General features: G+C 41.8%; 3 protein-coding genes across 4 annotated transcripts; 1 reads left to right on the forward strand and 2 right to left on the reverse strand.

Moving 5' to 3' along the window:
* Window positions 1-506: 506 nt before the first annotated feature.
* LOC139468252 (uncharacterized) lies at window positions 507-32,255 on the reverse strand. 2 transcript variants are annotated; one of them, XM_071250096.1, is made up of 13 exons: window positions 32,032-32,255; window positions 22,256-22,411; window positions 21,141-21,269; window positions 18,006-18,144; window positions 17,067-17,290; window positions 14,534-14,698; window positions 12,603-12,735; window positions 10,789-10,806; window positions 8,329-8,545; window positions 7,957-8,090; window positions 4,242-4,400; window positions 3,798-3,970; window positions 507-2,569 (listed from the first exon to the last, which is right to left on the reverse strand). In XM_071250096.1, exons 1-13 carry the CDS (start codon window positions 32,140-32,142, stop codon window positions 2,393-2,395), a joined length of 1,935 nt encoding a protein of 644 aa, XP_071106197.1. In that variant the 5' UTR covers window positions 32,143-32,255; the 3' UTR covers window positions 507-2,392. The 2 variants fall into 2 exon arrangements, with proteins under 2 accessions (XP_071106197.1, XP_071106198.1); XM_071250097.1 differs by lacking the exon at window positions 14,534-14,698 and having other exon boundaries at window positions 32,032-32,253.
* A 24,490-nt stretch (window positions 32,256-56,745) lies between these two features.
* On the forward strand, window positions 56,746-57,375 carry LOC139467683 (uncharacterized). The gene has a single exon (XM_071249200.1). The coding sequence runs from the start codon at window positions 56,746-56,748 to the stop codon at window positions 57,373-57,375; it is 630 nt and encodes a 209-aa protein (XP_071105301.1).
* Window positions 57,376-59,615: 2,240 nt separating this feature from the next.
* Window positions 59,616-62,161, reverse strand: LOC139469278 (small ribosomal subunit protein mS34-like). Its single transcript, XM_071251422.1, has 2 exons — window positions 61,888-62,161; window positions 59,616-60,482 (listed from the first exon to the last, which is right to left on the reverse strand). Exons 1-2 carry the CDS (start codon window positions 62,065-62,067, stop codon window positions 60,171-60,173), a joined length of 492 nt encoding a protein of 163 aa, XP_071107523.1. The 5' UTR covers window positions 62,068-62,161; the 3' UTR covers window positions 59,616-60,170.
* Window positions 62,162-72,089: the final 9,928 nt, after the last annotated feature.

Genomic DNA, 72,089 nt, shown 5'->3' on the forward strand with positions numbered 1-72,089 from the left:
ATTTAAATTTGATTTTACTTTGTTATTTGTTTTGTTTTTTTATCATATGTTACATCATTTATACATGCATTGTAGTTCTCGATGCACCAAGTGACGTAGAGTGAATAAATATAAATTCTTAGTTTTGCAGCAATTCCTTTCGAGAGATTTTGCCTCCCTTAGATGAGCCTGGATGGGCCGATCGTGGGTTACAAATCCCATGTTCACGTTGATTATGGTCCTTGGTAACACAACACCCATGATGTTTGGTTTCTCCAAAATGGTAAATATTACCTCTTACTCACTCACTCACTATTACTACCGCTACTGATACAATCACTGATGACCTCTAAAGATCCGGGGGCGAATAGATATCACCAGTTGTTGGCACATTTTGCTCAGGTGCTCTACTATTTCATCACAGGTTCCTCCTCTGTAACCCCCCTTCACCGGTCGTTCCTCCATTACTAGAAACTCCTTAAGAATATATACAACGTATTTCAATTCCACAACACTTGCAGAGCACGACTGTTTTAGAAAATCATGTAACAATTTTATTCACCAATGATAACTTTTTACAACATGAAGAGAAGTACATATATGTATAATATATATTTCAACATCAATATAAAATAGTATAAAACAAATATTACATAAAACAAATGTTACATAAAGATGATTTGTGCATTTTCTCCCTCCTGTATACATATCAATTCATATTGAACAGGACAAAAACAAACAAGTCATTTCCTAAAATTCAAAACAAAATTTAACCAAGATAACAAAATTGTTTTAATTATATTCGAGCTTTGTTCGTAATGCAAATTCAACTAATATCCAGCTCAACTTGTCAAGCTCCACAACCGAGCTTCTGACTGCGCAAATGCACACAAACTGGGTTCTGTCTACAGCACCTTGGGAATTGATACTCTCAAGCGTTTGCGTTTTCAAATAAACAAACGGCCTACTAGGGCGTGTTCCTAATGGATTTTGGCAAGGTATATGATACTGACGCTATGCACGACCGACATTCTTGATTGTGTTGAGTCTACTCGTTCCGTCATCATTGACGTCATAATTGAAAGGCATCCCTCACACGTACAAGCAATTACCCATCCCGTCTGTACATGGACCGCAAAAGAATAAAACTGCCAACAGGATGTCTCAATTGTCGAAACTAATTTTCAGCATCGTTCATCTGTATTCGTTGAAACTGGACTTTTATGGTCAGTTAACGCTCTTGCCTCGGGAAGATGAAGAACACCCGATTGTTCATGTGACTATAGTTAATCTGTCTGACATGACAGATTGAATATAGTCAAACGAAAACATTGGGTTTTCTTTTAACTTATTTTGAGTAGTATATCTGGCATGCTTGATCAATTTTAACACATGTAATGTACATAAGACCTGCTAATCCTATACCCTCAACCGACAATACTCATATACCAATTGCTCTCCTCATTTGTACTTTTATCGCAAGTCGCGGATTATAGAACAGCGTCAGCCTACTTAATGGGGCTATATAATTAAGTAAGTTTGTTATAACATCCCACGATCAGCGGATCATGGCGCACCTAAGGGACCTTACTCTGGTGCACGATTTGCGGCGCCTTACATCCTTCAGTATAACTTAAGAAAACCTTCAGCAATACGTGAAAAATGACTGCAAAAAGTATAACCGGACACAACTTTCTTCAAGTGCTACTGAATCTGTTCCTACGCTTGAACATCCCATAGGACAGAAATGTACGTTGCCTTTAGTTTACATTCTTGGTTACGGTAAGACACGGCACACAGATACCTCGACACAACGGGGATGTAGTGATTATCAAACATAACTTGATAATACCATTTCTCTTTGGCTCAATCTACCTGCCACGCCAAGGGTAGATTTGAAATATATGTGAACACACCCATCTCAAATCACACTCATGACCCCTCCCCCATCCCCACGCCAGCCTCCCCATCCCAACAGGGCTTCTTTCTGGTATGGCGCGTTGTCCGGGAACATTAAGTCCCTCCCCGCTCTTCATTAGAGTAACGACCACAACAGCAATAATGCGCGGCCGTGGCGAGCTGCTTGTACTTAAAGCATAATGTGACAAGTATGATGATGAAAATTCCAATGGGCATCGGTGGGCTGAACGCCAGGCTACGAATTACTGATGTTTTACCATGGTCAGCCCACGCGTCATGTATATAGTATATATATCTACAGTTGCTGCGATATAGTCCAGGACATGATTCAAGATGAGTTAATGATTCAACTTCAGATCATCGGAGTTTATGAGGTAATTCCTTTCATCCAGCGTCTCAACCGAGGTCGTTGGTCTACCTTTCTGTAGTGGTAGCATCTTTTGAGATATGGCTATAGCGTTCACGAGGTCCCTGCTGAGTGATGACGTCGTCCTCAGTTGTTGGTGTAATTGTAGTTGGAGATGATGTCATCGATCCAGTCTCTGTAGTGGGCCACCTTGGTGTAGACGCCGGGGTACTGAAGGTCACCGCAGATGTAGCCGAGGGACACTATCCCCACCTGGTACCACTGGTCATCTTTTTCGCATATGAAAGGTCCCCCCGAATCTCCCTAAACGAAGAACATAACACGTCAGCATAGGGGCTATAACTGGGATTTACTTAAACCTTCCCAAAGGCTGATATTCAGCCCGAACCCATTAAACAATTTCCCCATTCACTTTAATATAGATATATTATGTTATTGTTATGGCTTTATATAGGCTATTTATATTTCTCTGATAACAGCACCATTAAAGATGAAGAGGCTTCAGTGTAATAATTTGTATACGTTATTAATTCTATGTCAAAATTTATGAAATTTTATGAACTTTTCCCAATTTCGAACAGAATAACATTTGTTCCCAAGTTTATCTACCAAGGTCATTTTGTAGCAATACTGTTTGTTTGTTTTTGTTGTAAAAATATCCAGCTTTATTATGGCAACCTGTAAATAAACGAGTTATTGATATTGTGAGCAATCGATCCTGGCCACACGTTGCATGAGGTCACCTCTTCCAGTCAACGGGCGGTTGGGTAGCCTAGTGGTTAAAGCGTTGGCTCGTCACGCCAAAGACCCGGGTTCGATTCCCGACATGGGTACAATGTGTGAAGCCAATTTCTGGTGTCCCCCGCCGTGATATAGTATTGCTGGAATATTGCTAAAAGCGGCGTATGACAATACTCACTAACTCACTTAAGAGGGCTTAATTATGTGGGTTTTTTAAGAGGGGGCCCGTGAAATTCCGGTTTAGAATTGGACTTCAACAACCCACGCTTGTGAGATCGGGTGGTCAGGCTCGATGACATTGTTGATGCATGTCATCGTATCCCATTTGCGTAGATCAATGCTCATGATATCAATCACTGGATTGTTTGGTCCAGACTTGATTATTCATAGACCGCCGTCATATAGCTGGAATATTGCTGAGCGCAGCGTTAAACAAAAAACCAAACAACAATTTTGAAGAGGTGGCGTTCGATGTTGATCGAAAACCTTTGACATCGTCAGATATTACATATCCATTTACGCTATATCATTATTAATTGAGTTAGTGAGTATTGTCATACGCCGCTTTTAGCAATATTCCAGCAATACTATATCATGCGGGAGACACCAGCAATCGACTTCACACATTGCACCCATGCGGGGAATCGAACACGGGTCTTAGGCGTGACGAGCGAACACTTTAACAATTAGACTATCCGACCGCCCCCACTATGTCATTGTCTGAATATAAACGTTATGTGTGTGTGTGCGCCTAATGTTTAGTGAAATACTTTCAGGAGCATCCACTCACATAGCAAGCATCTTGTCCTCCTGTCTCGGTTGCCGCACAAAACACGGAGTCGTCCACTCTCACCATCGTCCGCGCCATGTGATCCTCCGGAAGTGCGTTATACTTGTCCCGGCATGCATCAGCCTCCATGATCGGCAGGAAGGTCATGAATGGTAGTTTTGTTCCCGGCGTGTCTGAAATTTCAAATACAGTAAGCATTTTATTAAAGATTCTGCTGTATAGATGATGCGAAAACATCCCCTAAATATCGTCAAATATTTTTCACACTGGTTCACCGTTTTACTCTGGATCGGTTTCCTTTTTTTACCATAAATTGTCTTTAGAATTATGGATAATTTAACTTTGCTTGGAGTGCCGTAAGCGGGAGCCAACCCCCCTTTAAATCCTCACAGTATACACCATTACACTGCGATGTGCCTTAGGTAAGTAACACCCCCTCCTCACCTGTGGTGTCTTGTCCCCACCCTGAGACGATGCACCTTGAGCCCGGGGGGAAGTCCCCCACCCTGTCGAGACACACCATGTTGACGTAGTCCGACAACACTGCCGGCTGCTTCAGTTTCAACAACGCTATGTCGAACAAGATAGGGCCGTCGTTGGAGACTGTAACACCACAAACAGGATATGTTATGGTATAGTTATGGTGTCGATATTTTCTATTTACAAATAATCTGTTAGCGCTCTAATATACTAATGTAAACGGGGCTAGGGTAGCCTAGTGGTTACAGGTCAGGTTCGTCACACTGATGACCGGGTTCGATGCACCAGTGACGTTCTTGTTTGTTTCTTTGTTTACCGCCGCACTCAGCAACATTCCAGCTGTATGACGGTGATCTGTAAATAATAGAGCCCGGAGCAGACAATCCAGTGATTGACATCATGAGCGGCGATCCACACAAATGGGATACGATGACATGCATCAGCCAGGTCAGCGAGCCTGACACCACCCGATCCGTAATTGTTTGTTTGTTGTATAACGCTCACTCAGGAATATTCCAGCTATATGACGGCCAGTGCCGTAGCCAGCCTGGATTTTTCTATATACAGTTTTATTTGAATCATGAAAATACAAGTTGGTGACAAGTGATACTTGTACAAATATTTGCCCCCCCCCCCCCCCCCCTGCCAGTTAACTACGGCCTTGACGGTGGTCTGTAAGCCTGACCACCCGATGCTGTTAGTCGCCTCTTACGACAAACATGGGTTGCTGAAGACCAGCATGAGTCATAGTAGCTGAAGACCAATTCCAAGAGGACACAGATTGTGACAAAGGTAACAAATATTACAAATGTTAGAGATTTATTAGTAATACTTATATTCTTGATCAGTTCAAACTTTTGATTACAAAATACAAAGTTTTTAAAAAGGAATTGATGAAAGAATCCCAGTTGCATGTTTGTACTACTTGGCCTCAACCAGCACGACGTATTCCATTGTAGGGGAGACAGCTTATAGAAACACAGAACGTTGAACTTAATTATCAATTGCATAATTTATTTAACAGTGTTTAAGGTATTTTGAAGCTGTAGGTATGCACCAGTAACTACCCAGCAACAGTAATACATAATATCCAGAATGAACCCAGTTCCAGTAAACCTTCTGGGCAGGCAGTTTTGGTTGTCTACTCCCCAGGGAGCTGAGAATGGTTGTTGAGTGCGCACTGATCCATTGACGGAGGTAATAATGTCGAAGCGCTTAGAGCATGCTGATGCATGGAGTACAGCGCCACATAAAAGGATGATGGTGATGATGATGATGATGATTATTATTATTTACCCGAACCTCACCATGGCTGAATTCAATACTTCCGTCACTTTTCACTTTCCATGACTGCCAAAATAGGCATTAATTACAAATTGCATGAACCCTGAAGACAACCCCGATCTGTAATTTGATCCCCATTAACGTGACGATTTACCGGTGGACATGAGGCTACTGCCACAGCCTTATTGCAACGGAAGTAGGGCCGTTTTCAGCTCAAGTCGAGTCAGCATTATACGACAGGGAGAGAGACTACTAATTTGTGTGACCGATGAGTGTGTGATCCTGACTCAGTAGTTAGTGTGTGTTTTACTCAATTGTGTGGTCTGAAACACATGTTTGGTAAGCTGTTGTTCACCTCCCCGAGGCAAGAGAGTTAACTGACTATAAAAGTCCAGTTTCCACCCTTGCCGAACTAGGCTGGTATTGTGGAGTTACATTTTTGGCTGGACTAACGAGTCTATGCATAGTCCAATCAAACTCGCGCACTGAAATCGAAATCCGGTTCGTAACGTGTCATGCAGATTTCGGTCGACTGCAGGATTTGCAAAGTATGTGCACCGCTAACTCGTTGTCAACAGATATTTTCTAAATCTTTTCATGCTTTTAATCAAGGTGCTCACGTGATTTGATGCATTTCGCGATGTAAGACTCTTTTTTTCACAATATAGATCTTGATTATCAATCAGATCGTCTTGACTGGGCGTCACCGTTTTGTTTGAAGCAAATGCAAGTGACACGAGAGGTGGAATCTGATTGGTCAATAGGAGAGGCACAGAAAGGACATAACTCGTAATAGCCACTGGTGGTGCTACGATCGAGCCCAGGAATTCAAGCCTAGTTCGGCAAGGGTGGAAACTGGACTTTTAAAGTCAGTTAACTCCCTTGCCTCGGGAAGATGGCTGTTGGTCTGACACCGAACGTAGAACGGGTTATCGGCAGACATTGTTATATGCATTCATATGAGTGTATCCATAGATCGATGTTTTCATAGCAAGGTTTGTGTGAAAAGAAATATTTATTTTGAGCTATCGGATGGAATTAGAAACCATATTTTAATCTTATTTTGACGATTCATAATCAAAAAAATTTCCCTGTTTATGGATAACTCTGTTCACTTCCATTCTGTGTATTTGTACCTCAGGAATTACGTATAATGATCATGACAGATGGAATGACACTGTTTCAGGCCCATTTCAGGTGCCCCGCCGTGAAATAACTCGACTAATATGAAGAGCGGGTAGACCCCTACCTACTGGCGAAAAAAGGATAACTTTCTTTGTTTCCTGATTAACGCCTCACTCAACAATATTCCAGCTATATGACGGCGGTCTGTAAATAATCGAGTATGGACCAGACACTCCAGTTTTTGACATCATGAGCATCGATCTACCCAACTGGGATACAATGACATGCATCAAGTTACCGAGCATGATTCAAAACAGTAGGGATCTCCATGAGTTAAAAAGTAAAGTAAGGGCGCCCTAAGCTAGGATTCCAAAGGTACGGATTTTTATGCGACGTGCTTACAATGGCCAAAACCGAAACAAGGTTAATTCATTATACGATTCCCTACGTCCGGATGCGGCTGCGTATTCTCATGCAGAAGCGGTTGTGGAGAGACGAATCTCTCCCCGGGGCGTCCCAAGTCGTATCTGCACACGAGCCGCATTGGGAAATCCTGAAAGTGACGTCATTACAGAAATAGATCTCACTTAAAAAACGGTCAGCCCAAAGAATTGCATTCTCTCCATCTAACTGTAACTCTTTCACAAGGTAATTGTAGGCACAGCGTTGTGTCCATTCGTGTAGTATGCCTTGGTCCCACCGGCGGTTCTTTCTCGTCTTCTTTTTCGACTGTAATAATTTACATGCCATGGGGATAACTCTAAACGTGTCTTGATCATCTGAAAGAGAACGCGGCAACCCGGACCAGTTTGAAACCATGTTCTTGTCAAAAGAACTCGCGGGGGAAAAAAACCCCGCATTGTTCACGTTATATATTGGTTCGCACAAAACGCATTTCGCGTAAGCTTGCCGTATAAGTATCCGTATCTATGGAATCCTAGCTTTATTCCGTTCATCTTATGTTATGATTTTATGTTAACAGGTTATAATTTATACCGATACACTTATGTCCTTAAGTTTGGGATCCAGATATTGTAGTGCCTCATTTGATGGTCTCCTCCAGCGCAGGCCAGTGAGTGAGAGGGTGGGTGAGTGAGTGAGTGAGTGAGTGAGTGAGTGAGTGAGTGAGTGAGTGGGTGCATGGGTGGGTGGGTTGGTGAGTGAGTGAGTGAGAGGGTGGGCGGGTGAGTGAGTGGGTGGGTGGATGGGTGAGTGAGTGAGTGAGTGCATGAGTGGGTGGGTTGGTGAGTGAGTGAATGAGTGGACTTACTTGTAAAGTTGGGATGCGTCGTGATACTTTCCACCTCCATCAGCTGTTCTGTGCCGTCGTCAGAGCTCTGGTCATGTTCCCCCAGAGCCACACGCCAGTTGTCGGGGTCGTCCAGACCATCAAACACATCGGGGCTGGAGTGAGGGAGATATCTTACTGGATTTGATACATGAAGGAGAAGCTTATCTATAGCAAATAAAATACATAGAAAATGAAAAAGATGATTTGATTTGCACCCCTCCCTTTTAAAAATGCTGGATCAGCCCTTGGTCAGGAGCATAGTTTTACTTTTTTTTAAAATCAAATGGTCGGTTCCTAAATGATCCGCGGAATGTGACGGTGACGAATGTTTTTATGTCCTTTGCTACTCACTCAAAACAGTGAGCGGCAGACAGGATCCACTCCCTGCCAATGAGACTGGCGCCACACAGATGTCTAAGTCCCGAAGAGTTGGTGAAGTTGTGCCACTTGAGGAAGTGCATGGACACCAACCAAGGCCAGTCGCCAGGGGTCACGGGGTCACCGCCGACCACGCGCTTCCGGCGGATGCCCGACGTCTTCCTTGTTCGTCCACACTCTGCGAATGTTCCTGCAATTTACGGAAAAATGGTATATTTTCAGCAAGAAGGTTATTGTTGGGACTCGAACCTCCGACCAGTTGATACTGACTTGCATAAGGGACACAACTCTGTACAGCGCATGGCGGCGCCTTTGTCTACTGGGCTAGTCGTGCACTCATTAAAAAGTTGAAGACATGAGTGTTAGAGTACACATCTAGTGAGCCATCTGTCTGAAGTGTACACCACACCACAAATCCATCTTTTCTATGCCTGTCGCATAGAAATACAAACTTTAGTTATGTTTGTTTTCATACGTGTAACGCAGTCGCTTTCATGAATAACCAATATTCAAAATTCCTCCACCTAATTTAATATGAAAATATTTAACAACTCATATATGTTCCATCAAACGCAGACAAACAGAGTATGACTCATAATTCTTGTGTAAACACAGTAAGGTAAACACGGTAAAGTAAACACGGTGTGTTGGTTGCGTATGTTGTGAGGAAACATGACGTTTCGTGGGGTGTGCGTGGAAGCTAGTGATTCACCATCTGGCTAATTGTCTCGTCTTCCGTCTAGTGACGCCCAGACACAACAATCACCGCTCTCTGTGGTCGGTCATAGGGAACGTTATTAAGCGAGAGTCATGCTGAAACTTCATCACATTCAAAACAAAATCGTCGGTTCATTTGGTGAGCTCTCCAGCGATCTGTGTTATTTAACTCGGCAAGTGTTCGCACAAATCTAGCGGTAAGACATCAACAGCTTGTTGTGTCAGTACTACCCGGGCGTCTATTTTACCTGTACACTCCGAGGAACATAATTACAGACTGTTTTTTGCCAAAGGTACTAATCAAATAAAGAAATGCTGTTTCCATCCATTGTATGGTTTGTTAGTTAATAAAATGCAAAAAGTTATTAAATAGTTATAAGTTATATGTTTCAACTGAACGTAGTGTCAGAAAATATACTCTAACACGGGATAAATAATGTTGGCTGATTTTGAACGAATGTGGTTAGACGGCGGTTTTAAACAATATCTCACACAAACATCATTTCAAAATGAAAAACACATTTTCTTTTATATTGCCTATCAATGTTTAAATAAAAAAATATCTAACTTGGAGCCCCGACCCAAAGACTTTTCTCCTTTTCTCTCGAGTTGCACAATCACTATCCCGCTATTGTCCGTATTTTAAACCGCTAGCCTAAAATATTTGCGCTTCATTATAGATCAACCAATGATTTAAAGACAATAAAGTGTAAAAGGAACCGTTTTTGAATGGGTTGAAATAGAAAGGAAAAGGTGGACCATTTCAACTGTTCTTACAAAACTACTTTTCAAATGTTGCGAAAGTGGAGCATTCAGACTCTTAATAAACTGTCAGTTTGAACATTCCTGCTTCTAATCACTGTCACTCAAAACATGAATAACAGCATGTAGTAATATGCACGGCACAGAATGCTCCCGGTCTTATAGGATTCCTTTAATGTTCCTATATTAGTAAGATGATAGGCCGTCAGCCTTTCATCAACATTCCCTACGTTAAGCCACCGTATGTCATGCTGTCAGTCTGGGGCACTCGTCAAGGCTACGGGAAACGGTTGCTATTTTTCCAGTTTTGATTGAGCATCCTTGTAACAATTAAATCCAAAAGGTCATTATGTCAATTCACAGACCTTACATAGTTCACAGAACCAACCGTACAAACCAGCATGATGTCGGTCTGGCCTATAAAAAAAAGGGTTTTGACGGAAGACGTTCTTCAGAAGAACATTGTCAGTCTCTCTCTCGCTCTGAAGACATCCGAAAACCATTATTCTACACTGAAATATTTATATCTAAACATAACCAAAGACGCGATGCCCTCGACGTACTTTGTACCATATGTCTAAACTAAACATTTCTGGGGGTGGTTCTATAGTATGGAAACAGGAATTGAATCTTATACACCGCATGGTTATGAACTCAGCTACGAAATATGTGTACAGGTATTTGGTGTTTGGAAACTGCTAAATGGTTATTCTCATCCGTGTGCGCCATTTCAGGCAATGATGGCGAGGAACAAAGCCATGTGTTATTGAGATAAATATCCAGGGCTTATGGCAATACACCTATTTACAACATCGTACGCTCCACACACGCCAACGTACCGTACCGTATTTCGTCAAATAGCGGGATATCATAGGGCTTCCGGGACTTCGGGTTTTAACTTTTCTCTGTAGAATGTGAGGATAAGGAAAAGGCGATATAAGAAAACAGACTTACCTTCTGTTATTGTGGCATCTGGAAAATGAAATCAACAAAAACATTATATATAAAATATTGACTTTGGTGGGTACAGGTTTTCCAAGCATTTACAGCCCGAAGGTTACATTGCTCTGAGCGTTTACTTTGCGAGGAACATAAACTGTTTAGGGTGTAACGATTCATCGGACATTCGGTGTGTCACGATACGAGTATTACGTTGCATATTCCATGTATTGATTCAAATCATTCTCTTTGAGGGTAGAATACGCCAAGTGCCAAGTTTTCACGTATCCTATGGTGTATTGTATCGCGACCTTACTTTTGAGATATGTATCGTATCGCGACCTTTTACTATTAAGATATGTATCGCATCGCGACTTTTTACTATTCGGATATGTATCGTATCGCGACCGTTTACTATTCAGATATGTATCGTATCGCGACCTTTTACTATTCCGATATGTATCGTATCGCGACCGTTTACTATTGAGATATGTATCGTATCGCGACCTTTTACTATTCCGATATGTATCGTATCGCGACCGTTTACTATTGAGATATGTATCGTATCGCGACCTTTTACTATTCCGATATGTATCGTATCGCGACCTTTTACTATTCGGATATGTATCGTAGCGCAATCTTTTACTCTTGAGATATGTATCCTATCGCGACCTTTACTATAGTGATATGTATCGTATCGCGACCTTGCACTAACGAGATAAATCATATCGCGACCGTAGTATCGAGAAATGTATGGAAATATTCATATCGCGATTTTGCTATTGATATGTGTAGTATCGCGGCCTTACTATTGATAAATGTACCGTGTCGCGGCGTCACTATTGACATATCTATCGTATCGTGAGCCCGAGGTCGAGACTCTCGATATTTGTCATATTATTCTATGCTGTACACGAACAAGTACTACAGACATATATACTCCGGATCCATCAGCTTGATTTAGTGACGATGTAAACGTAGGGATACCGACAGAATTGTTATTTAGAATAAGGCCTCTGTATTGCATTTAATTGTGAGGTACTGCATTAATATGAAAATTGATGGAATTGATATTTCCATTGAGTGAAATATAATCTAATTAAAATCAGATCTTAGTTCTCGCTATCGCTAAACATAGATCTGAGGACATCCCACTACAGGTCACGTCAGAACGACCGTTCATCCAACCAATCAGAGCGTCGCTTACCAAATCATGAAAGTGACAGTCGGAATGTGTTTCCAATCATGCAACCTCGAAATATTTAACAGAGATTATTCCGAACGACAGTTATGGGTTTCATGATTATATCCATACTTTCTGGGCAATCTATAAGGCATTCCAGGATGTTCTTTTTATCAGTTTTAAAATGTTTAATCGAGAATATGTCAAAATATGTTTCGAAGCGTAGTTGCCAGTTTGAAACTAGTATCGTAAAGCTCGAGGAAGCTGCCTTATGATTGGCTAATGTCGATTTCTTGTCAGTCATTTCATTGGTCGGTCAAAGTTTGCGAAAGGTCGTTGTGACGTGACCCATGATAGGATGTCCTCAGATCTTTGTTTAGTGGTAGCGAAAACTAAGATCTGGTTTTAATAAGATTGAGTGAAATGCAACATTATGCCGGAAGTACTGTCAGTTCCTGTGTCAATGACACTATGGTTTTCATAGAAAATAAGAAAATACATAACAAATTGAAAATTTGATTTTTCTGGTCAAATAACATGTTTTTCGTTACTCGTGAACTGACAAAGGTGACATTTGCACATGTGGCTGCGCAGTTCATGAAAATATAAACTTTGTCAGATCACTCGATTGAAGTATAATTCTCACCACATCCGTATGGTTTGACGGCTTCCAGGACGGTGCGGCCTACGGGGGTGACCCTGACACACTGGGCCCGGACAGGGGTGTAGAACGCTATCACAGACACCTGTCTCGGGGAGTCCTCGGGGCTCCTGTACAGCTGAAAGTGAAGGACGCCATTAAAGGAAGCCCTTGGTCTATTGTTGACATTCTACCAGACACTGCTCATGTCGAAGTCGCAGGATATCGTCATGCAGATTGTGTCGAACATCTCATATGTCGAAACTCCCGAGTCGAGTCACCCGTCTGTATGTCAGATTGTAACGCTACTACAGAGACACTGGGTGGGTGGACACGATATGGAATGTACTTTCAAAATGAAACGTTGGCACCGTATGTGTCTGCAAAATTGGTTGCGGGTCTCTTTCTCTCTCTCTCTCTCTCTCAGCAATAGAGGGCTCGGTTCGAATCCCGTTTCGACCCAATTATGTGTCTACGTTTGTCAGCACCATACCCGTGCTCGTGGGTTTCACCAAAGTTGTAAACGTTAGAGACATGAATCACTTCGGACTTTCCTCCAACATTAAACTGACCAACAGTGATATAACTGGAATAATGTTAAATGCGTCGTAACGCTAACCCACTCACTCACTCCAGCAGCAAAAAGCATAGAACCAACATTAATAAGCACCACTCAATCATGCAATCACACACAGTCAGCAAGAGATGACATATAACATGCATATGTTAAACAATGTTACATGCAACAGGACCGGTGAAGATCAGGGGTAGAATAGGTCTTCAGCAACCCATGCTTGCCGTAATTGCGTGGATCGATGCGCATGATATCAATCACTGGATTGTCTTGCCAAGACTCGATTATTTAGAGACAGCCGTCATATAACTGGAATATTGCAGAGTGCGGCGTAAAACAACAAATCAACATGCAACAGCATCCCTTAACACATGGAGGTGACGCACATGTTGATACTCCTGTGCATGTCTGTCAAAACATGATGTTAGTGCAGTTATGTACACGGATTCTTGAGCATTTGAGACAGTTGGCCATGGGCCATGCATGACTAACAATGTTGTCAGTCACTAAAGGGGGCACACGGTTCGGCCAAACTGACTGTTCCAGCAATTTTGGTTCAAGTCCCTAAAACAACACGTGTTTGTTTGCCAGCTCAAATTAGATGATATCGATCAACGAATCAGTCGATTAGTTTTTTCAATAATGGGTGAGTGAGTGAGTGAGTGAGTGAGTGAGTGAGTTGGGTTTAAAGCCGCTTTGAACAGCATTCCCGTTATATCAATGCGTGTCAGCTTAATGTTGGAATAGAGCACCAACTGATGCAGACGTTTACCGCTTTGGTGAAACCCAAAAGCACGGGTATGGTGCTAACAAACACAGAAACATAATCGGGGCGAACCGGGATTCGAAACAACAATCATAGGTTTCAAGGACGCAACTCTGCAGGTCGAACTGCGGCGCCTTAGACGACCGTGCCCTCTCAATTAGTGAGTATGGTTTTACGATTTTAGCAATATTCCAGCAATATGACGGGGGAAATCAAAGTAGGCGTCATACATTGCACCCATGTAGCGAATTGAACCTGGGTCCTCGGCGTGAACGTTTTAACCACGTAACCAAGTAGGCGGCTACGACCCCTCCCCCCAACCCCTATATCAGTGTATGTTAAATGAGACATTATATCTGTGTATCTCATTTGCATTGACCGTTAACTGCAAGAGCAAACAGATTTAGGGATGTTGGAAGGACTAGAACCAATCTTGCTGGGCCACGGCCATAGCCCCTTGCAGTGACAGAGACACTTGAAGACGGTTTATGAGGGTGGTGTGGGATTGGATCATTTTCAAATTTGTGAGGCAGTAAGGCACGTGCTTGCATGTAATGGTGAAATGCTTCCGTGCGCATGCGTGCCCCACTCACTCACGTTAAGCCCGTGCAAAGGGAGCGGCGGACTGGGGGTAGTTGCCCGCTCACCTGCACCCGACCCACGAGGATGGTGCCCCCCACATGTACCGGGCACCCGCAAACTTTGGGGGGAGACAGGCACGACCAACACCCTCAGAGTCTTTGGTGGGAGAAATCGCCGGAGCTAGAAAATGGTAAATTTCTAAGCCATCCTCGATTATTCAGGGTATTAAATTTCCATTTTATTATGATAAATAGATTTATTCGCTACAATAGCGTAGTTTTGAACCTGGTTCAAATTACATAATTCTAAAATTAGCCGCCTGATTAATTTACACCCATGAGCGAGAGACATTATACACTGAGGTAGCGATAAGAGAGATGGTGACGTCACTTCCGATCCAAGAACTGGTGGCGAATGGATCCATGGTATTTATGATAATAGAATGGATCTACAATACACTGGATAAACGAGGATGGTGTCTACATGTATGCTAATAGTTACTGATGAATCTGTTGCGATTAGATATTATCAAAAGCTCAACAATTAATGTGTATTAAAGTATGAGTATGACAAAAGCATATGCAAGAAATATAGTCTTTAAACAAGTCCACAGATCACGTTAAAGACACCGAGCTACTAAATCAGCAACATGAACAGCAGTTTTAAATGAAACCACAAACAATCCCAACTTTTCTAAAAACTCTTCTCAATTTCCAACTTCCCTATTAATACTGAAGAGTGAAGATAGTTTCGTTAGTGTTATCATCAAATTGATAGAAAACAATAAAATGTCCACTATGTTCGACCTTATCCTCTACTGGGAGAGAGTCAGTACACTAAAAAAACCATGCACCAGAACGTTTAGAAACATAGTAAACAAACGCATAGTTAAGAAGAAGACAGCACGTGCCATTTGACAAACATGGACGCATTCATGCCGCTAACACTTAATTGAAAAGAGAGTGTGGAGTAAAGAAATTGACAACATCAGCTGGCTGTACTTCCGGTCGTGGAAGCGTTTACAGAAAGGCCGCAGGCAACATGACGTTTGCGTACTTGCGCACCTGCTGATAGGGAGGTAATCGGAAGACGCCTGCGACACACTGTGATTAACAAGCTGTACGTTACAGTCATACCATTATTACAACAGCCTGCGAGTGATGAGCCCCATCACTGATACCTCGTAGAAAGAACATAATGATATGCTATGGTAATTGTGTTTTACGCTAACAGATTCGCTGAATAAGGAAACAAAGCTTGGCGTCAATACAATCCGGTTTATACCGTGTGATAACGTTCCTGTTTATTTCACTTGATTTCTTACTAAAACCAAATTATTGAGTATTGTTTGGATATCAGTTTCATAGCCAATGGGAAGAAGGTCGGGGTGGGGGTGGGGGTTGGTGTGGTGTGTGTGTGTGTGTGTGTGTGTGTTTTTCCTAAAAAACACTTAAGGGAATAAGGGTGAAAAGTGTTCAAGGATAAAATGTAGTTTTCTAATGTCCCATGTCGTTATATATTTGAGTGTTTTACATTGTGTTTACGGATTCGGAGGAAAATACATCCTTATTTATAAAATTATATCACAAAGGACAATTAATTATGTGGAACGTTTTGGACCCACAAGGTTTATATAATTCAATAAATAAGGACACCTTTATATGAATGGAGATTATATTTTTCCGATATTTGAACACAAGCACGTCTTTGATCCCAGGCGATTTCCTGGCGGCGATGTAGGTAATGGTGGTACGAATATATCGTGAAACATCTTGGATCTTGGGTTACCTTACAGGTTTTAGAGTTCGAAAACACAACATTTTCCCCTCTTTCTATCCATACTTAAATACTTGATCCTACTATAAGTAAAAAAAGTATCGGAAAGAAAAAAACTAAGCTGACATATGACCGACAATTTTCATAGTTTTTATTTCAGAGTTTTCCGAGTCTATTCAACTAAACCATTTCCAGTGAGCTGTAATTACCATGTCACTTTCTTTCTGAAATGTTAGAATGTAGAATGGCAAATACGTGAATCAAATGAAAAACAAATGCCTTGTATTAATAGCCAACCGTGCCATGTTCTAAGCTGATCAAGAGCCCATATAACGACTGGCTCCACTTTCAGGTTTGGCATTAAGGTTTTAGCCAAAAGAAGGCGGCCATATAAGGGTACAAATCTATATCATATCCGGTTATAGGTGCGCATGCGTAGCGACCGTAATTACTAATGCAAACAACACGAAGATATGTCTAAACCTCAAAATTTTAATTTATCATCAAAATGATCCCAAACTGCTCTGCTGGTGTTTTTTTGTTGTAAGAGCAATTTTACTTCACAAACTTTACGTAGTCCGCTATTAATTTTGTTTTTATTCGATACCAAGAACCAGTGAAGGCTATGAGTGTCGTCCAATCGCCGCATACAAGAGACCGGCAACGGCTGTCTACTCGTTTAGGTAGACAGGACCCCGGTCAAGCAACATTCATCCAAACACTGATAGAACCGTTTGATGGATGAGGGTCAGAGTAGTGGGCAAGTTCCTACCTGGGTGACCTGGCCGTTGTGGACAGCAGTATAGTTGACACATGACCGGCTGTATTCCAGATCCAGCTGCACTTCCTCGTGAGCACGTGCTTCATACGTCACGGCCAGTGACGTCAAAATAGTTTCTGACGTTAACATGATGAGTACACCAGGCTGATCGCCAATCTCGGGCGGTATAACTTCGCTTGAATAAACGTTTAACTTATTTGTACATTCTTCTATATCTGTGAAGAGAAAGAAAAGAAACGTTGTCATGCATGTATTTATCATAGTGTCGTGTCGTGTCGTGTCGTGTCGTGTCGTGTAGTACCGTATACTATGGGCTATTGTCACAACCATAATTTTCAAGAGTTAGGCAACCCTACTGTTAAAAAACCCAAACGTGATCGAAGTGAAGTTTGTTTTGAGTAGAATGGCACAAACATGACACCTGTAGACAGCTTTAAAGATTTACCTATTTACAACATCTCAAGTTTTAGTTACTAAGCCGACCCGTGAAGATCCGGGATAGGATAGGTCTTGAGCAACCCATGCTTGCCGTAAGAGGAGAATAACGGGATCGGGTGGCCAGGCTAACTGACTTGGTTGATGCATGTCATCGTATCCCAATAATGTGGCTCGATGCTCATGATGTCAATTACTGAAATGTCTGTTCCAGACTCGATTATATACAGACCCCCGTCATATAGCTGGAATATTGCCGAGTGCGCCGTTAAACAACAAACAAACAAACAGTTACTAATCCAAATGTAAACAAACAAATATCTGAGGAAATTGTCAGAGATGGCCATTGAGATGTTTCTAGATGTATTAGGAAGGTGTTCATGCATATCTGCTTGTTGTCAGCATGCTCAGAGAATAAACATTCTTTAGAGTATAGTATTCTTTGTTGAATTGGAGAGAAAACATGTTGAGATACAACATCGTTACAAGACCCACCACAGCCAAGTAGTTCAAGTCGGAGAGCCGAGAAGGAGCCTTCGTACTGGGTGGGGAATATCCGCATACACTTGGCTAGCGTCAGGTTGTGGAAGAAATGTGTCAGCGTTGTGTTGTTGTTGATGTTGGCCCAGTACGACTGCGAAGACACAGATGGTGAAAGGTAAATACATTCTGCAAGGTGAGAGACAACAGTCAGGGTAATTGGGACAGAAACTACCTAGCACATATATACATCTAGGCGTCCCGAGGCGTAGAGGTATTGTGTCTTTTTTATTTTAATTGTTGACTCCAGTCATAATTTGGCGCGTAGATACAACATATACATTGCCTTTCGGATAAAACTTTAGTTGGAGGGTTGTTTTCGAGATCAAGACGAACATGCCCATGAGAACTGTTTTCTTTGCGTATTGGTTGATTGGAATTAGACTGACACATAAACATAGACATATGTCTGCATCCATCCATCCATACATCCATACATACATACATACATACATACATACATACATACATACATACTTGGTTACTAAAGCTTATCATTAATTGGCAGCAAGAATATATTGAATGTGTATGGTCTCCGCGTTCTAACGTTTCTTGAACACACAGCTCAGCTTATATTTTGTTCTTAGAAACAACCTAGAAACGGTGGTTGAAAGAATCACGTCGTCCGACAGAACCAATCAAAAGACCTCATTTGTTTCAGACAAGGTGAGCGAGAGACATTTTCTCACCAGATTAATGTTGTTGCTCTGTCTGGGAAATTTAATGAAAAAAAACTACGTGTAGGCTGCCCAGTATATACGCTGCCCGTGGCTCATTAGAAAGACGGGGGTAGAGGGGCGTACGGCAAACACCAACATTGAAGACGATTCACCTGTGTAGAACACGATGCAGCTTATGACAGGGAGCTGAATCAAATGCGAGTTATTCGTAAAAAGCTCAATATAATCATATCGGGAAGCTGCCGTTTATAGAAGTCATGTGAAATGTTAGAGGTTATAAAAGTTGCAATCTTGATATTAATATTGGGAGCCGATGGGAAGCTGACCGTGGGTGTTTTCTCTAGAGACCGGGCTAACAATAGGGCCTCATTGACATTTCCTTGGACTGGTTAGTTGATATGCCCAAGGATAATCGCTGACTAACACGGGTTTGTCCCGGGGCTGAGACTTTAGAAGAGGTTGGTTTTACGTATATACATGTTGGAAAGAATTACTGGCATATCATCATAACTATACACTGAAACCTCGTTAATCCGGACGCTTTAGGCGTCAATTTCTTTTGAAAATATGTAGACATTCTAACAGAACCATTCAAATTTCTCAACTAAGACACACAAAAAAGGACACGTATTGCCAATTTCACGACCGATTCTAATCTGCAGCGGGAGCTCTTGACACCAAACGGTTTTTTCGTTTTCTCGATTAGCACGAATGCTTTTATCACAATCCCGATATTGTCCGTATGTTATGCCGCGGCAATAATTTGTTGCGTTTCGCCATAGAATCACAATCACTTAAAGAAATTAAAAAAATATATTGAAAAAAAATCCAACCCAACTACTCTGTTTTTGGATGGGCTGAAAAAGGAAACCTTTTTTTGCCTAGTGGCGTTTCACTGTACATATAATGAAGTCTTGTTTTGTTCTATAAAACAAACGTTAATGGTAAGAGTCAACTGACATCATGCAATGGCTATATCGATTGGCTGGGGAGGCGGCAACTACTGGTCCCAGACAAACTCATCAATCGTGATTAGACAGTTTGATTGTCTTTTAACAAGACTCGTGTTTTGCAATAAATAAGAGTAGAACTAACTGTTTTGGAAACTAATGTGCTTTTAAAAAATCATTAACAAGAATCTAAGCGATCAAAGTTGAAATTTATTACTAAGTTTTCAAGTCAAATTCATCAGTCCGAAATCTTTTGAAATGCAATTTGACCAGCATAGTTTGACTAAATGACTGAAGTCGATTATTTATTCATCTTATTTTAACTAGCTTCATTTAATTAGACACCCTGTCTCGGAAACGAATGTCAAGATCTAAAATTGGATTTTGAATAATAGTGTTTGACGTCATGTTTCCCTCTTTGTCGTCGCCCCTGATTGAAATGAAAGGGAGATATTTCTTGTGATCGTGATTCCTAAAGTCGACCAGCCATTTATTGCCAACACCAAACATTCCCAACCCAAGATACAGAATCTGATTTGGAATAAGTTTGAACGCGGTTTAACACCGCTTTAGAATTAGTGAGTGAGTGAGTGAGTGAGTTGGGTTTAACGCCGCTGTTAACATTATTCCAGTTATATCACGGCGTTTCAGCTTAATGTGAGCGGAAAGCCCGAAGTGATGCAGGTCTCGGACGTTTACCACTTCGGTGAAACCCACGAGCACGGGTATGGTGCTGACAAACCTAGAAATATAATCGGGGCGAACCGGGATTCGAACCCACAATCATAGGTTCCTGGCGTGCCCAAGGGACGCAACTCTGCACAGCGAATCGTGGCGCCTTAGACGACTGGGCCACCCGTGCCCCCGAATTAATCAAGACACAAACTATCGCAGGTTACATCCAGCTGTTAGGAAATCGAACCCGACTCTTTTGTGTGTAGTGTAAACGCTTCAACCACTAGGCTATCCCACCACCACTTCCGATTCGAAAATATTAACAATATTTAAGGGTGGCATAAATAAAGGAATAGCGGCATTTAAATCATTCGTTCATATACATTGTGTTCATTAACCTATATAATTTACTTTAGAAAATGGAATATTCCAATATCGATAATAATCCACTTGGGATAACTTCATAATTGGAAGGGTTAGTTTTATCTTAAAGAATCGTGTATGTACATCGCAAAGTTTTGTATCGATGATTGACAGGCGTAAAACATTATTATTACGTAGATCAGTGATGTAACTGATGACGTCATATCCACTGATCAAATGACTCGTATACAGTGTCACTGTTGGGTGTGTCTACATGTAGTTAATGAAATATTAATCCGAAATTTTGTTAATTTTGGTAATTGGATATGCAGAAAGAGTTACTGGCTTTCATTGTGTTTATGGATATATTACACTTGTTTACTTCGCATGACGGTAACATAGGACATTCTGTAGACATTTACCGAGCCCCCACTGGTGTACGCCTCGCAATCCCGACTGTAGGCGACCCGGAACTGCACGACCCAAGCGCTCTCATCCGGGTCTCCCTGGGTCTGTATTCCGGTGATCAACATTGGTTTAGAGAGAGTCACCTGAAACAGTAAACCAACGTAAGGACGTCTCGTGTCAGTCTGGTGATCAAAACATTAAAAACAACGTTACAAAGCAAAAGAACACCGGGTGGTCATGTTTGGTGTACACTTTGGTGAGCGGTGAAACAGTTGGGTTCATCGCGGCTTTAACAATAAATCAGTTTCATCACGGTGTGTGAGCTTTGTGAGGAGTGAGTGAGTATGGTTTTACGCCGCTTTTAGCAATATTCCAGCAATATCACGGCGGGGGACACCAGAAATGGGCTTCACACATTGTACCCATGTCGGGAATCGAACCCGGGTCTTCGGCGTGACGAGCCAACGCATTAACCACTAGGCTACCCGACCGCCCCCAGCTTTGTGAGGAAAACATGAAGGTACTGACTTTTACCATTTAGGTGAAAGCCACGAGCACGGTATGGTGCTGACAAACCTAGAACATAATTGAGGAAACCTTGATTCGAAGCCACTAGCATATGTTTGTGACACGCCTTTGGGGCGCAGCTCTGTAAGCGAATAACGGCGCATTTAACGACGGGTCACCCCTGTACTCCTCACACAAACCACACCCGGCCCCTAACCTCATTCGTGTTTGAAGGGAACTAAATGATCGCATTAACTTGATGGCAGGATGAAGATAATATCGCATCTCCAATACAAATGCGACGACTGATGTTTTGGGTGAGACAAACGGATGACCCCTAACAGTTACTCACGTCAATGTTTCTGGATATGTATTGTACAAGCAAAGAGTGTAAAACGTAAAGTGTAGTTTTTGTCTCGGCTGACCCTAAATTGACCCCAACCTTCACAAACAATGGGTGGTGGTATAACAGAACGGGAAATGCTCAATTGTTTCGCAAACACTTAATGTCAGCTTGATAATATCAGTGTAAAATTGATTAAATTATGTTTTTTATTTTGTTAAAGCATGTTTCAACGTGAAAGAGACATGCTAAAGTTCATACAAACACCGTGATATTTACCTGTACAAATGGTTCGTTGTTGAGACTGTGGACCTTCCATGACGACGGTCCATTCAACCGGACGTTGCTGGCGTTGCCGTCAGACGCCGCCAGTTCGAAGTCCACTAATGGATCCAGGGCGTCGGACGCCAGGCCTACGGGCGTATGGCACGTCTCCTGAGGAAGTAACAACACATCGTCATCATCATAATAATAACAACAACAATAATAATCCATTGATATGGCGCGTTTTCCATGCTGAATATCATGCTCAAAGCACATTATTACACCCGGTCAAAGGATCGGTGTGCACTCAATCATTCTCAGCTCCCTGGGTTGTGGTGCAGGACCGAAGCCCAAGGTTCTCTTAGGGGCCAAGCTGCCACCTATTGACATGTAAAGTGCATGTTTATTCCAATACATCACAGAATCGGGAGAACACATACCAACCGGTGAGATTTCAAGAAAGCGGTTTTGACATTATGAAAATCTTTTCCATAGGAACCGATAAAAATGGTGATCAGTTGGTCACAAAGGTGCTCAGCCGATTTTAGAGAATTTCAGAGGAGACTAAGGTGGCCTTGCTCCTATTCATTCAAATGTGTGAATATCTCAAAGTTCAAAGCATGCACGTCTGTCTATAAGTACCATAACTGTAGAGTACCTTCCTGTGCGAATATACGATAAAACAAGATTGAACTTATACATTGCGAGTGGGGAATATGCCAGTTATTTACAAGGTAGAAAATAAAATATATTATACTCGAAAGAAGTTAACGAACAGGCCATGACAGATTAATTTTGAACGAATCGGGTGTTCTTTAACTTTTTTGTCGAGTAGAATGGAAATAATTGTGTATTAATTATAGCGGAACAAGTCACGGGTCAATTGTCAGCCCTGGCTGATTCAAGTCACTTTTCATTTTCAGTGATCCATTCATATAATTTTCCCCGCTCTTTTACCTCCTACGCCCAAAGGCATCTTTTTCGACGGGTAATCAAGACTGATTATTCTCTGGCGTTAACGTTTTATACACACAAAACTTCACTAAACACTCCAATGTCATTATGTATATATGGACTAATAATGAGAGCCAAACCGCAGAGCGGGGTTTCCCTTTAAGAGCCATGTTAACCAAAGATGAACTATACTACTCAACAGTTGCCCAGGACCAAAATCGTGATCTTAAGGCAAAGGTTTAGTCCTTAGCAAAAGTTGAGTAGTATACATTTAATTTGAAACCGAACTGTTGAATTTAGCATCTACAGTTACGGCTCCGTAATATAGGTAAAAATATAATAATATATTAAACCAAATATCAAAAGTGATAAATACCTCATGTGCTTTATTCTCCAAAGTAAATATTGTAAACGAACACAGTTGCAACATGCAAGTATTTAGATGGGTGCTCACGGTGCAAATAGACGTAAAGAAAAATACATCTAAAGCCACAGAAGAAAAACACGAGAGGATGAAAACAAAATTGATATTACTCATAAAATATAATAAATTGAAATAGAATAAATAAATACATTTAGAGCGAAACCTTGTTAATCCAGAGGATAGATTTCCCAGTGATACCGTTTGGTTTAATTTATTTCCGGATAATCAAATCATTGGTACGTAATTGTCATATGTATACGCCGCGCGTCCCGTACAGTACGTTCGTTCGAGTATTAAAATCTGAGTGACCTGAGTCAAAGCGTGTCACAACATTTCTGCACGTCGCTATATAAGTGCAATAATCTTGGACGCGACGTTAAACCCCATTTCACCTCATCTCACCACAACATTTCTGGCAACTAGGGTTGACTAGATTCAACCTGTTTGTTTGTTGTTTACCCCGCACCCAGCAATATCCCAGCTATATGACGGCGGTCTGTAAATAATCGAATCTGGACCAGATAGTCCAGTGATTGACATCATGAACATCGATCCACGCAATCGGGATCGATGACATGTATCAGCCAAGTCAGCGAGCCTGACCACCCGATCCCGTTAGTCGCCTCTTAGAAATAATATGAAATGGCTGATAGTAGAGCGAGAAACACAACAGCCACGCGTATTGCTTTTACACACATTATGCCCAAACGACAAGTATGTTAAAATATACGCACAGAACATCAAACAGATATACCGATATCATCGTAGTTGCATTATTGATTTAAAGTATTTGTATCAGCAATCTAATTTTATATTTCCTTGACGCATTTCAGAACACAAATATATTAATAATACCAAGTTAATAAAATTCATTAAATGTCACTTGCTAACACGTACAGCACACCAGGGTTTCACTGGGAATGGGGGGCACGGGTGGCCCAGTCGTCTAAGGCGCCGCGACTCGCTGTGCAGAGTTGCGTCCCTTGGGCATGCCAGAAACCTATGATTGTGGGTTCGAGCCCCTGTTCGCCCCAATTATGTTTCTAGGTTTGTCAGCACCATACCCGTGCTCGTGGGTTTCACCGAAGTGGTAAGCGTCTGAGACCTGCATCACTTCGGGCTTTCCTCCCACATTTAGCTGACACGCCGTGATATAACTGGAATACTGTTAAAAGCGGCGATAAACCCAACTCACTCACTCACTCACTCACTGGGAAGGGGCAACTTAGGTCAACCGAAGCATGACGCAAACCATTTTACACGCGCTAACATTGTTCACCGCGGGTTCACTGGGTGGTCCAAGGTTTGGAAATCGAAGTGTCCGGTATGTGGGGTTTTCGGACTAACGGGGTCCGAATTAACGAGATCTCGCTGTAAATGCAAACTATATGAGAATCATATTTCAACGAGAATTAAAACATTTCATTGACGAAGCACCCATTACAGAGGAAATAGCCAATATGTAATGATGATTTTCGTACAAGATTTTGCAATGCGGGAGATTAACTTTATTTACGAAACGAACGTTTTGAGAGACATCCATCGGAATTCCATGGACCTAATAGGCTACACTGGTCCCTGACGTTGTTTTCAGATAAAGACATGTGCATGTGACCCAGAAACGTCACTCAAAAGTGATTGCTGATATGTGATCTATGTGGTGAGTTATTGTGTTACAAGTAACGGGACTCTCAGTTCTACATCCCTATAACAGTACCTACACCACATTAACACGTGGGTATTCAGGCAGACGCTGGAAGAGACTGGTCCCACTAACAATTGAGCACTGGCAAGTTACAATATCGTTGAACGACCCTAAACAGATATTGTCTCACACAATTAGAGACTAATGCACTCAATTAGAGTTGTTATAGTGATGAATGTCTAAAATACCAGTACTATCATGTGATCTCAGGAAGTACCTTAGTGATAACAGAAATACAAAACGCCATTATATCTTTGGATATAAATGCTTGATTCATCTATATAAAAAGTATCTTTCCATTAGTCGCCTTTCCATGGCGACTAAAGTACCGACTTTGGCTAATGGAAATCTGTCACGCATCTAGTGAAGTGGGGCAGCTATGGTTACCTTGTTTAACGTAAGGGTCGACTAACATCTAGTTTCTGAATTGATGTTTTTTTTACAAACATAACAGTTGTTAATTATTTCAATAAAATATATTAAAAAGGAGCCCTGGTGTTCAATTCATTTTCATTTAAACTGCAGTAATCTAGACTCGCTCACGGGTATAGCCTTGCATGGACTCCATGACCGACTAGGTACACGGACATCTCGCAATACTATATTGTATGGAAGTTACGCTATGGTGCAGTGGGGTTTAATAACCACCCAGGCTTGTCTCTTTTGCGCTGGGGACAGAAGAGGTCACCAGTACCTGAAGTTTCTGCCCCTTTCGGAATTGCGAGACAGAATGGCTAACCAATACCCCACGTTCGACTCCCTGGGGGAATTTTGTGACAGAATAGGTCCCCTGCACACCATGAACAGAATAGGTCTCCATTACAGTGATTTATCTCAACGATGACCAATATGGCCGAAGATTGAATACGAAATTAAACACAACCGTTTTGTCTTTGAATGTGTCCTGAAAATTTGATACCTCAATAGCAGAGCGACAGGAGTGCCAGATAATGGCTTTCATTACCTTGGTATTTGTCAAATAGTAATTTGTACACAGTAACATCCTAAGAACTTCAATCGCAGCTCTCGTCACGATATGGCTGAAATATTGCCGATGTGACGTTAAATTTAAACTCACTCACTCCAACGCAGCCATGTCATTGTCCGACAGTGTGTGGTTCCGTATGGTTTCCACTTCACCAACATGTGGTAAGACATGCCACTACTCCACATCTTCCCAGCGACAATGCACAGGCTTTCCGATGACCTTGGTATCCTATTTCCGAAGTAGGTCAAGTCGGTTTAGTAGTACATGGAATTAGTTAGAACATCCAACCCACATATACAGTATACAACCATATATACGTGTATACGGGCAAAGACAATCAAATGGCAGGAACTCAGGTGTGTGGCTGGAGAGGTGATAAGAGAATATCGTTACCGTCACACTGGTCGCAGGTGGCGATTCTGTAGAATAGGTCACTTGTATTTATTTGTTTGTTTGTTGTTTAACACCGCACCAATATGACGATGTTCTGTAAACAATCCAGTGATTGACATCATGAGCATCGATCTACGCAATTGGGATACGATGACATGCATCAACCAAGTCAACGAGCCCTACCATCCGAACCCGTTAGTCGCCTCTTACGACAAGCAAAGTCGCCTTTTACGGCAAGCATGGGCTGCTGAAGACCTGTTGTGCCCCGGATCTTCACGGGTCAGGTCCCTTGTAGTCCTGTGTGTCTTCAGTAGCGGCTGAAAGAGATTCGGATGGCCGGGTACCGTGATGGCATAGATCGTAGCTCATGCTTTCAGACTCTGATTCAGACTCGATTATTTACAGGCCGGGTGATATGACGGGATTATTGCTGACTGCGGCGTTAAACAACATTCAGTTATACTGTTATTTATCGCCGCTCATCGTATTCAAGAGAATAACCTGTACCTTTGCAAAACGCACAGATTAAAGCATTACTACAATACTAAGTATTCCGTGTATGATCGAGCCATTTTTCATCATCTTTATGGTCACCCACGTACTTTACATATTCAGCTACCATTGTGGACAACTGATACACAGCCAAGCCCCTTATTACTGGCAGTATCTAAACATCTGATAGTCTTCAAAGACCGAAGCACGGATAGGGCGCTGACAATCCTAGTAACATAATCAGAACAAAGCGAGATTCGAACTCACGATGGTAGGTTTCTGGCACACCTAAGGGAGGCAACTCTGCAAAGCGCATCTTAGGGCCACTGGTGCTCCCATAGAGTATGACGTCTCACCACGTGTCGCTACAATGGTAAACATTCGGAACCACACGCTGTGGGACGGCCACGTGACTGCGTTTGAAGTTCGTAGAATGTTATTACGTACAAATTACTATTTGACAAAGACTAAGGTGATGAAAGCCATTCTCGGACGCATCTGTCACTCCTGCCGCTTCTGTTATTGAGGTCTCAAATTTTCAGGACACCTTCAAAGAAAAAATGCTTTTATTCAATTTCGTAGGAAATAACCTTCGGCCATATTGTTCATCGTTGGGATAAATCACGAGAGGTTTAATTTCAACATGGTATTGATTGGGTAAAGTTTGTGTCCGGCCGATGATACATAGTGTGTTTTGCAGCCGCTGTAAATGTGATGCACGAGCAATTGAAAAATCACTAACTCACATCTGCACAGTGTGTACTCTCGAATTAACTGTTATTTTCTAGTTCTATTTATAAAGGAATGAATGGTGCGTAACAATGCTATTTTGTACGAAGCATTTAAAGCATTTAATATCGGATCTGTCTTGACCGGTAAATGATTGAAATTATTTCCTTTGAGATTTATCTTAATGATTAAAATTATTTCCATCGATATGCATGTCAGTACTGATGGGTTTCAACGACTTGCTGCATGTTAGACTCTAGAAGTTCCAAAAAACATCCTTTAGTTTAACTACTGTTAACATCAACTTAATCCTGCCATAAGTCCATATCTTTTAGATGTCTTGAAGCAGTGACTTAAAACATATTTTGTTTCCAACACAAAAAATGTCTACCTCAATGACCCCCAAAACACAGAGAGAGAGAGAGAGAGAGAGAGAGAGAGAGAGAGAGAGAGAGAGAGAGAGAGAGAGAGAGAGAGAGAGAGAGAGAGAGAGAGAGAGAGAGACAACAATCCATCATTTAAACACGTACATCAAGTGAGTGAATAACCTTGTCCTTCGTATGACTTGTTAGAGGTTCATTGTCCCGGAACGCAACAAACATACTGCGATTTTTGGCTCCAGTTTCAGGACGGAAACGCCGACAGTAACAACCATCTACACTGCTCCGGTAACTACAACGACGTCGACTACCGTGAATGACAGCGTCATCAGTGTCACGACGTCGCTCGCAGAAGGCTTATGGCAATATGAGGCTTTGGTAATTACCTCCTGTGGGAGAGCATGTTCTTCGGCAATTAGGTATCGCTGATTCTACAGATAGTTTCAAGCAAATGGCTGGAGAACAATGCCCTTGTCAGATGTACTTAATGTGTTTGTGAGTGACTATTTGAGAAAGTGTTCTTCTACGCATCAATATTTCAAATATACCACGACAGACCATAAATAATCAAGTCTTGACAACTTATACCAGTGGTTGATATCATGGACAACAATCCACAACGACAGGGCGCGATTGCGCAGTCCACCTAATTGGCCGGTTATTGGGGGCCTATTCTGACATTGAAAGCCCACTTGGGTACGAACACACACAATTCGATTGGTAAGACATGAATGTTAAATTTCCTATGTCTGATGTGAATGTATTTAGAACCCGTGAAGGTCAGTGTTAGAATAGGCCTTCAGCAGCCCATACTTGCCGTAAAAGGCGACTATGCTTGTCGTAAGAGGCGACTAACAGGTTCGGGTGATCAGGCTCGCTGACTTGATTGATGCATGTCATCGTATCCCAATTGCGTGGATCGATGCACATACTGTGCTTGGTACATACTCGATTCTTTAAAGACCACCGTCACATAGCTGTAATATTGTTGAGTGCGGCGTTAAACAACAAACAAACAAATACTCTAATCTTACGTAACGCATGTCAACAATATGACGGCGACAACCTTTAATGGCTATTAACATTCGCTACACATTCTGTTTGTTTCAACAAATATTTTGCTTTCCATTCGTTCTCAAGAAAGTGTTGTCAAATACAAGTGACAAAACGTGTCGACACACAACAAACACGATATTTCAACATGTTATTCCAACCCCACAATAGCATGAATCGTTCTGTGTTAAATGTCACCAGTTTTGTCAAAGGAAAACACCCCTTCCCGTCCTATAATGTAGGCATTGCATGGGGCATTCAGCAAGAAATAACGGTGAACATGTTACTTGCGTATGAGCCACGTAGACACTCGAGCAAGTAGAAGTACATACCGGAAGTATATTAGTTAACAGTAAAATATGTAAAACAAGGGTTCAGAGGTATGTATACAATCCTAAACAAAGGCGTGGGTGAGTGACATTTATCAACAGAAAGCGGTGTAAGCGAGGTGAATATTCCTCACTGACATACAGTTAAACCACGAATATCCCCTATCGTGATGTATCGTTCATGGCGATGAAACTTGATGGTCTGCTTTAACAATGACACTCGGATATCGTGAACACTCGGATATCGCGAACTTCGGATATCGCGAACTTCGGATACCTCGAAATGTAGTTGATGGTCGGAAGAGGTAGAGGTAACGAATTTTATTATTTTTGCAAACAATACTAACGATTATTCAAGTAAGTCGTTGGAATTTCATAAGAAAATTCAAGTAAGGAAATCTCTGTAGTGTTCATACATAGGAATTATAAATACTATTGCGGCTAAATAGTAAGAGACGTCACTTTGAAATGCAATAAAGTAGCGATAGCTCTAGTATTAATCCCAACCAACCTACCATTTTTATTAAAAAACATTAAAAATAGCAAATTTCAACTAATTAAGCACATCCAGTCACTACATTTTCAAAGCGGTCGTACGTTAAAAATGAAGACGATGACCTCCACACGTACAAATACGTTACTTGACCTACACACAGGTCGAAATATAATGAACGCTTGAGGCGAGGCGTGGCGAGGTGAAATGAGGATTAACGTCGCGTACAGATTACTGTGCTTTTATAGCGACCGTGCATGCACATGTGTGTGTGGCGGCTTGTTCTGGTCCGGTTTTATAGTGCCAGCCCACTGAGATACCATGCCCCAGTTTAACATGAATATCCCACTCAGACACATTATACCAGTCGTCCTTGTTTCGTTTCCTTTATACCGAGTGCCAGACAGGGTAGCACTTTTCAAAGTCTATTGGTAAGACGCGGCCCGGGGATCGAACCACTGACTTTTTGTTCTCCAGACAGACGCTCTATCCACCACACCACAGAGGCGATCAATGAACACTTTAAAATTAACAGTCATGAAAAAATCTAATCGGATATACAGGCATCGTTTACATTTCTACATGAATGCATTTTTTACATAATCCCCAACAAACAGATGTCACAAAGGTGTCTATAATCCCAGTGTTCATCAACAAATATAGAAGCAAACATAAACCGTCGCCATCATCGCGACTGGTCAAGATTATGGTAACTACGGCAACTGAATTGTTACTTAAACATGTGTATAAGCACTCGAACTTAAACCTAATTACTACCACTCACAAAGTGGAGCTGGAATGTTAATAATTCAAAGAAGTATTTCTAACCAGCACTATTGTTAGTTTGTCACACGGTCCAGTAAGCCAGGATCTGGTTGGGAAGGTGTAAACATTCAGAGAACGGCATACGGCGGTCTGATAAACACCATATGTATATATACAATGTTGGACGTGGTAAAAACACAAGCAGACACGCTCCTTGCTGGGTAATTAACTCAAGGAGAACAGGCAAATGGATGTACGGTAATTTTTGATTACTTGACCTTCATCGTGGCAAGAAGCCACGATGCTAGAAGGAACCAGGCAACTACAGGAATTAAGCATTAATCCCATACAACATGCATCGCTAGTGAAGATTCAGAGCGGATTCAGATTCCCAGGCCGACGTTAGAATGTTAATCTTGTAATATTCACCGATGTCAATCGGAAGACACGTGGCATGGGCTCATATAGAAGTCCAATCATTGGTATGCGGACAATGATCTTTAATCAGAAACTGAGAAATTATGTGATGTCCTTTCTTGATTAGTTTTCGCGAGGTAACACTTTTTAGGAAAGGTTTGTTTTTCTATCGCAATAACGCAAATACTATTGCCTGTCCTGTTAAAGTCATCAGCTGTGAATGTAATTATTTCCGAACCTGCTCGTTGTGTTTGTTTCAAGAAGGCTCAATCTTGCAGTATTGACACGCGTCATCAAATTGCCATTACATGAATGAGTACCATGTCAATAGCGTCGGCAGTTTAACACATGTACAAGCCCTGTAATGGAGAACAGCCATGGTTCTATGATGACTCGATATTGAAATGCTATGTGTAGCAATAATAGCTAATATGACTTATGAATACGTTATTATACAATTAACGCCTTTTGATACTGACTATTTCCTGCTCTGCATCCGATACCATATTTCAACATCGCCACGTGTCTGCATCAATATAGGAACTTTGTGCTGGGCTAATGGTTTCTGCTATGAAATATTAGTAATAATAAGATAAATAGGCAATAAAAGAAACAAAACATCATCAACATTTTGATGCGGCGGTTAAGATGAAAGAAAAATCCTCTTACCTTTTCCCTAACGGGTATAGGTGTGACCGGACGTGTCAAAGCTGCTAGGGCAGTCACTAGTATGACTACCCACCCCTCCATTGTCCCGTAGTGTGTTTTAGTTACCCACATATTGAGAGACCCCGCACGGGAAAGAGAAACTACAGGTCCCCGTAGCGATGCGCTGTTTAAGTAGAGCCTTCGCGTCTGTGTGATGGTGCTCACCTCGTGACGTGAACGATGAGGGCGGGAGGGAGAGAGGGATGAAGAGGGGTAATGCTCCACACCAGGAACCAGGTCAGGTCAGCAAAGAGCTTCACACAACCAGCCAATCTTGGACTCCTCTGTGGCATGTTCAAGCGATTCTTACAAATCATCGTTGATGTAATAATGAGCCTTTTAACCGCTTGCGCGTGTGCTGAGTCAGATTGTTTTGTAGAGGTTGGGGGAAAGAGAATTGAATCTTGTTTTCTCTTACATTTTTTGAATTATTTCAAACTTGGAGGTATTGACAGTCAGGTTAACGTTGAACAAACCTTTTCACGCTTGGACAAATTCGTACTATTGCCTAAACTACAGTTTGGTTTAACCATAATGCACGGAATTTGCTTCAAGGTTCAATGTTTGAACGAAATATTAAAATAATATATAAATGATAATTAAATAATGAATCTGTATTAAAGGAAATGAATTTACTTGCCCGACCCATATGTATTATTATTAAATTGTTACCAAGTTATTGAAATGCATCGACAGCGTTCACAATAAACTTCCATCATTACACTGCTGTGGTTACTTACTGTCGAGCTAAGAGATGTAAACTGCCGGAAAAAAGAAAGTAAGCACTTGAAAACCCAAAAATTACAAACGTTATCAAAAGGGTATTATGCTGAAAACACTTAAACTTAAGGTCCAAAACACAACTTTGATACCCGTATCAAATACATCACCATCGAATAACATTTCTCGTTTGTTTCATTTTTATCCACTATCAACCATGAGTGTATAATATTCTAACATGGGTGTATACTTTTGCCCCGCAGTGTAGTATAATGGATGCATTTATCATAATATCGATAATATATTTTAATGCAGTAATGTAATTAATACAATTCATCAAAAACAAAACATGAATGTTTTCCCTGTGTATTCAAATTATACACATCTTCGTCAATTGAAAAAAGGAAGTGATGGTCGGCAGTATTCCATTCGTTAATGATTTGATGATGAAATAGTTTAAAAAGTCGGTATTTTTATTGGAATGTTAATTTGAAAAACGGCTGACATGCCTGATTTATTCCAATAATGTGGCAACTGAAAGCAGAACAACAAACACTCTCAACATGATCAACATTTTAATAAAGGCAATTTTATTTTTTTATGTGTAGTTCCAACTGCAAGATGTCCTCATCACTGACAATTTGCATCTTAGGAGTGAATGACTGAATCTTGCTGTAAGTCCCAGTCAGCAATGTTCCAGCAATGTCAGAAAAGGCATGACAATACTCGAGAGTGGGCCTGGCAAACCAGTGACAGCCGGTCAGCCAGGTCACACAATTTCATCACAGGCTCCATATAATTTCTTTGTTAGTTTGTTGTTTAACGCTGCACTCAGCAATATTCCAGCTATATGACGGCGGTCTGTAGATAATTTAAGTCTGGTCAAGACAATCCAGTGATTGACATCGTGAGCATCGATCCACACAATTGGGATACGATGACGTGAATCAGCTGCCCCATCCCAACCCACCTCCCACCCAACTCCCCCATGTGACATTTTCCCATTTGATACTCTTCAAGGAGGCGTTAACTCACTCACACACTCACTCTCTCACTCACTCACTCACTCACAATGTGTTACAGCTTGTTATATCAAAGCAACCCATCCCCAGTCTTTGCTAAACGATTACAGTAAATGTTATTGATGTACTTATAATACATATACACTTAAGCATAAGTATCATATGTGGAAAAGCTAAGGCGGGAAGGGTGCAAGGAGGGGTATCAACCCGAATCTCGGTCGACTGCGATTCGTTTGGGCGTAAGATACATTTAATGGACACAGTCCTATACAGACACGATCTTCATCCTCACATACTGATGTACACAAGCCCCTCATCATCATCAGACATAGTTGCAAGTGATACGAACATCACGCGTCAAAAAGACACGTGTTATGTACACGTATACGTCATTGCCCCAACCGCACTTACACAATAAGAGATTGTTTAGCATGGTGTACCACATGGCCAAGATGCTTGCGCTGTGCCAAATACTCTACTTCCATGTATGAGTGAACATGTCGGTGTGGCCCTCGCTAATTTGAACCTACTTGTTTTCATAACACCAGCACGTTCACTTTGGCATGTTATAATGGAACGTTCAGAGATTGACGCTTATCAATTTATATGACGCACTGGTAACTGTACGAAATGAGTGGTGTTGTACAAAGCGATCTTAGCGCTAAGGTGGTCGTAACTCTCATACCTTAACATAGACTTAGACACTCGTAGCGCTAAGGTCGTTTTGTTCAACCGCACCTAGAACGTTCGTCTCTGGCGATGCGGAGTTGTGTCCCTTTGGAACAAAATCAACCAGTTGAGGGGTTCTAATCCCAAATTCTCCCGATAACCTTTCTCTTGCATTCCACAACAGTAGTAAACGTCAACGACCTGCCTCACTATAGGCTTTCTTCCCGTATTATAATGTACCTGGGTTACCGTATGTTTGTCGTACGAGTCGACTTTAGGTATTGGAGGGTCACCCTCGATGGCTTGGTTTATAGTGTCAATGTACCCAAACCACGTGGGTCGCTGCTCATAATATCAATCTCTGGTTTGTCTGGTCCAGACCCGATAATCTACTTGCAGCGGCCATAAAGCTGGGATACTGCTGCCAGTGGCGTTAAAAAAAAGATATCACGCCGAGCCATAACAGAACTACTGCTTAGAGCAGTGTTAAACCCAAATCTTTTCTCACTGTAAATTTCCATTTAGATTAAGACATCCTGTATCTTTTTACAAGCACATAATTCAAGTAAATCAAGTTTATTGAGTTAATAATGTGTTCACCTGTGTTTAAAACGAAACCTAACTTTGTTAAGTATCGATTTTTCTTGTTGCGATACGAATTATAGCTAGAATTATCGCCGGAACAGACCAGTACACCAGACGTAATCACAACGGTGCCCGAGGGGACGCTGTATGGACCGATTGTTATGGTGGCTGATTTGTGCCATTCCCATCTTCGCATTCTATTGCGAAGGCGGAGACGCGAATGTGCGATGCGAACATTCGATGTTATATTACATCGTATCTTCGCGTCATCGCGCGTCATCTTCGGTTTTCGTATCGCATCTTCGCGTCTTCTTCGCAAGAGAACGCAAAGATGCAAAATGGCAGAAACCAGCCACCATAGCTTGTAGATCTAGTTACATCAACAGCTTTTTATGAATACGTGTCGCTTATGGGACAGTAATCCCTTTTCCACGATGGATATGCTATGCAGTTTCAGTGGCGACTGACGTAGATTGATAATGGACCGACTGATAGTTTACAGTGGATTGTGGTAGCGATGGTGTTTTGACTTGTTTTTTCTAATTAATCATATTGACGTTTCTGGTCGATTGACTTTCTAAATCGTAGAATAAACACTAGATGACGATTATATCTTCTAAACGGTGATACACGCGTGTGTTTTTTTAGAATCAATTATTCAAATAACTGACAGACCATCGAGCAAACCATGTATTTGATACATGCGTTTTGTACATTCACACGGTCCCAGCTTTGATAAGAGAATATCCACTTAAAATAAGAACACAAATGTAATCCACGTATTGGTCGTGTGACGTGACATTTTTGACATATTTGACAGAGCTCCCTTCTTGTTCACCACAGTTGAGTTTCGGTTCACGGCAAGAACAGATTGAATTTCATGGAAATAAATCGTTAAAATGTTTTTAACTCCTCGACAAAACCCCTGATGTAACACTTCCTTGACTTGCTGTTATGAATGTATGTTATTTGTTATAACCTAGAACTGCATCTCGTTTTTAGATTGTGTATACCTAAAGGTGATTCGTTTGTTTCTTGTTTAACGCCGCACTCAGGAATATTACAGCTACATGACGGCGGTCCGCAAATAATCGAGTCAGGACAACACAATCCAGTGATAGATATCATGAGCATCGATCCACGCGATTGGGATTTGATGACATGCATCAACCAAGTCAGCGAGCCTGACCACCTCATCCCGTTAGTCGCCTCTAACGACAAGCATAGTCACCTGTTACGGCAAGCATGGGTTGCTGAAGACCTATTCTACCCCGGATCTTCACGGGTCAGGTCCCGCGTGTCTTTAGTAGCGACTGAAAGAGGATCGAATGGCCAGGTACCCCGATGGCTAAGATCGTAGCTCATGTTTTCAGTCACTGGTTCTCTGATTCAGACTCGATTGTTTACAGGCCGGGTGTTTGACTGGATTACTGCTGACTGCGGCGTTAAACAACATTCTGTTATACTGTTATTTATCGCCGCTCATCGTAGTCAAGAGTAAAACGTGAACTATTAATTATTAGTATTAAAGACCTATTCTAATCTTCGCGGATTTACCTGAAGGTGAGTTTAACGGGGTTCCTGTGTATATATATTCAATCCTCTAGATGTGATTGGTATGTAACGAATAGTGCGGGCCTCGACATGGTTTTGCGAGTAGCTCACTATGGATATAAAAAAGCGTTCGTTGCAACCACGTTTTACTGTAATGTTACAGAGAGAGTGCGTTTTCACTTCCAGGGCTGATCGCAACAACACGACCGACGGCGCTTCACGAGGCCAACATATATTTAACTGTACAGTTGGGCGGCATTCCGCGTAATGAAAGCAAGGAGCAGTAATTACCTTAATGAGGGGGTCGGGGAGGGAGGGAGAAGTTGTTCTAACACTCTCATCCCACATAAGTCTCGTGCGATTGGTCTATCACGTGACGCAGGCTCCCAAGCTCCTCTCGTGAAAACATCATGACATAGATTCATGTAGATAGAAGTGTGTTTTGTTCACCAGCCGGATGGGTTATATGAAGGGATGCGCCTTCTGTTTCAACTTAACATACACAAATGTTATAACATTTACACGAATGGATCCAGTTTTAAAAACGTTATATTTAAAAAAAATGCTATAACATTTACACAAATGGATCCAATTTTAAAAAACGTTATATTTACAAAAATGTTGTAACATTTACGCGAATGGATCCAGTTTTAAAAACGTTATATTTACAAAAATGCTATAACATTTACACAAATGGAACCAATTTTAAAAAACCCGTTATATTTACAAAAATGCTATTACATTTACACGAATGGATCCAATTTTTAAAAAAACGTTATATTTACAAAAATGTTATAACATTTACATTTGTTATTCTCTTTAATCAGAAATTTTAGCAAAGAGTTTACATCATACAACTGACGCGTGTCATCATGGTGTTTTTTATTCGGTGCATGTGACCTTAGATCGACACTGAAGGAAACGTGACTTGTAATTGTTTAAAAACTTTAAGGCTTTAAGAAAGGTAGTGAACACAGTCACTATTGAAAATACCCAACTCATTTGAAAAAGAAAAACCAGCTATCTATACAATTTAAAATTACACTCTTCACCAGTCAACTTTATTAGACAGCCTGTCAACATTGCGATCGTGCCATTGCTCCATTTAGAGTTTTTTACAAACGTTTCATGTTGTTTTATACACTTCTGAATATGACATGGAGCGGCAAGGTTCTACTGCCAACTTTTTAACATTGCCAGTTGACATGCTAACGACAGTCTAGCTTGAAACAAGGTTTGCGGCGATGTACAAAAACACTCGCGTCGTTCCCGATAGGTTTCACGTCATTGACTGACATGAGGGATAGACTCTTTCGGGTTTGATCTCAACCCCCGGGCTAGCTTGATGCCTGATGCGGGGCTGTAAATACCTTCATTGCTGACTTGTTGGATGAGGATGGAGAGCAAATACCATTGTTAGCGCCAATCAAGTTACAACTAATATAAATAGGCAGCACTACAATTGGCATCGTTGATGGATGCCGGAGTACGTAAAGTCACAACATCCCCTTCACGGAATTAAGCTCATTGTTTAAATGTCAATTATTTTCTCGACCGACTTACAGTATTGTCGCTTGTGTGTCTAAACGTTAAGGTTGATGATACACAGTCTTGGTAACGTTTTAAGGTGTTTTGACGTGGGTGCCCAGGGTGACGAATGGAAACTTTTACTATTTTTATATTTTTTTTCCGTAATGTTTTATTCACAATTCTATTTTCATTATATTGATTATCTGATACGATAAGTCCAACTAGGTTAAAGTTACTGTATGCGACAAGGCGAAGTAGGCAACGTTCTAATGTTCTTGAAACGTTTTGAAAATACAAATCCGCCAATCCACCAGTGTTACACGTGGTCATTGATATATGATTATGGCAATATATCTCACAAACAGGCTTAGTGACAGTTCACCTTAACACGACGGCTTCTAAATAACCGAGCCTTGTTCGACAAACCGGCTAATCAACGCCCAGTTTACCACGACACAATATGCCAAGTCAGCGAGTCTGACCACCCGATCTCCACCGAAGTGGGCTCTTGCAATAGGCACAAGTTGATTGTGTTTGTATGTTTGTTGTTTAACTCAACACCCGGCAATATCCCATCTATGTGACGGCGGTCTGTAAATAATCGTGTCAGGACTAAAGTACTGTCGGAAATGCTAAAAAAATGCTTTTCTGGCTTCATTTAATAAATACGAGTCATAGGGCTATAAAAAGAGCATATATCAAAATAACGCGAATTGCCCTAATTTAGCATGTCCTAACTGATACTGTGATTACCCTTAAAATGTACTTTTACAGGTAAAATGATGATAAACCATGAAAATACTCGTGTGTTGTCATGCTTGTATGAAATGGCCTATAACCTGAGGTAATTACCTAACACCTGTCCCGAGGTGATGACCTCACACAGTCCCGTGGGTATCTTCCTAAAACGTAGACCTGCCAAAACGCAGACCCGTTAAAACAACACTCGTTATAGCTGGTTGCATCAGTAAGTAGTACCCTGTACCCTTGATTAAGTAAAATGGTATCACCCATGTAACAAGAAAGAAAGCTGGGTATATTTCACAATTTTGTATTCAAATGTTATTTCATTGTCATTTATGATTATCAGTCATTTTCACTTGTTTATCATCAGTGGACCAACTGCATCCAGGTACTGAAGGGGTGTCTTTTCACGGCGATGAAGCTGTTCCTTGAGTCGGACAAGGCGATGTTCTTTCTCTCTGTAGACAACCTTCCTGGGTGGCGGTGCTGCTCCAAATTGCATCTGCGCTAGTTTCGCTCTCTCCGAAATTCTACCTTCTGGATCAGTTCGATAAATTGCATTTTGGAGGTCTACGTTATGGGAGGGAACCGTCCCGTGCATTCTCCCAGGTGCAAATGTCACCCGAGTTGGGGGTGGTCTCAAAATATTGCTGTTATTGTACTTAATTGACATGTGTTGATGAGGTAGCAATTTAGGATATGTACTGCATTATATTTGCTTGGAAACATGATGGACTAGTTAAGAGCTATGAAACGGGATGAGTATTGGAAGGTTGCGGGTGTGGAATTCAGAAGTATTTGTTGTTCTGCAGATGGTTTCTTGAGGTACCATTTACCTCCGCTGATGACGTAAATGAATCTGTACTTTTGAATGTTGTGTTATGTCTTGCCACGAACCCGTTACACATAGCCAAGATAGACACAACAGGGTTGAGCTCACAATGTCTGACTGGCGTACCTAAGACAACGTTACCGTGTTGTGCCGCCAGCACATATGTCTTGTACTTTACTGGTTTCTTATTCAGCCGAATTTTCTCCATGAGTTGAAGTTTCGTTTCATATGGTCTGAAGTCGACCAATGTCATATATTCCTGTATGGTCGCCTTCAGACTACTCATGGTTTGGGCGACAGTATCTGATTCCCGGACGTTATATTAACTGGCGTTATCCATGACAATCACACTGACGTTGTTTAAAATGGGCAGTAGCTGAAGTTCCAACCAGTCTATGAACACATCACCTCCTATAATTTCCTTATGAAAATCAACAGTTTTCTTTTTCGCCTCGAAAACTAGCACACATCCACCAATAAGCCCCATATCATGGGTTGCAGCGTGCAAAACAATGACACGATTACCTTTACCTGATGGCCTATGGGTGCTTTTTGTCCATCTGCCAAAAGCCACATGTAGTCAGTGGAATGATTCACCAAGGTAAATTATCTGGACGCCCTGACTGTGATAGTTATGAATGGTTCGGAGATAATGTGACCTCACAGACAGGATGGAATATTTCCCCCTGAAAAGTGCTCGGTCATCGCCAGGCGCAGTGTATCGAAATCCACACTCTTGGAGAGCAATAGTGCAGTCCGGGAAACATTAATTGTATCTTTAATTCCTCCCAAATTCTACTACAAGTCAGGGTTACCTTCTGCTAATAAAGCTTTGTACACTATACGCCTAATCACCCTGTATCAAAGCTGTCTAAATCCTTTTACGCCCCAGTTTTGTTTTTGAGACCATCCCTATACCTGTTTTGTTTTTTTACCATACCGTAGACTTGATGGTATGAATTGAAAAAAACCAGAGCTTGGGCAGTTCGGTAATTCACCCTAAATAAAAAAATGGTTTCCCTCTATCTCTCCAAAGTGTAAAGAACTTGTATGCATTTCCCTGTACAGATTCCATATCGCGTTCCTTGGTTATAGCTATGCAAGTGCTATGTAACATGCATCATGGGAGCAATGTTAACAAAAAAAACGCAGCGTCATTTTGTCATTTTAGAAGATGCACATCTAGAATTTTCTCAAAATGATTTTTGTGTGTGGAGTAGATGTTTTATGAAGACTAAATTATTATCATTGTAACGGAGTCACGTGTGCATATTTCTATAGTCCGTTTCAGACTGCCATCATTGGACTTAGAATAAATGTGAATTTCATGACTCCTTGTGACTGAAATACTTCAAACCACAGGTAGGGCGATCGGTAGGTATTCGATATTTCAATAACAACATTCTGTGAAAAATTACATCCCTTTTCAACAAGCAAAAGCAGTTTTCTGACATTTCCGATGGTACTTTAGACGATCAAGTGATTGACATCACGAATGAGCCTCGACCTACGTAGTTGAGGTACGATGACATGCATGAACCAAGTCAGCGAGTCTGAACACCCGAACCCGTTAGTCGCCTTTTACGACAAGCATAGTCGCCTTTTACGACAAGCATAGTCGCCTTTTACGACAAGCATAGTCGCCTTTTACGACAAGCATAGTCGCCTTTTACGACAAGCATAGTCGCCTTTTACGACAAGCATTGTCGCCTTTTACGACAAGCATAGTCGCCTTTTACGACAAGCATAGTCGCCTTTTACGACAAGCATAGTCGCCTTTTACGACAAGCATAGTCGCCTTTTACGACAAGCATAGTCGCCTTTTAAGGCGTGTCAGCTTAATGTGGGAGGAAAGGCTTTAAGAAACATGGTTGCTGAAGACCTATTCTAAACTGGATCTTCACGGGTGACATATTTATTCGTTGTGACAAACATGTATTCTGACCTGGAATCTCCACAGGGTTATATTTGTGTTGATGTGTTTGTTTATGCACACACGCATGCTGAACTTTGAAGATATGCATGACTTGTAATACTAAAATCTAATAACGATCAAACCGAAAAGCAAAAGTTGCACTCCTTTGCAAACACTCATGCGTTAAAAACTAAATAATTGCATTTCGGACATATTTTATAAGTAGCTGTAGAAACCAAATATGCATATTGTGTACATAAATATTGCAACTTAATTACAAATATCAAATTTAAATTTAACTGTACTTTCTCAAGTGATAAACGGGGGCACGGATGGCCCAGTCATCTAAGGCGCCGCGTTTCGCTGTGCAGAGTTGCGTTCCTTGGACACGCCAGAAATCTATGAATGTGGATTCGAACCCCGGTTTGCCCCGATTATGTTTCTAGGTTTGTCAGCACCCTACCCGTGCTCGTGGGTTTCACCGAAGTGGTAAACGTCTGAGACCTGCACCACTTCAGGATTTCCTCCCACATTAAGCTGACACGCCGTGATATAACTGGAATACTGTTAAAAGCGGCGCTAAACCCAACTCACTCACTCAAGTGATATGCCCTAGTCTCAATATTCTAAAAATCTGGTCTCCGTTCCGAAAAGCGATTGCAACGCTACGACTGTTGTAAGTCTATGTGAAAGTACGATCGACTTAGCTTCGTTGAACCTTTCACTCCGATTCGATATTCTGAGTGCAGATTTGACAAGCTCACCATATGAAATCGCATCCTAAGCGAGCTATTACCCAGTCGAAATGAAAGTTGTGCAGAATTTTGAGCCAATCAGCATCACTTTATTCTGCATTTCGTCAACACGATCCGATTTGCAGTTGTCCCCGATACTTAAATGTTCAAAACAACAAGAAAACCAACACAAAATACACATGTTCGCTAGACAGCGCACTCTTTTGACGTGCAGACAAAAAGAAGTCACAATGTTTAGACTTCAAAATATTTTCTGCACTCGAAACTGCCCGTTAGCGTTCATTTTCGAGATACAGAAACCTAAAGTACTTAGCTCACTCGTGCCGAGAATTTCGAACCTTAAAGCTTCCGCGCCGATTGGCTGATTAGAAGGTTCAGGTGACATGGCGCCACTATGGAATGTCAAATCTGCAAGCAGACAGGTGTCTTCCCCATTTGGTTTCTGGTTAGATCTGAACCCAGAAACCAATATTTGTCTTACAAGGCGACCAAGTGGATCGCATGGTCAGCCTCGGTGACTTGGTTGATTGCATGTCATCATACCCCGACAACATTGGACGTTGCTCATAATATCAATCGACCCGTGAAGATACGGGATAGAATAGGTCTTCAGCAACCCAAGCTTGCCGTAAAAGGCGACTATGTTAGTCGTAAGAGGCGACTAACGGGATCGGGTGGTCAGGCTTGCTGGCTTGATTGATGCATGTCGTCGAAACCAATTGCCAGTTGAGTGAGTAATGTTTTACGCAGTATTTCGCAATATTCCAGCAATATCACGGCGGGGGACACCTGAAATGTGCTTCAAACAGTGTATACCCATGTGGGGAATCGAACCCGTGTCTTCGGCTAACGAGCGAACACTTATCCACTAGGCTACCCATCCGCCCCCATGAAAAACGAGATTTGACGCTATTACTACAACTGACATGTCATTCAGCTGTCTCGATGGCAGTCGCTGTTCGTATTCGGTCACCTTGTGAAGCGTTGCGAAACAGAGTTTGACAACATTTAATTGGATTTCGTCGAAACATATTTTTCGCAAGGATTGAAAAGAATTCTCATTTTGCGAAAGATCAATATACATTGCATTGTTTCGTGTTTCTATTGAGTCATGTGTTTACCAAACTATTTGATGCCTGTGTTTGGAACGCACGTTTCGAACAGCGGGGCGTCAGTCGGAGGTGATCCATTTCTCAAATAAACGACAGTACTCATTACGCAAGAAAAGTACAAGCAGCTTTTAATGTCAGATTCTTCATCTGCTTGTTGTCTGAGTGGCATATAACAGGATGGAGCAGTAAATGAAAAACAATTATAAGGACGTCGGTGTTTCGTGCCATTGGCATACGATGTGGCATGTTGCAGTTTTGCATCTCAGGGCTCTTGTCCAATGAGGGGTTGCTATGGAACGTGGAACACGCCAAGATACTGATGTACTCCAGATTCACGGTTTCTGGGAAAGCGTGCTGCACGCGCCCTTTGTGAATTCCATGCATGTCCTTTAATTTGGCGGGACTTGAAGTCAGTCTAGTTCTGAAACAAATCTGTGACACAACGCTATTGTTTAAAAGATCCATCATTTTTCACGACTCGACTGTTGGTTGTCCACTATCCATGCCTACATTAGCTTGAACCCACATTTCAATTACTGTACACTTGGAATTGACGGAACTAGTTTTTTTGTTTTGACACTCAAGTGAATGATTTTGTCGAAAAACGTGTGTCGCCATCCATCAGATGATTTGAGATCACACGTTAGATATTTTCGATTATTTGTATAATTCTTAAATGTTTAAAAGACAATATGCATTTTTTTAAAGTTTGACAGTCCTTCTCTTCGTTGCTTCTGTTAACGGCAAAAACACTTTCCCCGACCTCTCTGAATGTTTCTATGTTTCTTGCAAAACAGTGAGTGAGTATGGTTTTACGCCGTTTTTAGCAATATTCCAGCAATATCAAGGCGGGGGACACCAGATCTTTCAAAACAGAATAGATAGTATTATCGAATGAATTATTTGTCTACCACTCATTATATTCATTAATATCACGATTCAAATATCAGACAGGAGACTTTTACCAGATTGTGTGGTTTGTGTGTGTGTGTGTGTGTGTGTGTGTGTGTGTGTGTGTGTGTGAGTGTGTTCGTGGATCGGTGTTCATGATATCAGTCACTGGATTTTCTTGTTCAGACTCGATTATTTACAGACCGCCGTCATATTGCTGGAATATTGCGGCGTTAAACAAACAAACAAACAAACAAACAAACAAACAAACAAACAAACAAAACCTCCCGACAAAACCCAACCCTTATTACGGGCCTGCGGTCAGATACATAATCTGAATGATTGTTATGCTATTCCTATGTTATTTCTAAAAGAAAAACACTTCTTAAAAGGAACAGAACAACAGCAACAAACAAGCTTATCTGTCACTTGATTCTTCCAATCCTTAAAGTGATGACGTCATTGGCGATATCAAGCCTCGGTGCCGTGCTCGAACAATAGACCGCAGAACGCAATCAACACCACGTTGTCGTATGTAAACAAAATAAAGCCTAGTTAAAGGTTCTCATTTTTCCTAATTTCATTCATATAATACGATTTGAGATGGAAAAAAGGTGTAACTCAAAGCTCAACAACCAGCTTCGAAAAATGTTGCCTCCCAGTCAGCCCGTGACCGATTAGGCAAACAAATTATAAATGTGTTTCCCGACCGACCCTAAACTGGAGCCCCGGACCCGAAACCATTTTTTCTCGTTTGTCTCGAGTCTCGCTCACAATGGCTTTTATCGCCATCCCGATGCAGTCCATAATTTATGCGACCGCCTCCGTGGTCTAGTTGTAGAGCGTCCGCCCGGAGACGTTAAAAGATGGTACTTGTTGTTACCCTGTCTGGCGCTCGGCATTAAGGGGCTAAAACAAGGGCTGGTCGGCTTGGGGTCAGTATACTGTGTCTGAGTGGGGTATTCATGTTAAACTGTGGCATGGTATCTCAGTGAGCAAGCACTATAAATCGGCATCGGTCCGGACTAGTACAAGCAGCCACACAAACATACGTACGTACATGTACATGCACGTCGCTATATAAGTGCAATAATCTTGGACGCGACGTTAAACCCAATTTCACCTCACCGTAATTTATGCAACTGGTTTTGCGACTTCACTTAACCAGTGAATTTAAAAAAAATATTTTTTTTTAAAGTTAGCTGACCAGTTAACTCCCTTGCCTCGGGAATATGCCCTACTACAGGATGGGCTGAAATACGATGTGAAATTGGGTTTAACGCGCGCGTGTATGTGGTTACTTGCCGATTTTATAGTGCAAGCCCACTGAGATACCATGCCACAGTTTAACATGGATACCTAAGTAACGTGTATAATGTACATAATGTATTTGGAATAGTATTTGTCGGTACTTCGACTATTATGGGAGCGCTTTACCACCCAGGTTAATTCCCTCTACTGGGGCAAGGTCTATATCTCCTATAGGTCAAGGTCATTTAACATGCTTCCAAATATACCTGAACGTATCTGGTAATTAGCATGTATCTCTGGCTTTTAAAGATAGCGAATCGTCTATTGTTGTTTTAATTAATATAAGATCGCCCTCTTTTGTGTGCGAACGCCCCGTCTGGTGAACTTATCATTTGATATACGCTGCATGGACAACTGTGTGTGTCTTTTAACCACGCATTAAATAGATAGAGGGGACATACAACCTAGTTTTCAGTTCTTGCTTAAATCGGCTGTTATACTTACACATACATTGGGCACCTGGGTCGTCCAGTCGTCTTAGGTTCGCAATTTTATGTGTAGAGTTACCTCCCTTAGGTGTGCAAGAATCCAATGATCGTGAGTTTGAAACCCAATTTCGTCATGCCTATGTTTCTAGGGTTGACAGCACAGTACCACTGCTCGTGGGTACGCATGGAGGACCTGCATCACTTCGTTTTTTCACCCTTGAATAGGTCTTCATCAACCCATGGTTGACGTAAAAGGCAACTATGCTTGTCGTAAGAGGCGACTAACGGGATCGGGTGGTCAGGCTTGGTTGCCTTGGTTGATGCATGATATCGTACACTAATTAGATCGATGCTCAATCACTAGGTTGTCTGGTCCAGACCCGATTACTTTCACAACACCGTCATATAGCTGGAATATTGCTGAGTGCGGCATTAAACAACAAACAAACACTTCGGGTTTTCCTCCCACAACAAGCTGCTCCGCCGTTATATAACACAACTCATTCACTCACTCACTAAATTGACATACTGATTACGGGAGTTAATAATAACATAAACTTCAATAAAAAAAACTTTGCTAGTTTCTCAATCACATCCCAAAGGACCCACGTGTTTTGATATAGCAGCGATTTTATGAGATTATTTAGCATTTTTTTCTGTCATGCTTGTCATGAACTTTGGAAACTTTAACTTGGAATTCCACGCAAAGCTTTAAAGCATTTGACCCAGGGGAGACGGAACGCTGTATGATAACGCTGTCCCATTTGTGAGATGGCGTTTATCCGACTCAATCAGATCAGATGCCAGAGACTTCAGCGGCCATTAAGACGCTTCAATGCCAACCGAGGCTATTTGCTATTACTCGATAACACCCCATGAGTTGATAATGTCAATCAACAACTTTTCCAGGTTTATATTTTCCTCTTTATATGTACTCGCTGTTAAAAAAAATGGCCCATTTTGACAAGTCGGGGTTGAAAGTCAATGGTTGGAACAAATCTCTGAAAAGTGCAATGAGCAATACTTGTCATACTTGTGGTTTGGAATACCCATGTGAATCCCTATTCGTGACTCCCCCTCTATAACGGTAAAAGCCACCATTAGGAGTATGAATTATTTACACAGGATTAATACACAGCCAATTCGGGGATCCCCCTGAACGTTTTACACTGATCCCACAATGTCTCCTCCGGATCACAACACTGTCGTCGTAGTTAACGTGGATCAGGTGCTCAGGGGGAGTTGCAACATGGTGGGCGACGATTTGGGAAAACATGATGTCAGAGAAATACCATCAACCGTATAACGAGGCAATCTCGAAGATTTAGATGCCTGTTTTGCTCAACAAATACGAAAAAAACGAAGTACTATATGAAGCCATGAAACAAGGTTATTTTATGTCTAACATGCTTGGAGTTAAAAGTGATTTACTTGTAACATTTTTGTAATGTACAGGAATGATGTAACTTAGACATGGGGGTCAAGTGAAAATGCGGTGAAAGTAACGAATTCCTCTGGGATCTTTAAGCTACAGGAAAGAGTATAACTGCTCCTGGATTTTGCAATAAATAGCAAAGTTCATCTGATGCTATTACAGTGCTTCAATAACGCCCACATGACGATATTGCTGGATTGTTGGTAATACCCTGAGCTATGGCATTGTTGCACACGAATACACTGTCCTCGGTAAGGTAGAACACCATTTTCGATATATTTGTACTACGGCGAATATCGTATTTACGTACATGACGACGTGCATGTACCAGCGTGTGAGGTTTCTTGTACTAGTCCGGACTTATGCCGGTATAGAGCTAGCCGAGGTACCATGCCGCAGTGTAGCATGGGTACCCCATTCAGACTCCGAAAAGCTCAGCACAGCAAGCGCCATCTTTTAATGTCTTTTTGGTATGACGCGGCCAGGGGGTCGAGCTACCGACCCCATCAGTGCTAGGGGACTAATAATACCAGGTTGTGGATATAACGTCTATGCTAACGTAAGTCTCTCCTGTCATTGACGTGATATGAGGCTGGTCTCTTCGACGCTGTTCTAGATTACCTGTTTTCCATAACGCGGGTTCATTGCTGTTGACGTAGGCCCGCATCAAGTTAAACGTCAGTGATGCGCTGTTGATGTATGATGTATCTTGTGATGAAGCATTATGCGGCTGGGTCGTATTACGGTAGAAGCTGCCTCAGAAGGACGATGTATATCCTTGTGTTACGGGTCAACGTCCTAGCAGCAGCCCGATGTGTTCTCGCCATACGTTGTAGCGTCCAAGTACGAATGAGTGAGTATGGTTTTACGCCGCTTTTAGCAATATTCAAGCAATATCACGTCGGGGACGCCAGAAATGAGCTCCACACATTGTACCCATGTCGGGAATCGGACCCGGGTCTTCGGCGTGACGAGCGAACGCTTTAACCACTAGGCTACCCGACCGCCCCCATCCAAGTACGAGGTATACTCACCACATACTGTAATGTCCTAGTTCTAGTACGATGTAATCTCGCCATACGTTGTAACGTCCTTTTTACGAGGTCTGCCTACCATATACTGTAACGTCCTAGCACTAGAAAGATGTATACTCGCCATACGTTGTAACGTCCTTTTTACGAGGTCTGCCTACCATATACTGTAACGTCCTAGCACTAGAAAGATGTATACTCGCCATACGTTGTAACGTCCTTTTTACGAGGTATACGCACAATATACTGTAACGGCCTAGCACAACGTCCTAGTACGATGTATTCTCACACTATTCAGTAACGCGATTCCAGGTTGGATAGGTCCCCATCAACCATGCTGGTCATAAGAGGCGACCAAACGAATGTGAAGTTCGGTGATCTAATTGATTCGTACACCGCATGTTCCTGAGTGCGGCGTTAAACAACACGCACGCACGCATGCAGGCACGCACGCACGCACGCACGCACGCACGCACACAACGCGATTTTGTCATAGCAGTACAAGTATTAGGACCGTGTAAAATTGTACCCCGACAATGCAGCAGTATCAACGTGAACGTTAACGACGAGCCATGGTCTATGTATTCTACCCTTGACTACATTTATGTGTGTGTGTGCGCGTGCGTGCGTGCGTGCGTGCGTGCGTGAATGCGTGTATGTGTGTGTGTATGTGTGTGCGTGTGTGTGTGTGAATGCGTGCGTGCGTGCGTGTGTTAGCGTGTCCCCTTGTCATCAACCTATTTGGTGTTTGTTTGTATTTTGTTTAACGTCTAACTTGGCTGTAGTCAAGCTGTATGACGTCAGCCTGTATCGGGTCAGGAACAGACAATCAAATGATAGACATTATGAGCAACGATCCACGCCGTCAGGTCACGTTGACACGCTATCAACCAAGCCAATGAGTCTGACCACCCGACCCTATAAGTGGCTTCATACGACAAGCATAGGTTGCTGAGAACCAATTCTAATCCAGAATCCCAATGGGGCTTTTCTAATAACAACTAGTGGGAAACTTAAATAACATAGAATACCGCCGGTGATTAATAGCGAATATCTTGAATTCGAGCCAGCGAATTGTGGAAACACCTCAGCTTTTAATTATGTATTGCGTATCGTGAATATAGATACGTACCACAAGTGTGCCAGTGTGAAATATTTCAGTGGAAAGGTCAACAAATAATTGAATTAACTCGGCACGCTATTTCTCAAAAACAAACGGAATAATAAACATTATGTAATTATACCTTGACATTATTAAAAATGCATTGACCATGCACTTAAAAGCGGTGCTAGAGTATTTCAAAGCCCGTTGCTCTGTGTCTTTATAATCGAGTATAGCCACAATTACACGGCTAAAAGAGGAGCTAGTGCTGACCGTTCCAAGAGGATCGTGATTGTAAACTTTAGTTATAAGTATTGGACGCTTTTAGCGCGTCTGGTCCACCCTTGCGTTAATGAGTCGAAATAGTTAAGTTAAAAATTACCACAGACAAATTTCAGCCGTTAGCTTGACCGTAAAGCCTGGCTGCATCTGATGTTAAGCTACGGGGACTAGGGACGTTATGCAAGGGTAACGGTAACCGTGGCTCACAGTGACCCGTGAAGATCAGGGGTAGAATAGGTCTTCAGCAACCCAGGGTTGACATAAAAGGCGGCTATGCTTGTCGTAAGAGGCGACTAACAGGATCGGGTGGTCAGGCTCGCTGACTTGGTTTATGCATATCATCGTTTTCTAATTGCGTGGGTCGATGTTCATGATGTTAATCACTGGCTTGTGTTGTCCAGACTCAATTATTTACAGACCGCCGTCATATAGCTGGAATAGTGTTGAGTGCGGCGTTAAACAACAAACAAGGTGTGTGTGTGCTTGTACTAGTTCGGACTGATGCCGATTTTAAAGTGCTAGCCCACTGAGGTACCATGCCGCAGTTTAACATGAATACCCCACTCAGGCACAGTACAATGCGCCAGGCAGGGTAACAACAAATACATATTTTGGTATGACGTGGTCGGGGATCGAACGTCGACCCTTCCGCTCTCCGGGTGCACGCTCTACTACTAGACCATGGAGGCGCTCCCAAGTTCATTGACATGGGTAAGGTATGGCCTACATTTCTTGATAGATAAATAATAACAAATGAAACACAGACGTGTGAGTGATGCAAGGATATAAACTGCCCACAATAATATTAAATACTTAACTTATCGTATAGAGACAGTTCACCCTCCATAATCTGGGCGGCTCAGTGTCATCAAAAAATGAAATATGATCTTCTTTTCTCAATAAAATTAGGGGGCATGGGTGGCCCAGTCGTCTAAGGCGACGCAATTCGCTGTGCAGAGTTGCGTCCCTTGGGCACGCCAGAAACCTATGATTGTGGGTTCGAATGCCGGTTCGCCACGATTATTTATGTTTCTAGAATGGTGGGTTTCACCTGCATCACTTCGGCCTTTCCTCCCACATTTAGCTGACACGCCGTGATATAACTGTAATAGTGTTAAAAGCGGCGTTAAACCTCACTCACTCACTCACTCACTCACTCACTCACTCACTCACTCACTCATGAATGAATGAATTGATAATCTGACCCAGTGATACTGCTGGATGAGCACATCTCTGGACCAACAGGGGTACAAAGGTCATCCATCAAAATCGGTCTATGATCAGAAATATACGTCATGCCGAAAAGGATATATGTAAGTTCAACTTTTTTCATCTTATTGACATGTTATATTCAATTCTGATTCAACGAAGCCGATTTGCCATCTTGTTGGTGACTAAGCAACAGAAGTTTTGATGTGTCAAGATGTTTTTCATACCTTCATCACAGCGTTTGAGACGTGTTTGCAATGTAAAGGTCAGTCCCAAAGAGATCTTCTCATTTAAGTTTTTTATCCATCTGCCGACTTTTTAACCATTCAACCAAACACCTAATGCAATCAGTCTTTTCACTGACAGTCTATATTTTTGTTTCTATTCACTTCGTAGACAGAAATTAATGCCACTTGAATACGCTGAAGTGAAATCTGCCCTACTTTCGATATCGGAACGAAGAGCTGTGTTTTATATGTAGTAAAAAATGCTCATTCAACGTGAGCTGGTGACGGAGTCAGACTGATTTATAGTCCCAAAATAAAACATGGAGCTCCCATGCATGCCCTACATGTATGTGTAAAGTGAAAACAAGTATTTCTATCAGGTAACCTTCAATATTACGGAACGCTAAAAATCTCTTAATTTCCGGAAAGGGAATCAATATGTGGACCCCTTTTCAAAGCCATCTTAGCGGTACTCCTGGGACTGGCTGCACAAAGAGACTTTAACGCTAAGACCATTGTAACTCCCATACTTTAACATACACTTACAATTGTTTTAGCGCTAAGATTGCTTTGAGCAAGCGATCCCTGTACTTTAACACAGACTTACGCCAGTAGCGCTAAGATCAATTTGTGAAACGTAACCTTGGGGGCTGAGAAAGAAATGAGTGTGATTGTTTTATTAAATATATAAATCTGTGAGAGAGTGGATGAATGAGTATGGTTTTACGCCGCTCTTAGCAACACTCAAGCAGTATCACGGCGTGGGACACCAGACACCAGACACCAGAAATGGACTTCACACATTGTACCCATGTCGGGAATCGAACCTGGGTCTTCCGCGTGACGAGCGAACGCTTTAACCACTAGGCTACCCGACCGCCTCCTGTAAGAGAAACTGAAATGGATTATATAACATGGGGTCAATGTCTAATAGACAGCCTTTATAGAGTGGTGTGTGTGAAACTGAGACGTGTGTAATTAGGGTAACCGTTACTTGTTGGGTTGATAAACAACATCTGAGCTTGAGCTCGCAGAAAAAGTAGTATTTCAAGAATTTGAATCAAACCTGGGAGTTGGTCCGAGCTTGTTCTACCTTTAACGCATTACTTACCCTGTGAGGGAAGTATTGTCCCCAATACACTATCACCAGAGAGTTACGCAAGTGGAACTGCCATGCTGTTCTAACGGTAGACTAACGGTAGATCTACAATTGTGAGGCTCCAAAATCTAACATAGACTTACGGTAGTGGAGCTCCCATGCATGCTCCAACATTGACTAACGGTAGTGGAGCTCCCATGCATGCTCTAACATAGACTTAGGGTAATGGTACTCAGATGCTCTAACATAGACTTACGGTAGTGGAGCTCCCATGCATGCTCTAACATAGACTTACAGTAATGGTGCTCCGATGCTCTAACATAGACTTACGGTAGTGGAGCTCCCATGCATGCTCTAACATAGACTTACGGTAGTGGAGCTCCCATGCATGCTCTAACATAGACTAACGGTAGTGGAGCTCCCATGCATGCTCGAACATAGACTTACGGTAGTGGAGCTCCCATGCATGCTCTAACATAGATTTACGGTAGTGGAGCTCCCATGCATGCTCTAACATAGACTTACGGTAGTGGGGCTCCCATGCATGCTCTAACATAGACTTACGGTAGTGGAGCTCCCATGCATGCTCTAACATAGACTAACGGTAGTGGAGCTCCCATGCATGCTCTAACATAGACTTACAGTAATGTTGCTCCGATGCTCTAACATAGACTTACGGTAGTGGTGCTCCCATGCATGCTCTAACATAGACTTACGGTAGTGGAGCTCCAATGCATGCCCTAACATAGACTTACGGTAATGGTGCTCCGATGCTCTAACATAGACTAACGGTAGTGGAGCTCCCATGCATGCTCTAACATAGACTTACAGTAATGGTGCTCCAATGCTCTAACATAGATTTACGGTAGTGGGGCTCCCATGCATTCTCTAACATAGAGTTATGGTAGTGGGGCTCCAATGCTCTAACATAGTGTTACAGTAATTGAGCTCCCATGCATGCTCTAACGTAGACTTACGGTAGTGGAGCTCCCATGCATGCTCTAACATAGACTTACGATAAAGGTAACGCCCGTGCTCTAACACAGACTTACAATAGTCGTAGCCAAAAGATCGCTTTGTCGAACGGGGCAATGGACAAGTTTTCAAATTACCAAGGGAGAATCATATTTCTTACTACAGTGCACACGCCGTTTACTCCACTCGAAGCAATTGCTACGATTTCTGTGTCGCTGCCAAGAAGCTGACGTTATCATGTAATACCTCCGCTATGATTAAACTACCGATACACGCGGACGGTGTAGTCATCAGTGGTTGCTGTAAGTTCATCTCTCTCATCTCACACTTGTTTTTACCATACAGGCGGGGCGGCACAGTAGCTAACACTATAAATTGCGTCTTAAAAGCATTGCATTTGGGTTGTTGCCATTTCACAGGTTCAAAACGGGGACTTTGTTTTACGCTGAAATGAAGTACTGCTTTTCGTCTCTTGGGCGTATTGGTTTGGAAACATTTCATTTAAATCTGTCATTTCATATGCACTTCCCCTTGTAGTCACGGTAGACTAAGTGATCTGCGTCATTGTCACTTTGTATAATCAAGTAGGCCCACCAGGGACGTGCTGTCTAGGTCGGCGGCGTGAAGTGCTGGTATTTAGCTAAACAACACCCCGCTTCCTAGCAGGAGTCAGCTGACACACGAATCATACCCCGTTTAAATGCTAAACATTTACTTACGTAAATTTATACTATGCGTTGACATGAAATTAACTAAGGCGTGTTATCAGTCTGTTTGTGACTTTCAAAATTGAAAGGTAGTTTTCAAAGTCGAATCAGAAGAGAGTTACCTTACAAAACCAACATTCCTGTAATATTGTTATTTTTGTACATTATCCAACATTTTGTAAACTTATGAGCATATCTAATGGAGGCACTCCGATAAGTCGATGTGCATGTAAAGAACAAAGTGGTTGACAGTTCGTGCATTTTCGATTTCGCGAGAAATGGGTACATGATACCCACATATTCATTGAAATGGTGCGTTTTGCCGATTCGTTTTTTATGTTGCGTTTTTACTGGGGGCTTCCAAAATGCAACCAAAAATATTGATAACACCATCAGGCTTCACTACATGCTAAAACTCGTATCAATTTATGGTTCCGTGTTTGTTACATATTTGCTTAAAACCACTTGCGTTTCTTTTGCGTGTGAGTATATTTTGTCTGATCAAGACTTGAATATTTACTGACCGGAGTCATATAGCTGGAATATTACTTAGTGCGGCGTTTAACAACAAACAAACTTTGGCGAAACCCAAAAGGAACACGCACGCACACACACGATATAGCGATATTACATCAAATTATTTTGCTATCGTTCAATGCAGATGGATATATATTTCATATCTGTAGGAAAAGTGTGTATTGTTATTATAATGACTGCTGTGAAGTCTTTACTATGTTTGTTGTACAATTTGGTCATCGTTCGTCCAGGTCATTCGGTATTCTTCTGGTTCTTCAACGTCGTATTCAGAGTCTTGCAAAGTATTTTATGAACGCTTCATTATTCATTACAGCCTCGAAGAATGCAGTGTTGTATATAGTCTGTCTGATAGTCCCTTAACCATATTATTTCCCCTTCCGCCCAGCCTTTCTGTAATGCAAAAGATCTACATGAAGCAAGTCTAGATTTTCCTCAGGTTCTGAATCTCCCATCTTACTGGGGCTCCTTTTCAATTTGAATGGAATTGTTTGTTTCCATCATATTATATATTTTCAGAGATTTAGGGTTAGTCTAGATTAGACAGAATGTGCACGTAAAGCATGAGCAAAATGTGACCATGCATGGAAGTCTCGATACGCTGTATTACATCAGTGTCTCTTCAAAGCAAATCTTTCGCCTCATCGTCATCCTCATTCGTCACCACTCGCCCCTTTCCGTAACCTGCAAGAAGAGCTATTCGGCTTGTCCCTGAATAACACGAGCTGGTCACGAATGCTTCATCCTATCCTACAGCCTGGCAATATAATGTGCATTGAACACCAAACCATTTGGTTTTCCTTGTTTGTTGGTTCACAGAGCTCGGCAAGTTACCGCTGTAAACACAAATGTACTTTGTGCTAATACCTGTTGCCCCTGAAACGTAGTTTGACCATGTCATATTCACCAGTGTCAGGCCGAGAAGTCAATGATTTTACCAAAGGGAAACAACACTCCAGCTCTCAGTCGTCTCGCCGGTGTAGTCTTAATCAATTTGCGTAATCAGCAGATTCCAATTAGCGTCAGCGACCTAACAAACTGGGCTTCGGACCACCCTCAGCACAGCGAGGGGGAATCCCCTTGAATCCTCGCATTTGATTGGATGATGCTTATTATAACATTGCAAAATCTGTCTGCTTATGTAAATGTGTATGCGCAGTTTTGTAATTTAGTATACAGCAAATACGTGTGCGTATTATTTTTGCAACAGTGAAGTTAAGTTCATATACTCAAAACAGCCACGACCCTTATTTTTCAGGCAAATTGGATATAATATATTTACTACTCCCTTATTGTCAACCATGTTTCATGTTAAAACCCGACACCTGTGTATTTGTCGCCATTCACTTGACGCTCAGTTAATGTATTTATTGCAGGTATAATTAGTGGTAGAACTACTCAGATTACCTGATAGAGATTACCTGCTAGAGCAACAGTAAAGATCCACAAGAACCCACCTAAAGCCAGAATGCTAGTCTGCCCCAGAGGATCTGTGTTCTACAACACCGCCAAGTACCTCTCCCGACTTCTAGCCCCCTTAGGCAAAGATGGAAAGTCCTTCATCAGCGACTCCTCCTCCTCTTTCGTCAACCAGCTGAAAGAAGCTAACCTCACAGGCACCATGGTCAGCTATGACGCCATCGATCTCTTCACCAACATTCCTCTACAAGAAGCGATGGACATCCTCCGCAACAAGCTACATAATAGAATCAACGAGCTAGACACCAAACTCACAATAGGCAGCATAATCAACCTAGCCTCCAGCTTCAAACTTCACCTTCAACAACAAGATCTACAAACAAATCCACGGACTACCTATGGGCTCCCCTCTATCTCCACTCATCACTGAAATCGCCATGACATCCTTCGAGGAATCAACCCTCTCCACAGCACCATTCCAACCCCTCTGCTGGTACTAGAAAGTAGACGACACATTCACCACCATAGCCCACCAGAACGACCCCACAGAGCTCCTTAACGACCAGCACCAGAGAATCCGGTTCACCATGGAGACCGAAAACAATCAACACCTTCCTTTCCCCGACGTGTCCATCCAAACCACAGATGATGGACTAAGAACATCAGTGTACCGCAAGCCCCCACACACAGACCAGAACATCCTTTACAAATCTTGCCAACATCCCGAGATAAAACAAGCCATCTTCGCCACCCTCACCCGACGTGCCAAATCCATTTGCCACCCTGATGCCCTCAGCAGTGAACTGGACCATCTCAAGGAAACCTTCACCTCCCTCAACAGCTATCCTGCCCACCTGGTCTCCAAAACCATCCGCAAGACCCTCAAGAACTCCGACCCCAGGCCCATACCAGCATCATCGCCCATCAGAATCACCATACCCTACCAAGGCCCTGTCACTCATCAGATTTCCTACCTCACCAAGAACAAAACCAACATAGATGTCACCTTCTCCATCAGCAAGTCCATCAGGACCCATCTACGAGCCAATGGCAGAGGGACAAGCAGCGCAGGATGTATATACCAGATCCCCTGCAACTGTGGCCACCAGTACATTGAAGAAACCCTTAGACCCCTCAACACCAGACTCAAAGAACATCGGACCTCTGTTAACATTCCCGACCTGAAACATTTCCGAACACATCCTGAAGAACCATAACCATAACATCATGTAGGAAGCCACCAAAGTCCTGTCTACCAACAACTGGCGACAAAGAAAACTACAAGAAGCCATTGACATCAGGAGACACCAGCCAGCCATGAACCGTGACCAGGGAACCTGTCTGCCTTGTGCTTGGGACTTATTGCTTTGATCTTTGTCGGTGCTTATTACCTAGCTGGCTTCAATTTGCCCTTTGCTATGTCAGTTCTTTCACCTATCAGTGCTAAATACCCCGGCCTCCCGTTTGCCCAGTGCCCATTACCTATTACTTATCTATGATAACTTAAGTACTGGCTTCCATACCTTCAGCGTTAGTTCCCATGTTAGTTTCTACCCTTTGTTATTTTTTACCTTTTGTTGTGGTATTAATTTTGTTGTCCTTACATGTACATATATATGCTCTCTGCCTCATGGCATTCATTCACCTGATGAAGGAGTAAGCATATACTCCGAAACGTTGTGTTCCTCATAATAAAGAAGTTGACATCCATATATTTTCTTCCTTATGTGTATCACTTCGAAATGCCTTTCAAAGACATGAACATGGTAGTACCGTGTGCTATCTCAGCTGACCAGTGAGACATATGACACCATTGTGAAACACCTGAAACAAACTTACGTGATCAGTAGAGAGACGAACACAGGTTATATCCAAAACCGCTATATATTTAAAATATTACATTGTTACAAAGACACGTGACATTGAACAAGTTTCTTAGTACAGGTGCAGATGTATGGGATATTGTCCTTTATGTGGATATCGACGGACACATTTCCCGATCAAGGCTACTGCCTGATATTATAGATGTAACTTTTGTCGGTTATAATTACGATATTTGCATCCCCCCCCCACCCCACCCCCACATTCATTTGCTGAAGCAAGATGACGAGAGGCCTGAACGGTGACTGATCGTTCAAATACGTAAAACATATCCGGCAATAGATATCAGTTGTCCCAAAATATATATAATAAACGTTGCAGCTAAAATAACTGTTTTGGAATATATTTTTTTGATAAAATAATATTTTCAGATACAATTCATTCGATCATTGGATTTATTTTCGATCCTGCGATAGGTGTCGCTCCGCAAGTCAGACCAGTCGAGATAATAGTCCATAAGCAAATTTTGAATCTACGACGAGCCGATCCATATTTCAACTATTTCCATCTTACAGTGTTGTTTCCCTTCTTTATCATAAAGCCAATTTAAACATTATTTCTAAAATAGATTGTTACTGTTCACCTATGGTAAAAACCACGAGCACTGCGGTATGAGACATGGATCACAATGGTCCGATCCAGTTGATGCCGGCGGCTAAAGGAGGCAACTCTGTACAGACAATTGCGGTGTCCAAATTGGACCACTTAGCCAACAGTGCACTTCCAGTTTTACAGAGATCAGAAGTGATGTGTCTCCAGCTATATGCCCCCATGTTTAATTATACGTATTCTTAATCTGTGTATGTGTGTGTGTGTGTGTGCGTGCGTGTGTGTGTATGTGTGTGCGCCCACTCAGATACCATGCCGCAGTTTAACATGAATACCCCACTCAGACACAGTATACTGACTCTGCCGACCAGTCCTCGTTTAGCCCCTTTTGCTCAGGGCTAGGCAGGTTAAAAACAATCCTTCAACGTCTTTTTCTTGGTTGATTGATTGATTGATTGATTGATTGTCTGTTGTTTAACGCCGCACTTAGCAATATTACAGCTATATGATGGCAGTCTGTAAATAATCTGGTCTAGGCCAGACGATTCACTGATTGATATTGTGAGCCTTGATCCACACAAATAGGATACGCTGACATGCATCAACCAAGTCAGCGAGCCTGACCACCTGATCCCGCTTGTCTCCTCTTATGACAAGCATGGATTGCTAAAGGCAAACTGGATCTTCACCGGTCGTAGCCTCATAAGACAAATATAGGTTGACCAGTTGTGTGAAAAACAATACTACTATGTGCTCATGTGTAAAATAAATAACAAAACCCATTTTGAAATATACACACTCATACAATTTTATATTATGGGTAGATGTCTCTGATACAATGTAGAACAACAAGCAACTCCTTCACTGCCTACAAGTACTATTCTCTGGACACGGATACTATCCGACTCTCTGTGAAGGAGATGCCTCTGCAGCAGTAGATACTGCACTGGAACAAACATATTTATCCCTTTGTCAACACTAATATATCTTATACACTATCCTATTGTTGAAATAAAGACGCTGATTATTTTTGTAAACTTGTGAAGCAGTAGTAAAATCATTCAAACCACCTTTTAACCAACTTTGGACAAGTTGATCAGACGTGAATTGTGTCAGGAAGCTAAGGATGTCATCTGTTTAATAATTCCATGACTTGCAACGACATTTTCTTATTTAGTCAGTTTTAAAGGGAAAACATGTTTACTTTCCTTGAAAGATTTATTACCAACTCAGGACGAGGTATTCTCCTCCTGCAGACTGTTCTCTTTCTAAGTTGTGAGTAGAACAAAGCACCATACAATACTATACTCATTACATGTTTTTTTGTATTTCCAACAGACCATACTGGTAAAGAAACATGATTCTGAATTATCATTATTTTGTGATTGTGGCTTGAACACATTTTCATAAACACATTATCACCTTAAAATAGTCACTCTTGGTTAAAATAATTTTGGCTCTCACACATGATTACTTCAGCTGAATTGTAACTGAAGGACTGATATTTTCATCCATGAATCTGGAGTTGCATGAACTTTCACACACCTGTAGATACACACAGCTCACACAACGAGTGCAGACATCATGTATCTTCCTGTATTGCCCTGTTCAGAAAATCCTTTTTAATATTCAGCTCCATCCTCAGAGGCTGTGATGTGTCCTCTCCCCTCGCGGACATCTCCTGCTTGGCGAGGAGTCCCAGCAACGGAGGAATATCAGCATATTTGGGCACCACATTCCTGGGCCGGGGCTGGGACAGTTCCTGGCAATAGGTACTCTCTTCCTCCCTGGGTATGAGCCTCCAGTCTGCCTTCATGCCAGCATCTATCTGACGCACACCCAGGTTCTCTCCCCTGAACACCTTCATCCCCCAGGCCTTCCCACTGCGAGTGGTCTGTAAACAGGAATTCAACTTGATAAACAAGGTAAACATCATGAATGGAATGTTATTTATTCTATGTACTCTTAAGTGAGTGAGTATCTACTCGCCACTGCGAGTGGTCTGTAAACAGGAATTCAACTTGATAAACAAGGTAAACATCATAAATGGAATGTTATTTATTCTATGTACTCTTAAGTGAGTGAGTATGTACTCGCCACTGCGAGTGGTCTGTAAACAGGAATTCAACTTGATAAACAAGGTAAACATCATGAATGGAATGTTATTTATTCTATGTTCATTTAAGTGAGTGAGTATGGTTTTATGTCACTTTTAGCAATATTCCAGCAATATCATGGCTTGGGACACCAGAAATGGGCTTCACACATTGTACCCATGTCGGGAATCGAACCCGGGTCTTCAGCGTGACAAGCGAACGCTTTAACCACTAGGCTACCCGACCAGCCCCTATGCACTCTTAAAGTATATCCCATGGAGTTTCCAGGTTAGAATATATCCCCATCAATGTATGTTGGTCTAAGAGGCAAATTAATTTCGTTAATGATCAGGTCAAGCCCGGCAACTTGTTGCTCATGGTATCAATCACTCAACTGTGTGGGCAAGATTTTATAATTATTTATGTCTGGAATGTTGCTGAGTGAGCTTTAAACAGTAAGAAGGTATATTCATATCAAAATTAATTACTTTTCCTCTTTATTTGGAGTGAGAGAGCGAGTTGAAATATAATGTTGCCTCAGTCTGGGACATTGAACTCAGGCACAAAACATGTGAGACCAGTGAAGATTGGGGTTAGAATAAGTCTTCAGCTTTATGGCGTGTCAGCTCGACATGGGTAGAAAGTTTGAAAGGATACAGGCTGTAGACATTTACTCCTTTGCTGAAACCTATGACCATGCATCATTATCAGTATGAGATTTGGTCCATGATCCACAGACCCTTGAACATAAATTGTGGTGCCTTAGACAACAAAGCCACCTGTGTCCCACATCATGGAAGCAAAGACAGATTAATCTTTCCTTTGATTATGATCATGATGATGATGAGTTAAGTCAGCCTGGAGTCTGACGGAGCCAAATACTTGGAAGGTGGTTATTTGGGTGAGGTATGACATTGTTGACTTTAGTGAGTGTTCTACACAGCAGTCAGGGATGAATGTTTAGACCAGAACAAAACCCACTTTACCCATACTGTAATACTCCTAATCTGGGCCGAAAAGACTATATTGTTCGAGTATTGAAGGTCAGCTAGATTTGAATAATCAGCTGATAATCATTTGATCACAGTGCTTGCTAGATTCGAGTACATCAGCTTAGCTTAACAATAATACCGCTTGACCGAATAGGCCTATATTTGAACCCATTAGACATAAGTGCCAATGAAGTGCTGTCAACTATGGTACCTTGTCGGAGAGATCAGGAGTAACTTTGGTGAGTCGATAATAGCTTTTTTCTTCGTAGCGTTCCGCGAACTTGAATCTTGTCACAACTCGGCCCTCGCCACAATTTCTTAAGTTAGCCGCAATCTCGAAGAGCGTCTTTCCACGGAAATAGCTTTCCCGGCCAACATATCTAATAGGCATTGTCAGATTGTAGCAGATAAGTCTTCTGGAAGGAAACTAAATCTCGTATTTGTTATGACTTCGAGCACATGCTTATGGGTGCCGCCATATTGGATTGTATTATCATTAGAGTTACCTCCCCTTGACCATAACCATTTTGATTCTTTCCGGAATGCTCAGGAATTTATGCTGTATTCTCGCCATTTGACGGCTGCGTTTATGCGTTATGGTGTGAAAATCAATTTGGCGTGTTTGACTGCTCTATGGACAAAACAGATAGAGGGTCTAACCGTTAAAATTGATCTCGCCTTCTAAAATCATTATTTCAGAAGTTGAATATGTAACAACACAATTGTATGGATAAGCACTATTAATAATTTTACATGGTTTTGTTTGTTTGTTCGTTGTTTAACGCCGCACTCAGCAAAATTGACATCGTGAGCATCTATCCACTCAATTGGGATATGATGACATGTATCAACCAAGTCAGCGAGCCTCACCACCCAATCCCGTTAGTCGCCTCTTACGACAAGCATAGTCGCTTTTCGCGGCAAGCAAGAATGGGATCTCAGTCCGTCTTAACTGCTGTCCAATAGTATCCATCACTCCACCTGATATGATATCCATCAGTCCATCTGAACTGCTGTCCAATATTATCCATCACTCCACCTGATATGATATCCATCAGTCCATCTGAACTGCTGTCCAATATTATCAACGACTCCACCTGATTTGATATCCATGAGTCCGTCTTAACTGCTGTCCAATATTATCCATCACTCCACCTGATTTGATATTCCATCAGTCCGTCTTAACTGCTGTCCAATATTATCCATCACTCCACCTGATTTGATATCCATCACTCCGTCTTAACTGTTGTCCAATATTATCCATCACTCCACCTGATTTGATATCCATCAGTCCATCTGAACTGCTGTCCAATATTATCCATCACTCCACCTCATTTGATATCCATCAGTCCGTCTGTTCACATCTGAAACCCGTGAATCTCCCGCGGATTCACTGATTAACCACCAGGATCACGATAGATAACATCAGCATATACAATACATCTTCTATCCAAACAAACCCGTGAAGGTCTGGGTTAAAATGGGTCTTCAGCTTGCCGTAAAAGGTGAATATATGCTTCTCGTTAAGAGGCAACTAACGGGATCGGTTGGTCAGGCTCGCTGAGATATCTACTGGTAATATAAAATGGGATGAATGTGTATATTTGAAAATGACTTTTGTTAACTATTTTTTACATGAGCACATAGTATTGTTTTTCACTCAACTGGTGAACCTATAGTTGTCGTAAGAGGCGACTAACGGGATCGGGTGGTCAGGCCCGTTGACTTGGTTGATTGCATGTCATCGTATCCCAATTGCGTGGCTCGATGCTCATGGTGTCAATCACTGGATTGTCTAGCCTGGACTAGATTATTTACAGACCGCCTTCATATAGCTGGTATATTGCTGAGTGCGGCGTTAAACAAAAAACAAAACAACAAACATCATATCTCAATGGGCCAGGTCGCAGTGACAATTAAACTCAAACAACTGAAACAAAACTCTGATAGTGCTGCTGAAAATAAGACATACTGTTGTAAACTGTGACAACTGAATCAGACCTCTCAGAGTGCTGCTCTCGATGGAACAAAGACTCTTAAAGATATTTGCTATGAAATGAATCAATATATAGAGGATATTGAGCCAGTTAAGGCTTTAGACAGAGTTATTTCCCTTCTTCCAATATCTTAACCAACTAATATTTTGTATACAAGTGGAAATTGTTTTTTTTATTTTCCAGAGCGGGATGACATATAACCTGTTGGGCGAATAAGTTGATATAAAAACACTATTCTATTAACGGGGCTGCTTTTTAGAATCAGAGGGAGAAGAGAAACACATAAACACTTACAGACGTCCAAACACTATGTAAATATTTTTTTATTATAAGTGCACCATGTTATATTGGACACAGTGTGATCAATATAGGACATACAGTGTTTTATCTCGAAAAGTCAAACCCAAAATTAATAGTCATGCAATATTTGGTGGATCTAAGTCGGGCAAACCAGACATTGAACTCAGATTTCGTAGTGATAGAATGTTTACTGCACACGCACAATGTCTCCTAAAATGCCTGCTATAAATGGCTCGGAGCTGTGGAGAGTGCTTTGTAATTAGTTTTTTCCCTAATGCAGGGCATTTAACTTGATTATGAACCATTATTGGAATGTGCCAGAGCGTGGAATGTGCCAGTAGTGTAGAGTTCAAGACGAGACATTGTCGCCCTAACCATGCAAAAAGCGACAAAATTATCCAAAGCGCGACAACGCAACATTTTTGCCAACTGTCGCATTTTTACGAATGGGCGGCAAAAGGACATTTTCAGGTCAAAACATGTCGCGGGCATGTCTCGTCAAGGATTCCACCATGTAAATTGCCCTGACAAAAGATACTATACACCCATGTTTGGTGGTGACTAAAAATGAAACAAACAAGAATTGCTTAACCGATAGTGATGTATGTGTTACGGGTATCATAGTTGTGTTTTGAACCTAACGTTTACAGTGTTTAGGCAACACTCGCGACTGTAGTAACGTTTCGATAACGTTTGTGCTTGGGTCATATCCAGTTTTCAAGTGTATACTTTCATTTTCCCCGACAGTTTAGGAAAGCAACGCAACGGTTCCCAAAGTATCGATGTTCCGCCATACGAGAGTCGTATCGTAAGATGGAAGTAAATGGCTTGTAAATGTCAGAGACACCCTCATTCGAACGGAAATAATCGTGTTTGGTTCAATCAGAACTTTCATTAATTGACTAAAATCTATAATCAAAAGATTTTTGAAAGATAAATCTATCTGGAAATGGTTTTCCGACACGCACAATTCCTCTTATAAAGATTTTATAAGGAGGTTACAGGTACCGTTAACATGGAATCGTATACTGAAGCTTGACCCAAATCGTTATGTACGACTGTTATTATTCCGTACTTCTTGACATAAAATTCAAATTGGAAATGGGCAGTGGCAAAGCACCACATATGCAACGATTGGTGAAGCGCGGGTGGCCCCCATTTGCCTACAGCGCCGAAATTCGCTGTGCAAAGTTGCAGCCAATAACATTCCCATAGTATGACTGCGAATTCGAGTGAGTGAGTAGGGTTTAACGCCGCTTTGAACAGTTTTCAGTTATATCAGGGCGTGTCAGCTTAATGCGGGAGGAAAGCCCGAAGTGATGCAGGTCTCAGATGTTTACCACTGCGGTGAAACCCACGAGCACGGGTATGGTACTGACAAACCTAGAAACATCATCGGGGCGAGCCGGGTTGGTTTGTTGTTTTACGCCGCACTCAGCAATATTCCAGCTATATGACGGCGGTCTCTAAATAATCGAGTCTGGACCAGACAATCCAGCGATTAGCATCATGAGGATCGATCCACGCAATTGGAATCGATGACGTGCATCAACCAAGTCAGCGAGTCTGACCACCCGATCCCTGTTAGTCGCCTTTTACGGCAAACATGGGTTGCTGAAGACCTATTCTACCCCGGATCTTCACGGGTGGGGCGAACAGGGATTCGAACCCACAATCATAGGTTTCTGGCGTGCACAAGGGACGTAACTCTGCTCAGCGAATTGCGGCCCCTTAGACGACTGGCCCACCATAACTTATCTTGCGGGTTCGAATCCCGATTCTTCCATATTATATTCCTAGGTCTGCCAGCACCATGTCCGTGCGCGCGGGTTTGTCAGTGAGTGAGTTGGGATGAACGCCACTTTGAACATTATTTCAGTTATGTCACTGCGTGACAGCTTAATGTGGGAGGAAAACCCGAAGTGATACTGGTGTCAGATGTTTGCCACTTTGGTGAAACCCACGTACACGGGCGTTGTTCTAACATACTTAGAAACATTATCACGGTTCTCCATGAAAAAAACACCATCCTGTTTACCCTTAACAGAGACCATATATAAGAGTGTATTATATGGTCTCTGCCCTTAATGAGATGACGCGGGGGATAAGAATCAATTCACTTTGTCAACGTCAGGACCAATATATAAAACCTATTATGTCTCCCATCGACATTCAGCGTTCGGTTGTGTTCTTTGTTAATATCGAGACACCCCATATAAAGTATGTGCACAAACGATGTTGTATTCACGACCTATTTGTCACAATTTGGAAAATGCCCAGTCATTGATCTTTCTGGGAACATCATCTAAACCAGCCTCCCTTTCAAAGTTCAGATGTTAAAATTCAAATTATTCAGAGCTGAAGTATTTAATTAAAAATAGACGAGCTCCAAAGGAAGGCCTAACGCACATTCCATTCGCGGACCGGGAATAGCGAAAGAACAATGGACTGAATTTGATCTTTATGTCCACTGATCACTTAAAACGAATGAACTGATGACTCAATGTTAGGTTGCCCCAGCACACCGACCTTGTCCCTTGTTTTTGATCTTAGTGGGGGTAGGGATAGAGAGTGGGGGAGAAGGGGTTTTGACGCTGCGAATTCCATCAGAGATCTCAGAAAATAATTGTAGAGTCAGGGGACACGGTTCCAATCTGGCGGTTCATTGTCTCTCTCCTGCTAATGTCTTTTGTCCACTGAAATCGATAATACCGTCGAGACTGGATGTCAGGGATGTTTGCAGACATTAAAATACAACCCTTGAAAAGATGTGCAGGGTTTTAAATTAGTGGCAGCGTGAAGCGTCTCGAGGTTATGATCGCTGTAACTCTTCCTCGCCAACTTGGGCCTTGAGGTAGCATGTTTTTGGGGGAAATGCGTGATACTGACTTGATTATCTGGAGCATCGGGACATTACATTAAATAAAGGAAATATTTGTTTGTATTCGAGATTTACTGAGTTTGATATGGTCCGTATAACACAATTGTGAAATTAAATTAGAACGACGAGGATCGGCCAGCTCTCACGATACAGCGATCGGCCTGTTCTTGTTCTTCGGGGATGAGATGTATCTCAGAAAACGCTGAAAAATATAATTTGGCTTCAGGCTACTAACCCCCCACCCCCAACCCCCGAAAAAAAAGCGTTTGAGGGATATGATGGATAACCTAAAAAAAAGTTGAACAAATGTTTGTTCGGCTCCTAATAATTTCTGACGAAATCATGTTTCTAACAAAAAGACACCCCTGCCCTCCTAGAAAAATATAAATATGGCCGGACACTTGATAATTCTTTGAGTCAATGTTCATATCACGAAAGGATCCACACGTTAATGTCTCTTTACGTAGTACGTATACTATCTGTAGCGGGGGTTATCATATCCAGATCCTTGAGCAATATCTCAGTTATCACATGACGTTTCATCAGATATATGATGATAAATGACAAGCGTGATATGACACTGAGATACACACAAACAATCATCGATAAATATGACATCCCCAAACCAACAAATTGTTTAGTCACGTAGTGTAGCTGATAACAGAGTAACCAGGGACGGTGTGCTATTCTCTGGACATATGTACTGAGTGACGCTATGAACAATCACATTCACATTGATTCAATTATGACAATGAAATTTAAATTGTCGGCTCGTCCCTTTGGAAGTTAGAGCTAATTGGAGCGATTTGTCTGTATTTAAGAGTGAGTCAGATTGAACCCAGACGACGGGGCGGGGGGAGAAGAGGGGGTGGGGGCTCGTCTCGCGCTCCAGAATCATACAGTCACGTGATTGCACGTGCTGACAATTCGCGAGTGATAAAGGGATACATAGCACGGGCTTGTGGTTTCTTGCATGTTGTGGTAAGTGAGAAGTCGAAACAACATGAGATCGCTGTGAACCATTAATTTGGTACCAGATGGATAGTTAGACTAACTTCTAGTCTATGAAACGAACATATTTTACATAAAAACAGTTGTTAAAATTATAGTTATAGAATATAATTGAAAGGTCCAAGACATTTCCTTCCCTTTCAGACCTGATACTGCAGTAACCTAGCATTGCCAAATATTAGAGACTTGCTGTATTGGATATACAGAAAACTACGGTTAAAACGAACACACTTATAACGAACCGACGGATGTAACGAACTTACTTTTTGGTCCCGACTATTTTCTGTAGTTATGCTGTATATATGCTTATAACGAACTACGGTTATAATGGACTAAAATTAGTAGTCCCTTTGAGTTCGTTACAACCGTTGTTTACTGTATTTGTTTCAGGGTCTGTATGCCAGTGCATAATGTTCAACTGTCCCGAGATATTTGCGCTTAATATCAACCGTAACTGTGTAAGGTCAGACTTCTTTAGTTTGCAATAATTTTATATCAGTTATTATAAAAATGCAAGTAGCAGACTTTTTGTACTATTTTTGTTATCAAGCGTTGAAGAAGTCATAAATCCTTTGAGTGAGTGAGTGCATGAGTGAGTTGTATAAGGCGGGGGACACCAGAAACTAGACCAACATTCAGTCTATGAAATCTTATATTACACAATATCTTTCTTGACTCTAAAAATAAAATATAATTTCCCTATGCTGATTTGTGGAATAGAGCTAGCTAGAGCTGGCTAGACTTGCTTTTGTATGCGTTTCTAGATTATTTTGTTTTTCATAAAATAAATATATTCCACAGTAATGGTGCAGGACTAACCGGAAACAGGCTCCACACATTGTACCCATGTGGGGAATCGAACCCACGTCTTCGGTGTGACGTGCGAACGCTTTAACCACAAGGCTGCCCGACCGCCCCTCGGCATGAACATCCCAAACATGACCAAGTCTAGACTAACATCTAGTATATGAAATCTTTTAACGCACAATAGAGGATTAATATTCCTGATACTGATTTGCCTAGCTGGCTAGACTTGCTTTTATATATAGCTAGATTGGTTTTGTTTCACAAAATAAATATATTTCATTGTCATGGTGCAGGACCAGACCAAGACACACTGCGTTCAACACGCATGGTCCTACATTCTCATATGTGTCGACAAGCCAAACATCCCCCCGTCGTCTCAATAGTCACTCGTGGAAACAATTCCTCTCCTACTGACAAGGCAATTGGATACAATCAAACCCTTTAGTCCAAATCCAGCATATTCCATTGACAGCGGCAACCTATCGAATTACAACAGGCCTCGCCGGCGTTGCCGTGCGGTTCTGCTGGCTAGACGACCGTTGTGGTAGTTGAACCCCACTTGTATTGAGAGACTACATCCAATCTTGACCAACTAACCTATCCACCTGATGTAATGGACGCCTTTCGATCAGCGAATGGTGTCAGTTGATGTCACGAGGTGATTGTCGTAATGGCGGAGGATGACTTCCGTGGAGTGATTAAACTGGTTCCACTGTTGGTTCACGCAACAAGCTTAGCGCATTTATGTTTTACTCGTGTAGGTAGACAGGAGCCCAGTCAAGTGGAGTGAGATGGCGTCGGTTTGTATGGATGAAGGCGTCAACAAACAGCATCTTCTGAAGCCGAGGAGACACGGGGACGGCTCCCTGCAGGCGACCATTAACGAGTGCCAAGGAAGTGGCACAGATAGCATTATGCCTTTTGATCACGGGGAAGAAGATGCCATATTACGAGGGATTATTAAATATTGCTGCCAAGCATCAGGTTCCATTACATTCTTTTTTATCTGCTCGTCAATAGTGTTCTTTGGTTTGGAAGATTATAGATGACATATTGGATTATTTTACAATCTGTAAAAATAAATTTATTGTGGAACAGCTTTTATGACAGCTCCACATATGATACGCGCAGAAACCTGACGCTAAAATGAATATTTAAACAACTAATATTGAATGCATGCCATACCACAGACCGTATACTGGCATATGGTTTCGTAGCTGCTGGTCGTATGTATCTACAGTTGTCAAAGAATGGGCAGTGGGGTGGGCTAGTGGTTAAAGCGATCTTCGGTCACATCGACACACACACACATGGGTACAATGTGTGAAGGCTATATCTGGTGTCCCATCGCTATGGTATTGTTAGCATATTGCTAAAAGCGGCGTCAAGCCATACTCACTCACTCAATGTTGCCATGGAGAAAAGACTAAGAACAAGTTTGGTGAACAATATAGACTTACATTTAGTCTGAATTGAAATATCTTTTTTGTGGGTTAAATTGTAGAAGATATTCATATTCAGAAATCGACGAAATCTAGACTTGCCAAATGTTATTATGGACTTGCGTGGGATATTTCAATTCTCACGGCAGAATTCAACACAGCCGGTAACAGAAGGAATCTAGCCTTGTCAAGCGTTGTGGACTTGATTGGGATATTTTGAATATACATGTACAGCAAACTACGGTTATAACGAACTCAAAGGGACCACCAATTTTAGTTCGTTATAACCATAGTTCGTTATAAGCATATATGCAGTATAACTACAGTACATTATAGGGACAAAAAAGTAAGTTCGTTATATCCGTCAGTTCGTTATAGGCGTGTTCGTTATAACGTAGTTTACTGTACTTGTACGTGTTCGAGGCGCTGTATGGAAGACTACGGACAGTTTAGCTGGCTGGGTGGGTCATGGACAACATGCATGCTTCCACGCCTCACAGCAACTGCCCCATCATCACTTCCTCCTCATTCAAAACACGTGATCGTTGGCGCAGTTCGAATCCCAGCTTTGGGGGTTCTATTCCCAGTAGACAATGGATCAAATCGAAACACCGGGAAGGCGAGTTATGACATGGTGTACTAGCCTCGTGACGGAGTGAGTGAGTGAGTGATTGAGTGTTATCTTACGCCCCACTCAGCAATATTTCCGTTATCTCATGACGGTCTGTAAATATTGGAGGCTGAACCTGGCAGACCAGGGGTTGATAGCATGAGCAACGGTCCACGCTGTTGGGTTGCGATGTGTGTAAGTGTGTACTAGTCCGGACTATTTATAGTTTTATAGCGCTAGTTCACCTAGATACCATGCTGCTGTTTCACATGGATATCACACTCAGACAGTATTTACTCCGACAAGTCCTTGTTTTATCCCTTACTGCCCAGCGCCAGACAGGGTAACAACAAGTACCATCTCTTAATGTTTGGTATGACGCGGCCGGGGATCGAACAATCTCATTAAAATCAGATCTTAGTTCTCGCTACCGCTAAAAAAAGATCTGAGGACATCCCATTACGGGTCACGTCAGATCGACCTTGCCCGAACTTTGACCGACCAATGGATTGACCAATCAGAAGGGAGCTTTCTCGTGCTTTACGGCACCAATTTCAAAATGGCGACTACGCTTCGAAACACATTTTGACAAATTCTAGATTACCAATTTGAAACCTGAACAAATGAACATTCTGAAATGGCTAATAGATGGGCTAGATTGTATGGATTCATCGTTAAACCCGTAACTATCGTTCGGAATACCCCGTGTTAAAGTTTTCGAGGTTGCATTTTCGAGATAGAAATCACATTCCGACTGTCACTTTCATAATCTGGTAAGCGACGCTCTGATTGGTCGGATGAAAGGTCGTTCTGGCGTGACCCCTTATGGGATGTCTTCATATCTTTGTTCAGCGGTAGCGAGAACTAGATCCTCATGAGCTGATTCTTTGACAAACATGGAATTCTGGAAAACTCTATCCCAATCCAAAAGGATAGTTCCTTCAAATTAAACAAAGCAAACTGTTGTCATACTAATCTGTATCAACGCCCTTCCCTTGCGTTAAATACGACGATATATATGGTTAAATGAACGTTCCACAAAAACATTCATAATACTATCATACCACCAGTGCAGTCGGCCAATTCAGCCATTAAATAAAGGTTATATCAACCCGACTAACTATTTTCTGCAATATGTTACGTTTAAACGGATGTCTAGGCAATTAAATTATGAGGAGTTTATAATTTCAGCATATGCTAGTAATTGCAACGTTGCATTCACGTGAGCCTTGCCTAGTTTTCGAGCACGTGTTTTACACATTTTAGCGCGCAGTGACCCTGGTCATGAACGTCTAGGTTGGAGGTGTGTTTATTTGTTAAATGTAGCAGCATCCTCCAACATGAATCGTGATGGTTTTATGGGGG

Source organism: Haliotis cracherodii, unplaced genomic scaffold, assembly GCF_022045235.1.
Source record: "Haliotis cracherodii isolate W230 unplaced genomic scaffold, xgHalCrac1.p SCAF_2, whole genome shotgun sequence".
NCBI lineage: Eukaryota > Metazoa > Mollusca > Gastropoda > Lepetellida > Haliotidae > Haliotis > Haliotis cracherodii.

What these genes read in the sequence shown, in the direction of transcription:
- LOC139468252 (XM_071250096.1), bottom strand. Translation starts at nt 32,142, where the DNA reads ATGTGGGTAACTAAAACACACTACGGGACAATGGAGGGGTGGGTAGTC. An exon ending in CGTACACCAGTGGGGGCTCG is followed by an intron (nt 18,145 to 21,140) that starts GTAAATGTCTAC and finishes GTGTCTTCGCAG; the next exon opens with TCGTACTGGGCCAACATCAA. An exon ending in ACTTGAACTACTTGGCTGTG is followed by an intron (nt 17,291 to 18,005) that starts GTGGGTCTTGTA and finishes TTCTCTTCACAG; the next exon opens with ATATAGAAGAATGTACAAAT.
- LOC139467683 (XM_071249200.1), top strand. Translation starts at nt 56,746, where the DNA reads ATGGAGACCGAAAACAATCAACACCTTCCTTTCCCCGACGTGTCCATC.
- LOC139469278 (XM_071251422.1), bottom strand. Translation starts at nt 62,067, where the DNA reads ATGCCTATTAGATATGTTGGCCGGGAAAGCTATTTCCGTGGAAAGACG. An exon ending in CTCCTGATCTCTCCGACAAG is followed by an intron (nt 60,483 to 61,887) that starts GTACCATAGTTG and finishes TCCTGTTTACAG; the next exon opens with ACCACTCGCAGTGGGAAGGC.